Source organism: Impatiens glandulifera, chromosome 4, assembly GCF_907164915.1.
Source record: "Impatiens glandulifera chromosome 4, dImpGla2.1, whole genome shotgun sequence".
Lineage (NCBI taxonomy): Eukaryota > Viridiplantae > Streptophyta > Magnoliopsida > Ericales > Balsaminaceae > Impatiens > Impatiens glandulifera.
The window spans coordinates 46,701,166-46,773,254 of NC_061865.1; the positions used below are offsets into that span (position 1 = coordinate 46,701,166).

The 72,089-nt window shown below is 33.6% G+C and overlaps 2 protein-coding genes across 2 annotated transcripts; both read right to left on the reverse strand.

Moving 5' to 3' along the window:
- Positions 1 to 2,254: 2,254 nt before the first annotated feature.
- LOC124935241 (cucumisin-like) lies at positions 2,255 to 11,397 on the reverse strand. Its single transcript, XM_047475687.1, has 11 exons — positions 11,247 to 11,397; positions 10,879 to 11,120; positions 10,453 to 10,804; positions 10,297 to 10,362; positions 5,820 to 6,066; positions 5,129 to 5,639; positions 4,945 to 5,039; positions 3,573 to 3,794; positions 3,361 to 3,472; positions 2,863 to 3,076; positions 2,255 to 2,778 (listed from the first exon to the last, which is right to left on the reverse strand). The coding sequence occupies exons 1-11, from the start codon at positions 11,395 to 11,397 to the stop codon at positions 2,255 to 2,257; spliced, it is 2,736 nt and encodes a 911-aa protein (XP_047331643.1).
- A 9,590-nt stretch (positions 11,398 to 20,987) lies between these two features.
- On the reverse strand, positions 20,988 to 43,713 carry LOC124935242 (cucumisin-like). The gene is made up of 10 exons (XM_047475689.1): positions 43,474 to 43,713; positions 42,560 to 42,996; positions 24,943 to 25,034; positions 24,596 to 24,842; positions 23,905 to 24,415; positions 23,721 to 23,815; positions 22,350 to 22,571; positions 22,094 to 22,205; positions 21,596 to 21,809; positions 20,988 to 21,511 (listed from the first exon to the last, which is right to left on the reverse strand). Exons 1-10 carry the CDS (start codon positions 43,711 to 43,713, stop codon positions 20,988 to 20,990), a joined length of 2,694 nt encoding a protein of 897 aa, XP_047331645.1.
- Positions 43,714 to 72,089: the final 28,376 nt, after the last annotated feature.

Here is a 72,089-nt window from a genome sequence, read left to right on the forward strand (position 1 = left end):
ACCACGGGTCCTACTATCTGTGGAATCCTTTTTCCATTAGTTCATCGAGTCTTTCTCGTCCTTTTTCAACTATGCCTTCCACTCCTCCTAAGTGAGTAGCACTTGTCCTTCGTTTCCTTTAGAGCTTGTGCTTTTCTTGCATGTGCGCTCCTGAAAGGCCTTCAACCTTCCAACAACTTCCTCGAATGTTAACGTCTCAAGGTTGTAAAACTCCTTGATGTCGACTACCACACTGATAAAACTTTTTAGCACGTTGTCGAAGAGTTTCTTTACTATCGCGACAACATTTAGTGTTTCTCCAAGGCTCGAGTACCTAACCGGTATGGATGTGAGTCGACCATCATATTGATCGAGCGACTCACTATCGTTCATATGCATCCTATCGAACTCACTCTTCAATGTATGAAATCGTGCATTCTTCCTACGATCTGCGCCGATGAACCTCATCTTGAGACAGTCCCACACTTCCTTCGTCGTCTTCTTATTTGTCACATGCATGAGAAGATCTTCCAAAAGTGCTGGTAGAAGATGCGACATCGCCTTCTTATCGAGCCGGACATCAATCTTTGTGCCTTCTACTGACTCGACTGCCTCCCACACTTCTTGGTCTTCCATCATAGCTTGTACACGAATCACCGAACTGATGTAGTTCATGTGTGTTAGTTGCGGATAGTGGAAAATGCCATTGTTTTGTTGCACTCCTGATAATCCTGCACCCTTCGACATTTGATCTCACCGGATGATTTTTGGCTTTCACGTGATACTTTGATACCAAATGTTGGCCCGAGAATCACTCACAAAACTTGGAGAAATTTTCTATAAAATCTTTAACATGTTAAAAACAATTAAAAAAGTTGTTATCTCTCTCTTATTTTTCTTATCTAATGAGAGGAACATAGAAGAAAAAAAACTCATAATTTTTTAATAAAATTTATTACAAATATTATATTTTCCTCATTATTGCAATATTTTATTTTCCTCTAAATATACTGTTTTCCTATTAAAAGTTGTAACAGCCAGCCAAGAGTAATGCAATAGTCACTTGTCCGAGCAGAGATCTTCCCTGAAAATCTCTTCTGCACAAAGCGATATTTTCCCCTCTTCTTTATTATATCTCAATCTTCTTTATCCAGCTGTTTCATTGCGGGCCTCCCGATCCCCACGTCTTCATCTTCATTTTTCTTCTTTCTTTGGTTCAGAGATCAGTAGCTTTTTTTTCGAGAAGGGTTTCTGTGCTTCTTGTTTGATGTTTATCAGAGAGAGAGAGAAGTAGTGAGATGAACAAGGAGGGGAAAGGGGCTCATGCTCCTGCTGTTCATACATCTATCTCCGTCCTTGGGCAGGCCTGCTAGAAGCCTAAAGAAAAGTAATAGGTAAATAGATAAGAGATTATGGTGAGTTTGATTTCCAACAAAAATTCTTATTTACTTCATCTACAAACCAAACAATCAATTACAAATTAATTTAATGGATACCATTCATTATATAAACCATTTAAATTGTTTTCTTTATTTATAACATTTTTATTTTATCTAAATAAGCTCACAACTTTATTTATAATCTTAGGGTGAAAAATATGGGTGTCTACCAGATGCATTAGCACATCAGCTTCGAAGAGCAATCTCTTTTTCCATTGAACAATGATGGAGTATGGTCGAGTTAGAGTCTGATGTCACGCATGTGATCGATGCTATATGCTCCACTAAGAATCTCGGCTTCACAGAATGGGCGCCTATGGTACATGATATCAACTTTCAACCACAACATCATTTGGAAATCAAGATTACCTTTATTCAAATGGAAGTCAATTTGGTGGCTGATTGGATAGCAAAACATTGCACCTCTTTTAGTTATTTTTATTGTGTTTCTCATCGTTTTTTTACCTTGGATTTTATTGTGTAATGATTCTTTTTAAGTTAATTATAGTACTCCTTATTATAAATAAAAAAAATAGTATTATAGTGGGAAAATGAGTGTTAAAAGTTAAAATGGATAAGAATATTATGTAGTAGAGAAAAGAATGACATCTTAAATTATATTTTAAAACATTTGTAAAGATAACTCTAAATAATATAATATATATTACCACAAACATAGTTTGGAGACATTGTCTCCATAAACAAAATATTATTCAAGGACACAACAATATCATAAAATCACATATTTTGAATATGCTCTTTAATCTTTGCCTTATTTTTATATCATAAAATCAATGTTATCCCATTATTTAGGTTTCATATATTATTTTAGTTGTTTATAATGTATAAATAACAATGGGACTTCTCACTTTATGTGTGGCGTCTACCCATGACAAAGAAGCACTAACAATTGTCGATGGAGGAATTATTCCCTCAACGGTCACCGTGAATGATTGAGTTTGTCCGACACCCGTGAAAGAGATTGTATCGGGGAAAACATGTATTTTCAATTTCTCTGAAGAATCAATTTTGACATTGTAAGTAGTCGATGTCAAGCCCACGTTTGTAACTTTCCTAAGAAATGTGACCTTAAAACTTTTCAACGGAAGGGTAAGGAAGCAAAATGAAGGCATATTAAGATTCCAGTCATATTGTTTCACAAACTCGGTGCATGTGCTATTGTCACCCGTAAGATAGTGCATTTGTTGATTGGTATATCCTAGACTGCACAAGAACTGTATATAATCCTCTTTATTGGCATCATATACAAGTCCAGGATCGATCGCCGCTATAGGATTTATGAGTCCTGCTCCATAACCAAATTCTTTTTCTAGAGTTTTCATTGCACTCATGGTGAATGCTGCCAAGACAATTTTGTAGAGAAAAATATAAATAATATTTATGAAATTGAATAGAATAAGTGAGTTATACGTTAAATAAATACCAGTTGTCATAAGAGCCGATTTTATAGCTGATGGAGACCACGATGGATTAAAAGATTTGACATATGCAGCCGCGGCACTAACATGTGGGCATGCCATTGATGTGCCCGATTGGATTGAATAAGGAACTCTTCTTCTATCAATTTTTAGATTCGTAGGAGAATTCGCAAGTGTCCACGCTGCCAATATATTATCACCAGGTGCAGACAAATCCGGCTACAATAAGAGAAATAAAATTTTGTATAATTTATTTTATCTTGTATACATTATTAATGTCAAACTTCTAATCTTCATTTTTGTTTAAGAAACCCACAAGCAAGGAAATCTCTATCTTAAGAAAATCACAACAAAGGAAACTCAAAATAATAGACCAATAACATTAATCTTTTTTTGGTTAATTTATTATATAGATAAAATTCCTGTTGTAATTGAGGTTGGTCAAAATTATTTTCACAAAAATGAGACACCATCTTTTAATCAATGAGGATAACTTATACAACCTTGAGGATGCCAAATGTTAAAGTATTTGGTCCCCTAGACGAGTCAGGTGAAATATATGGTGCAAACTCATCAACAATTTCATAGCTCTTCATGATGTTTGCAGTTGCTTTTCTATTTCACACCAAAAAAAGATAAAAAATAAAATAAAATCAAAGAGTAAATTAAATATCCCAAAAAAATTAGAATTCTTCAATAGTGCTATATATTATACCTTGTTCTATTAATATAGTTCAAGATTTGTCTTCCATCCTCATCGCCAACCAAAGTTGTAGGAAGGGAATAAATATTAGCAGTTATTGAAGATATATTTTCTCGGATCAATACCATACCAACTGCTCCAGCCAAAAGAGCTGCTTCTCCTGTATGTAATTCGTCATAAACTATAATTTTACCCTTTACCAACCGTGGATTAAGTGATTTTGAACGGCAGAACCTGCAAGGGTAAGCAATAAGAGTATAAAACCTTAAGAGCAAAGAAAAATGGCTTTGATTTAACAACTTTGAAGCCTATGGTATAAATGAAAAAATAAATTACTTTATATAATGCTACAATATTCGCATAAACTTTAAAAGAATCAAAATGAAAATTATATTTAAAATGTAAACAATCTATTCATTTATTTAATTTTTAATTTAGGACGTAGTGTAACTAACATTAATAGTCATTATTTTAACCTAATGAGTTCACTATAAAATCGATGCATGTGTTTTAGTCTTATAAATAAGAATTTTAACCTTTAAACTATCCCAATGAGTTACAACTATCTATATTAGTTTTATATTATATATTAATTTTTATTTTTATGGTTGACAAGAGAGATTAATGAAATAAAATATTTGATTTACTAAGGAGAGAATTCTTAATTAAACTTCTTTCTATATAAAAAAAAAGTAAATAACTTTGTTCAGCTATTAATCCATCAAAACATTAAAAAACGTCAAATTGAGCATATTTGTTAAAACAATTTTTTTTTTAAATTAAATCAAAATCATTAATATTTGATATAATAAAGTTGATCATAAAGAGAATTAACTTTATGAGTTAATTACTTTCTTTTTTTAACCGTCTTCATCAGGGGCGGAGCCAAGTACAAGTCGGCCCGGGCTGTAGCCCGGGTAGTCCCAAACAGACTATATGTATTTAATCAATAACGACGGTACATTAATGTTGTTATTGGTTATTTCCCGTCGCTAAAAGATATTGGCGACAAAACTAGCCCGGATAGATTTTTTTAATAAAAAATTAGCCCGGATAGGTTTCAAATTTTGACCCCGCCCATGGTCTTCATGACTTTAACACATTATATTTCATCTAATTTAATCATATTATCTCTATCAAATTAAAACAAAATTAATTTGATTTATTATTTAAAATATTTTTTTAAAAGAGAATGTAATAGTTACAAAATATAATTAGTTTCTAAATAACAATATTATTTAAAAGAAAAACTCATGGAACTAAATAATAAATGTCATATAAATAAGCTAACAAATATATGCTTATCTATTATAACATCATTGTATTATGATGTTTTATAATAGTTTTTTTTAAAAGAGATAAAAGAGAGAATATTTTGCAGTACCTAAAACTAGGAACACAGAAGCCTCTCCTTTTCACATTAGCAGCATGCACTATAGGAGAGAAACCATTAGGATCAAAAGTGTTCACTGAAATTCCCTGCATTAGAGAAATGAATAAACAATTGAATGACTGAAAAATACATTATATCCAGACTTTGCTAAAAAATACATTATATCCAGACTCACCTCTAATGTTGTACCATCACCCAACTTCAGATTGGTAATAAATTTACGATCAGTCCTGCTTGCTGCAACTGTAAGTGCCCATGGAGAAATATTACCTATAGTTCCCATTCCCGGACCATTGTTTCCGCCAGCCATTGTAGTTAAAATTCCTTTAGTCATTGCGTGAAAAGATCCAATATATAATACATTATTAAAATAGTTGCTAACAATGTGTTGTCCGAGAGAATATGATATTATGTCAACCCCGTCGTTGATGGCATCATCAAATGCTGTCATGATGTCGCTCGATAAGCAACCGGATGACCAACATACTTTATATACCGCGATTCGAGAAGAAGGGACTCCTCCTCGAGCTGTACCGTTAGAAAGACCATAGAAGCTTGTACTAACAAGGCCACCAGCTATAATAGATGCTACATGAGTTCCATGACCATCTGTGTCTCTAGGAGACTCAATATCATCTTTTTTGAAGTCTTTATCTTTATTGTAGTACCTTGCTCCGATTATTTTGCTACATGTAGAGGGTAATATCTAACCATTATATTTTTTTATTAAACTTTATTTACTCCTTAAAAATATGATAATCTTAGAGTGACATTTTTTTAACATTTGAACATATTATAAATAATTAAAGAAAAGGTTAGTTTTTTTAATTTAATTCAAATAATTCATAAAAAACAAAATATCTTACTTATTGCAAGTGAAATTAGTTAGCCCTTCACAAGAACCCTTCCATTTACTTGGGGGTGGTCCAAACCCTTCATCTATAAAGCTATTCGATTCTGGCCATATTCCAGTATCCAGTACTCCAATAATAATATCGCTTTCAACCGTGTTTTGTCTTTTAACCGTTTGAGGAAATCCAATAAAATCCCAAGATCTTGTTGTAAGTATATGGTTGATTTTATTAGGAAAGACAGATATTACTCCTTTTGTTACTGAAAATTCATTACATTGATGAATGTAAATGACAACTTTATAATTTTATTGTAGTGTTTATAAACAATAATACAAATAAGAAATAATCAACGAGCTTACATAATATCTTTTGAACTTCGTCATTTGTTAATAGAGCGACAAATGCATTGAAATTATTCTTATAACTGTAAATAAGTTTTGGCGAAGATTTGCTTCTCAAAAAAAATAAATGAAAAATAATATCAAACATAAATTTGATCTAAATTATATTAAGGATAGATTGAGATAAAATCATTATTTAAAAAAGTTTATATTATTAATATTATTACCTGTCAAAAGTTTTTTTTAGAAAATTCAAGTGCAAGAGAGATGGAGAGATACCCGATGTTACTTTCAAGTGTCCCATATACACTATATATTCCTATATAAACATAATGCATATGTCAAAATATAATATATATATAGAGAGAGGGAGAGAGTTGGTAAGATATTATTAATGAAAAATTCAATATATATAACTGGTAAGATGCTATGAATGAAAATAATAAACTTTAACCACATATTTTATGAACTAGTTACTACTAAAAATAACAATTACATTAGGTTCTACAATTTCTGATCATAATTATTCTTTTTACATTGATTTTTCCTAAATGGACACGTAGTTATCGTGAATAGGAAAATGATATGTGTCCACATATGAACTTTCTGATATCACCCTGAACATTAATAAATATAATTTAATATATAATAACACTAATTTTTTTTTATATATTTTATAATAGTTTTGTGGTTATATTTTATAATGATATAAATTTATAATATATATTATATAATTTTTTATTTAAATAATATAGTATAAATGATGACCCGCGATGATTCCTTAAAATACAATGGGTCAAGAAGAGTAATAAAAAAATTATGAATTAGAACAAGACGGGAATGATAAATGTTGTTCGCCCTAATCCATATATATTGTATTATCATCTCTAATTAGCACATCGACATATAATGTGAATATGTATAAAAAAAAATATTCTTTATTTTATTTGATATTTGAAAGATATCCTAAATATAAATATAAGATAATATTTCGTTGAACTAAATTGAGAGTTGTTTTATAATAATATATTAACATTAAAATTAGGCAAAAAGAATTCTTTATCTAGGATTTCAGAATGTTTACTTCTATACTGATACTTATTATCTAATTCTACCGAAATATTTACTTATGAGTATGACAAACTCTTATTTTCTTACTATTGATGATTTCTCTTATTTATTGGGATTATTATGTGTAGATCAAGCTTGAGAAATAGTGAATATTAATACAAATAATTTCTCAAGTAAATTTCAATGTGCCATATTCATTACTAAAAATTTGGTTCAAGATTTCCTATGTTGTCGTTATTGTTCCCATATTCTTATTAATGGATTCCTAACCTATTCAGGCTATTCTATTAAAAAACATCACATATAGTGCTTATAATTACTTCCAACATTGAAAAGACATAGTATTGTTTCAATTCCAATATTTAAAAGATTTAAATATATTTAATTTTTATTTAAAAAACTTTAAATTTAAAAATTTATGTAGAAATCATATGGGTCATTCTAGCTCTCTAAGTCCAAAAATATATTTACTCTTAATATTATAATCATTATTACTATTTTGTTAATGTTCCTAGTAATGCCACTAGCTTGTATGTTATACTAATATATTTATTGACAATCATAATTTTATGGTATTTATTTAATGGTAATACTATTTGATTTAGTTAGATGAAATAAAAATTTAAAATGTAACACTTATAATGTAAATAAAATATAATAGATAAAAGAAATATTAAAATGTGCCTTTGGTTCCAGCCCATAAGTGCATGTAAGAAGAAGAATCACAAATGATCCAAGAAAACTTGGAACACTTAAATTTTTTCTTGTATCCATCTTGGGAGATGTTTTTGTGTTAATTTAACTTGTAAGAGAGGTATTTATAAAACTCTTATTGAATATTATAATTGTTTTACAATAAACAAAAACTTTAGCATTTTAAAAAGATTTTCTAAATATAAATATGAACTTTACTTTGAAAAAAATAAACAATATTTCAAATAGTCTATTTTATTTTTTTACCAATCCTATAGTTATACTTGACAACACCTAACTAAAACCGGACCCAATCTCATCAAGGAGTTGAAGTTGAGCAATCCAAAAACTATCATTCTCATTTTTGTATTAATTTTATAATATATATATATATATATATATATATATATATATATATATATATATATATATATATATATATATATAGTTTTATTAGATTATCGCACCGCAATGTACAATTCGTTCCGATAGAGTACACGAACCGGGTTTAAAATTTGTTGGTTACCCGATCATAAAATTTGAAATGGTTAAATTTAAAAGATAGTATTAGAAATTATATATATAAGTTTTTAACTTAAAATTTTAATTTTCAAATTAGTTTTTTGTTATGAAATATAAATTAATAATGAAAATATATTTTTTTATAATGTTTTATAGTTATAATAAAAAATTTAAACTCTTTAAAAAAAAAAAAGATAATTAATTAGACATTAATAGTGTTTATACATTTATTATTCGTTTTTTTGTTAGAATAGAATGATTAATTTGAGCGTCGTAAGCTATAAAATTCCACTTATTAAATTTATAAATTTTAATAAATTATCTTGAATAAATAAATTCAAGTTAATTAAAATGAAGATAAAAAACGATTAAATAATTAATTGAAACAATTATTATAATAATTAAATCCTAATTAATTAAAAAGGTCAAGAAAAAAAATAATTTGAGATAAATGTTGTATGCATTTTTATCTCAAATTAATTTAAGGTGTGAAACGAAATTAAAATAAATAATTTAGGATAAATATTATATTCATTTTATTCCAAAAATTATTAAAAAATCCCAAAAATAAATAAATTAAGATGTATAGACAAAATAAATAATTTGTCTATTTAAAATATATGTATATTTAAAGTATTTTTTAGGTTGAAAAAGGGCCCAAAGGAAGTGAAAAAAATTAATTTCAAACAAGTTACAAAGCTGTAAAAAATAATTTCGGGATCTACTGAAGCCAAAATCAAGAAATACTAGCATTTAGCCTGTGCATTTTGTCACGGGCTCAGTCTTTCCACTGACGATCCGTGCGGCACTAGTTATGATCTTCGCAAGAACGAGCAACTAGTCAGCCTTTCTCGACGCAACACTCGACGTTTAATAGAATTGACACAAGAATTCTAGAGAGAGAGAGTAAACTCCTATAAAGAATAATAATATTATATCACTTGAATATTTGTTACTTTACAAAGAAATACCTCAAAGGTATTTATAGGGCTATCCCCAACTACTACATTAATTACATAACACTCAACTACCCCATTAATTGTGTGCTAACCAACCACTACATTAAATGGCCCATTAATGTAGAGCATGAAATGCTTTTTTACAAGGCTTCTAGAAGGTTCCTTGTGTTGGGCTTCATGAATGATTAAGCCTCTTGGGTTAGGAAGACAAGTGGGCCTTGACATACTCCCCCACTCATTCCGGCGACGTCCTCGTCGCATCCTCTTTGTAGATTTGAATGATGTCTCCATATGCGACAAAAGTTTTGAGTGATATGCAAGCTTTCCAACCCGTTTCTTCTCTAAGAAAGGGCCTTCGTATCGCCTCAAAGACCCCTTATGAAATTTGGAAAATCGTCTCTCTTGATGGAGGAGAAGTTTTACTACCACTCGGTTTCCTCCGAACTCCAAGTGTCTTCTCTTCTTGTCCTCCCATTTCTTCATTCTCTTGGCGGTCTGGTCAATTTTTCACTTCCCTTTTTCTTGAAGAGCAACTCCTTCGGTTGTCCTTTCTTGAAGAGCAACTCCTTCGGTTGTCTCTTCAATCCCTCAAATTTGGGAGATTCCATGCGATAAAGGATTGTTGCCGATGTTTTAGTACCATTGACTAACTCTTCTCTATGGTCCACCTCTCTTTCATGGTGGAGTTTCTTTGGAAATTCAGCGGGCATTACATCCTGAACTTTCTCTAGGACAGTTGTAACTTCCGGAGGTGTCTTCTTTGGACCACAGTTTTCTCATCTTCTTTCAAAGTAACAAAATATGATGGGTAGACCTCCTTCACACCTTTTGAGAGTTGCATGGCAGAGAGGTGCCTAGTTTCTCTCTTGCCTTCTCGTGTTAAATGTATTGTGCAAGTATTGCCTTGCTCTAGAATGTACATAGGATTAGCAGAAGGGAGTATAAATGCATTTACCTTGTCTAGGAACTCTATGCCAAGAACCATTTTGTAGTCGTCCATGTCAATAATAGAGAAATCCATAAGGCCAGTCCACTCCCCCAAGTTCACCTTTACATTACGAGCAACTCCATAAGTTGCACTTGGTGTCGAATTGACTAATTTAAGCCACCCCTTTTCTTTGGTGTACCTAATCCCTAGTCTTCCCGCCTCTTTTACCTCTAGAAAGTTGTTGTTGGCTCCCGTATCCAAAAAGGCTTTAACCACATGGCTTTTTACTTTTGTTTCCACGAATAGTCGTCCTTTCTTCGCGGTCTTTGTCTCTTCAAACTTTGCTTTAACGGCACTAAGGAGATTTAACGACCCCAATCGAGCTTCATCGTGACATCTCCATCTATCCCATAATTTGTTTGCTTGAAATAAACATTGTCTTCGATAGTTGTTGATGTCCTCCCCCACAGCCACGAAAGGATCCTAAATAGTAAACATTAAAATACGATTATAGATTGTGATGAATACATAATTGACTTAAGAATACAAAAATTTACCATGATAGCCATCCATATATGATCTAGCTGTGTAGAGCTCAGGTCCGACCAACGCAAAATCCTGTGAGGTAGTGCATTGGAGTCTCGAATGACACTCCCAATATGCCTCGACCAAGCTGTCCTATTCTCGCACATTGGTTTACCATCTATAGGGTTAAATTGAAGAGTCATCTTTTGCCCCGCTTGCAATCTCCCAACTGCCGTATTTTTTTTCTTGCCCCGTCTCCTCCTCGAAATAGATCCTAAAAATAAACACAAAATTATATAGGATCATAACAAAATACTTAAGCAAACACCAGTACCTCCATCTTGCTCCTCAGACGGGGGTTGTGTCTCATCATCATCTTCGAGGTTAGTGTTTGGTACACTATCAACATTCATCACATCATCAAGGTCCAAATCAATTTCCCCGATAGAGTTAAGTAATTGCAAAGGATCTTCTGAATGCTCCTCGGTCCGATGTATAAGGTCGTTTAGTGCACTGCTTAAACCCTTACCTTGCATTCTTTTAGGTGCCATGATAGCTACAAATATTGAATGTAATGTTTATAAGAAAAATTTACAAGTAACCCTTCATAGAAAATAATTCAACCTTAAATAGAGTAACGGGGATTTATTGGTGTCACAATTTTCCATTCAAGCCTTGATGCCATATCTGTAGAGTAAAAGACTTGTTGTGCTTGGTTTGCCATTATGAATGGTTCATTTAATTGAGTTTGTAGAATTCTGTTGATATTTATACTAACATAACCATACTTATCAACTTTAATGCCCCGATCTTTGTGATAAACATCAAACCATTTGCATTTGAAGAGAATCACTCGTCTTCCACAAAAGAAAATCACTTCTATGATTTCATTGATCACTCCATAGTAGTTAATAGTCTCGGCCCCATTATTACCAACAACCAAAACCCCATTATTTTGGGTAGTCAAGCTCTCGTCATGTTTTTTAGTGTTAAACTTGTACCCATTTATTTTGTACGAGTTATATTTTTTGCATACAATGTAGGCCCACGTCCTAAAATCTTAAGATTCGTTGTCCTATCGGATTGATCGGTTAATTGCTCCACCTATTAATTAGAAATTATTATTAAACTAATAGTCATATACTAAAAAAGGAAATTGTTGAGACGATTACTTACTCTTTCTTGAAAATATCTAACATATTGTTTATCCCGAGCCTCATTGGAAATATTAGGAGGGCATGATTGAACGAAATCGTTGCGCAAATAATAGATTAAATTATTACTTAAATCATACCTCATAATGAAATTAATGGACTTACTTTTAATATTCTTTAGCTTCGCGACAATTTTTTAAGATGTACCAATGAGCACGCTCATGATCAGCCGGTTGATATGTGTAGGCTATGCCATTAGATAAGTCTTCCATAGCGATGAATATGGAGAGTGTTGTACTTGTATTTATCGATTCATCTTCTGACTCTTGATCGTTCAAATATCGAGAACACATGCTCATACTCTCATTCAAAAGGTAACTCTCGCTGATTGAACCTTCGGGATAGTTCTTGTTCCTAAGGTATTTCTTGAGTGTGCTCATATATTGTTCAACTGGATACATTCATCGATACTGAACCGTCCCTCCAAGACAAGCTTCAAAAGCTAAATGAACTGGCAAATGCACCATTATATCAAAAAAATAAGGTGAAAGATCTTCTTCAATTTGCAAAGTGTCAAGACAATGTCGTCATGTAACGTTTCCAATTGCCCGCGTTGTAAACTTTTTTGACAAAGCAACTGAAAGAACTTTGCTAAATTCACCACAGCATCGTACACATCATCGGGAAGTAGGCCACGTGTAGCTAGTGGAAGGAGATATTGTAATAGAATGTGACAATCGTGACTCTTCAATCCTGATTTTTTTTTCTCCTCCATTATTTCACACGCCCCAATATTTGAAAAAAAACCGTCAAGCATTTTAATATCTTTTAAAAACTTGCATAAACGCATCTTTTGTTCTGAGGACAATGCATAGGGGGCCGGCGGACACCGAAAAACACCATCAACTTCAACTGGATGTAAGGAATGTTTTATGTTCATTATGACCAAATCTTTCATTGCTTTAATTCCATCTTTGGTCTTTTCTTTGAAATTCATTAAAGTTCCCAACAAACTATCACATATATTCTTCTCAATATGCATTACATCCAAACTATGTCTCAACATCAAAGATTTCCATTAAGGCAATTGAAAAAATATACTGAATTTGTTTCAATTATCACCTCGGGATTCATGTATAACTTTCGTTTTCTTAGGCAGGTACTTTGTCAAACAAATTTCCTTTAGATCTCGCGCCTGTAATTGAATTTCGGAACCCGATAATAGTACAGGAAGATCTCTATGCTTAGTATGCCCATCAAACGTATCGGTCTCTTTGCGCCATCGATGATTAGACGGGAGGAATCGTCGATGATTCATGTAACACTCCTTCTGGCAATTTGTTAACCTCAAAGACGCGGTGTTCTGATTACAAGACGGACATGCCAATTTCCCCTTTGTACTCCATCTAGACAAATTTGCATATGCCGAGAAATCATTAATAGTCCACATAAGAGCTGCTCGTAAATTAAAATATTGTTTTATGCTTGCATCGTATGTCTTCACACCGATATTCCACAATTTCGTCAACTTTTAAATAAGTGTCTCAAGAAATACGTCAATACAATCACCAGGACTTTTTGGTCCTGGAATGAGTATTGAAAGAAGAAAATTGTTTTTGTCCATACATGTGGTAGGAGAGACGTTATAAGGGATGAGAATAACTAGACAAATGATGTATGATGTTTTTCCGCTAGCAAAAGGTTGAAAACCATCACTTGCCAAACCAAGTCGCACATTTCGAGGTTCTATTGAGAAATTTGGGTACAAGTTATCAAAGATCTTCCATGTCATTGAATTAGCAGGATGCCTCAAGACATCATCTTCGGGATTGTTATCTTTATGCCAAGTCATGTGTGGAGCAGTTTTTGGGCACATGTATAATCTTTGCAACCTCGGTTTTAATTGAAAATAGCGCAGTGACTTATTGGGTATATACTTACCATTCACCTTCGTTCGAATTGTACCATTAGATTTATTGACATTCCACCTAGAAAGCCCACAAACTTTACATTGCTGCAAATCCTTATCTTCTTTACAAAAAAGCATGCAATCATTCTTACACGCGTCAATTATTTCGTACGATAGGCCCATGTCTTTAATGAATTTCTTGCACTCATAATACGAATTCGGTAGTTGATTATGAATTGGCAATATTTCCTCCTTCAATAAACTCAATAATAAATCAAATAACGTGTTTATCCACTGACCTACATTCTTTATGTGAAGAAGTTTAAGAAGAGTTGAGGCTTTGGAAATGCGAGAACCTCTAATGCACACAATCCTATTTCAAATTAACTATTCAGCCACTTTATTTCAAATACGCCGTCAAATTATTTTCTACTTTTAGGGAACATGATTCAAATTGTATTGTATTTTTTATTTTTGTTTCATTTGGTATAACGATTCTTTTTAGATCATTGTGATTATGGCAAAACAAAGGTAGAATTTTCAGATCATGATCAACATGAAAACAGGTTATTAACAAAATAACTCGTTAAAAAAATTTAATAATTGAAGAGCTTATATCCAAAAACAAAAGTGTAAGGGATTATTTATCTGTTTACTCAAATAAGAATGCTATTTCATGATGAAATGGACAGCTAAAGGCAATAACAATTTCTGTTTCTGTTTTAACAGATGCTCGGAGAAGAAGATTGGAAAAAATGTATGTCATCCATAGATGAGTTAGTGAAGGACAGGTTGATAAAGTATCAAGTTTAATGAGAAGAATAGGTGAATTCATTCAACTATTGGAAGCTACAAAATAATGAGGAAAGGTGTGATTATTTTGTTAGTGAGTGTAAAGAGAAAGAATGGTATGCATAGATATTGTACAACATAAGAACTAAAGATAAAATGGAAGATAAATATATCAGTATACATATTTTTATCCACTACCTGTTGCTTCTTTCATAGAGGTCATTCGCATTCAGTTCAACTCTGGAAAAGTCTACTTCAGGTTGTTTATTACAAAGACAAAAGAAAACAACAATTATCTCAAAGGAAAACTAATTAGAAGAACATAAAGATGCAGTTGAAAAATGGTAATTTCCACTTACAACTCGTTAGATAAAAGAAAAAATAGATTTTTCACTGCAGAACAGTACGTTACAACAGTTTGGATTATAAACTCAGGACTGTTTGGTTCCTTACGGCTTTGGAGCTCAATAAACTGGTTATTAACCAAGCCCTACAACACATGAAAATCACATGGTAAAATCATTCTAGGTTTTCATTACAGTTACAAACAGAAGAATACTTTGTACTAATCCATTTAGTTCACTTTTACATCATATATGACTGAAGAATATATAGTGCAAATCATTTTCTCACCGAGCAGAACAACAGAAGTAGATCGTAAATAAAACTATTGAACAACGCTCTATACAAGCATGCTTTCAATTCACTAGAAGTACAAATAAAAATCGTCTTAAACATGTAATGCTTCTTTCAATTCATTACCTATCATCATCGAAAACATCCGCATATTTAAAAAGTTCAAATGTTTCTGTGGCCGATTTCAATGCCACAGAAATCTCCTAAAATTAAACTGAAATCTCAATGCACAAAAGAGATATGAAATACCTGTACACAAGAAATCTCAATGTAAATACCTGATTGAGACAGCGGCGTTGATTGTAGAAATCTCCAGTTGCGGATTGCGATTGTAGACAGCAGGCAGCGAAGAACAGAGAAGAGGGAGTAGAGGGAGAAAAGAGAAGACGGAACTTACCCGATTGCGTCGGATGATCGGCGTCTTCTACCGGCGGCGGCGGATTACTATGCAGGGGGCAGTTGCGGGCTGAGCGCGGAAGAAAACGGAAGAAGAAAGAAAGAAAGGAAGAAGAACTCGTGGGAGTTATTAATCACTATCTGTAACGGTTTTCAGAATAACCGTTACAGATACACCATCTGTAATGGTTTTCTTCTAAAGTCGTTACTGATACTAGCAGAGAAAACTTTTAACTGAGAACCTATCTGTAACGATTTTCTCTATAACCGTTACAGATAGTAGAAGAGAAGATGAAAAGACGGCTCACTATCTGTAACGGTTTTTAAAAAAATCGTTACAGATATGCTATCAGTAACGGTTTTCTTCAAAATCCGTTACTGATACTAGCGGAGAAAAATTTTAATTGACGCCCTATCTGTAACGGTTTTCTCTATAATCGTTACAGATAGTAGAAGAGAATAAGAAAAGACGGCTCTCTATATGTAACGGTTTTCTTTATAACCGTTATATATATGCTATTAGTAACGGTGTTTGCAAGAAACCGTTACTGAAAGGTCTCACCAAAAACTTTAACTGAGGACCTATCTGTAACGGTTTATATAATCGTTACTAATATAGTTATAATAGTAACGATTTATTATAACCGTTACTAATAAAAAATATTAATAAGGGCGTTCGAACGCCGTTACTAGCAGTCGTTACAGAAGACCTTTTTCTACTAATGTATAGAGATTGACGATGAAAATATGATAGGAATGATATTCGATAACTTTGCGGAACAACTACCTGCCTGCCCTCTACCAAAGGTGCATCTTTTAGTTAGACGCGTAGAGAGAAATTAGATTTTAGGTAAATTTATTTTAACAGTTTTAAAAAATAAAAACATTAATATTGGCATAACCACGCTTAATATGTACTATTGTCATTGATTAAATAAATTAATAGATTAACTTTTTCTTTATTATTAGCGACGAAAATTCTGTAATGTAATGTGGCTAATATCTTTAGCAATAAATTTACTTTTTATTAGTGCACATTGTATTTAGTAAATTAGAAATAAATTTGATAAACTAATTTAAGGTAATTTTTGAATAAAAAATAGAAAATTTTCAAACTTAGTAAAATATTATTTGGTTTGAACCAAATTGACTCAAGAAAATAGTTGGTGTCAATGACTCAAAATCAATTAAAAGATATAGGCTGGGGTCATTTTAAAATTTTAAATCGGTAATGGGTTAATTTAAAAGTCTAGGGTCAAATTGATCCAGGTAGAAGACTAGGGGTCACTGCTAAAAAAAATGACCTTTACCGACAGAAATTACCGAAGGTTTTATAAAACTCTCCTAATTGATGTCGAAAGGAACAAATCTTTCGTTATTGAAAATAGATTCTGAGAGGTGTGTAAAACTTTCGGTTTTACTAATTAGTACCGAAAGTTATGCAAATAACTCTCGGTTTTGACTTTCCCAAAAATAAAAAAAAAAATTCTAAGTGTTGGGAGTTGGTTAATTGTGAAGGTTATTCCAAAAACTTTCGGTTTTTCCTTTCCTGAAATGTTTAAATACGAAGGTTTTCCATTAAACCGTCGGAATTGACTCATCCCAAAAAATTGAAAAAATATTCTAAGTTGGAGAATGATTAATTGCGAAGGTTATTTAAAGAACTTTCGTTTTTACCTTTTCCTGAAATTGTTAATTGCGAAGGTTTATCCTATAAACCTTCGATTTTGACTCATCCAAAAAAAGACAAAAAAAAATTAAATCCCGTGATTCTTATTATTGAAGGTTTATTAGAAAACCTTCGGTTTTAAGGTGGGTCAAAACCGAAAGTAATATTAAAACCTTCTGTAAATACCTTTATAAATACAAACACTAACATTTCTCTTTTTCATTCGCCTCTCTCTCCTTTCTCTCTCTTCCGTGCAGCCGCCTCCGCCGCTTCTCTTCTTCTTCTTCGTTCCAGGTTAGTTTTTTTTTTTTTTTTTGTTCTTCTTTGCCGTGATTTTTTTGTTTTTTTTTTGTTTTAACATTGTTTAGATTAAATTTAGGTTAGTTTGTTAAATATATATGATTTTGTTAAATGAATCATATATTTTGGTTATTGTGTTTGATATATATATATGAAATTCATTTAGGATGGGTGAGTCATGGAAAAGTATTCGGCATACACAAGAGAAACTGTCCCGATCATACCAGAATTTGCTAGCAGCATCAAAAACTGCAGCACAATAGGAAGATGTGAGAAAAATGATGCTGGAATTGGAGGAAATTCGATTGAGAGATGCAGAGAGAAGCCAATTGCTTACTGAAATTAAAGTTGACAGGGCTGAAATGTCGCAAAAATTGAAGAATCTCGAACAGCAAATTGAATTGTTGAAGAGGTAGAATCAACCACCCCCTCTTCCCCCACATCTACTAATTTCTAGATTATATTGTTTGATTAATTATGTATTATTTTTTCCGTACGAATGATGACATTTTGGTGTGTTTTTCTTTCATAATTATGAATTATTATTATCCTTTGGTTTGGTTTATTAATGATGTTTATGAATTTGTACTGTGGAACCATCTCCAAACTTCACCTTTCTGGTGACTGCCTCTTCTAGTTCAAAGAAACTTCTCTTTATCGCTAGTCATGTGATTGCTAGCGTCGTTGTCCAAGAACCAAACATCTCATGATGTCTCGTCGTTCTTGGCTTCTAGAATTTCTAGAGTCAACTTCATTTCATTCAGCATGACAACATTGACTGGTAGAATCTCCTTCGAGACTTCCATAAGCAATGCTGGTTCGACGTTTTTTGTGTGGATAAGGTGTGCTACCTCGTTCTTCTTTGCTCGACATTGTGTTTAGTAATGTCCCATCTCGTTGCAATTAAAACACCAAATGTGACTATTGTCTCGAGGAGCTCCTCGACCACCCGAACCACCTTCTTTTTGTTTTCGAGATGGTGCTCCTCGGCCTCCTCTCCCTTAGCCTCTACCTCGGGTTCAACCTCCTTAACCACGGGTCCTACTATCTGTGGAATACTTTTTCCATTAGTTCATCGAGTCTTTTTCGTCCTTTTTCAACTATGCCTTCCACTCCTCCTAAGTGAGTAGCACTTGTCCTTCGTTTCCTTTAGAGCTTGTGCTTTTCTTGCACGTGCGCTCCTGGAAGGCCTTCAACCTTCCAACAAGTTCCTCGAATGTTAACGTCTCAAGGTTATAAAACTGCTTGATGCCGACTACCACACTGGTAAAACTTTTTAGCACGTTGTCGAAGAGTTTCTTTACTATCGCGACAACATTTAGTGTTTCTCCAAGGCTCGAGTACCTAACCGGTATGGATGTGAGTCGACCATCATATTGATCGAGCGACTCACTATCGTTCATATGCATCCTATCAAACTCACTCTTCAATGTATGAAATCGTGCATTCTTCATACGATCTGCGCCGATGAACCTCATCTTGAGACAGTCCCACACTTCCTTCGTCGTCTTCTTATTTGTCACATGCATGAGAAGATCTTCCAAAAGTGCTTGTAGAAGATGCGACATCGCCTTCTTATCGAGCCGGACATCAATCTCTGTGCCTTCTACTGACTCGACTGCCTCCCACACTCCTTGGTCCTCCATCATAGCTTGTACACGAATCACCGAACTGATGTAGTTCATGTGTGTTAGTTGCGGATAGTGGAAAATGCCATTGTTTTGTTGCACTCCTGATAATCCAGCACCCTTCGACATTTGATCTCACCGGATGATTTTTCGCTTTCACGAGATACTTTGATACCAAATGTTGGCCCGAGAATCACTCACAAAACTTGGAAAAAATGTCTATAAAATATTTAACATGTTAAAAACAATTAAAAGAGTTGTTATCTCTCTCTTATTTTTCTTATCTAATGAGAGGAACATAGAAGAAAAAAAACTCATAATTTTTTAATAAAATTTCTTACAAATATTATATTTTCCTCATTATTGCAATATTTTATTTTCCTCTAAATATATCGTTTTCCTCATTAAAAGTTGTAACAGCCAGCCAAGTGTAATGCAATAGACACTTGTCCGAACAGAGATCTTCCCTGAAAATCTCTTCTGCACAAAGCGATATTTTCCCCTCTTCTTTATTATATCTCAATCTTCTTTATCTAGCTGTTTCATTGCGGGCCTCGCGATCCTCACGTCTTCATCTTCATTTTTCTTTTTTCTTTGGTTCAGAGATCAGTAGCTTTTTTTTCGAGAAGGGTTTCTGTGCTTCTTGTTTGATGTTTATCAGGGAGAGAGAAGTAGAGAGATGAACAAGGAGGGGAAAGGGGCTCATGCTCCTGCTGTTCATACATCTATCTCCGTCCTTGGGCAGGCCTGCTAGAAGCCTAAAGAAAAGTAATAGGTAAATAGATAAGAGATTATGGTGAGTTTGATTTCCAACAAAAATTCTTATTTACTTCATCTACAAACCAAACAATCAATTACAAATTAATTTAATGGATACCATTCATTATATAAACCATTTAAATTGTTTTCTTTATTTATAACATTTTTATTTTATCTAAATAAGCTCACAACTTTATTTATAATCTTAGGGTGAAAAATATGGGTGTCTACCAGATGCATTAGCACATCAGCTTCGAAGAGCAATCTCTTTTTCCATTGAACAATGATGGAGTATGGTCGAGTTGGTCTGATGTCAAGCATGTGATCGATGCTATATGCTCCACTAAGAATCTCGGCTTCACAGAATGGGCGCCTATGGTACATGATATCAACTTTCAACCACAACATCATTTGGAAATCAAGATTACCTTTATTCAAATGGAAGTCAATTTGGTGGCTGAATGGATAGCAAAACATTGCACCTCTTTTAGTTATTTTTATTGTGTTTCTCATCGTTTTTTTACCTTGGATTTTATTGTGTAATGATTCTTTTTAAGTTAATTATAGTACTCCTTATTAAAAAAAAAAAAAGATAGTATTATAGTGGGAAAATGAGTGTTAAAAGTTAAAATGGGTAAGAATATCATGTAGTAGAGAAAAAAATATGACATCTTAAATTATATTTTAAAACATTTGTAAAGATAACTCTAAATAATATAATGTATATTACCACAAACATGGTTTGGAAACATTGTCTTCATAAACAAAATATTATTCAAGGACACAACAATATCATAAAATCACATATTTTGAATATTCTCTTTAATCTTTGCCTTATTTTTATATCATAAAATCAATGTTTTCCCATTATTTAGGTTTCATATATTATTTTAGTTGTTTATAATGTATAAATAACAATGGGACTTCTCACTTTATGTGTGACGTCTACCCATGACAAAGAAGCACTAACAATTGTCGATGGAGGAATTATTCCCTCAACGGTCACCGTGAATGATTGAGTTTGTCCGACACCCGTGAAAGAGATTGTATCGGGGAAAACATGTATTTTCAATTTCTCTGAAGAATCAATTTTGACATTGTAAGTAGTCGATGTCAAGCCCACGTTTGTAACTTTCCTAAGAAATGTGACCTTAAAACTTTTCAACGGAAGGGTAAGGAAGCAAAATGAAGGCATATTAAGATTCCAGTCATATTGTTTCACAAACTCGGTGCATGTGCTATTGTCACCCGTAAGATAGTGCATTTGTTGATTGGTATATCCTAGACTGCACAAGAACTGTATATAATCCTCTTTATTGGCATCATATACAAGTCCAGGATCGATCGCCGCTATAGGATTTATGAGTCCTGCTCCATAACCAAATTCTTTTTCTAGAGTTTTCATTGCACTCATGGTGAATGCTGCCAAGACAATTTTGTAGAGAAAAATATAAATAATATTTAAGAAATTGAATAGAATAAGTGAGTTATACGTTAAATAAATACCAGTTGTCATAAGAGCCGATTTTATAGCTGATGGAGACCACGATGGATTAAAAGATTTGACATATGCAGCCGCGGCACTAACATGTGGGCATGCCATTGATGTGCCCGATTGGATTGAATAAGGAACTCTTCTTCTATCAATTTTTAGATTCGTAGGAGAATTCGCAAGTGTCCACGCTGCCAATATATTATCACCAGGTGCAGACAAATCCGGCTACAATAAGAGAAATAAAATTTTGTATAATTTATTTTATCTTGTATACATTATTAATGTCAAACTTCTAATCTTCATTTTTGTTTAAGAAACCCACAAGTAAGGAAATCTCTATCTTAAGAAAATCACAACAAAGGAATCTCAAACTAATAGACCAATAACATTAATCTTTTTTTGGTTAATTTATTATATAGATAAAATTCCTGTTGTAATTGAGGTTGGTCAAAATTATTTTCACAAAAATGAGACACCATCTTTTAATCAATGAGGATAACTTATACAACCTTTAGGATGCCAAATGTTAAAGTATTTGGTCCCCTAGACGAGTCAGGTGAAATATATGGTGCAAACTCATCAACAATTTCATAGCTCTTCATGATGTTTGCAGTTGCTTTTCTATTTCACACCAAAAAAAGATAAAAAAAAAAAAAAATCAAAGAGTAAATTAAAATCCCCAAAAAATTAGAATTCTTCAATATATTTTCTCGGATTTGTCTTTATTAAATTCAAACATAAGCTTCATGTTTCTATATATTATACCTTGTTCTATTAATATAGTTCAAGATTTGTCTTCCATCCTCATAGCCAACCAAAGTTGTAGGAAGGGAATAAATATTAGCAGTTATTGAAGATATATTTTCTCGGATCAATACCATACCAACTGCTCCAGCCAAAAGAGCTGCTTCTCCTGTATGTAATTCGTCATAAACTATAATTTTACCCTTTACCAACCGTGGATTAAGTGATTTTGAACGGCAGAACCTGCAAGGGTAAGCAATATGAGTATAAAACCTTAAGAGCAAAGAAAAATGGCTTTGATTTAACAACTTTGAAGCCTATGGTATAAATGAAAAAATAAATTACTTTATATAATGCTACAATATTTGCATAAACTTTAAAAGAATCAAAATGAAAATTATATTTAAAATGTAAACAATCTATTCATTTATTTAATTTTTAATTTAGGACGTAGTGTAACTAACATTAATAGTCATTATTTTAACCTAATGAGTTCACTATAAAATCGATGCATGTGTTTTAGTCTTATAAATAAGAATTTTAACCTTTAAACTATCCCAATGAGTTACAACTATCTATATTAGTTTTATATTATATATTAATTTTTATTTTTATGGTTGACAAGAGATTAATGAAATAAAATATTTGATTTACTAAGGAGAGAATTCTTAATTAAACTTCTTTCTATATAAAAAAAAAGTAAATAACTTTGTTCAGCTATTAATCCATCAAAACATTAAAAAACGTCAAATTGAGCATATTTGTTAAAACAATTTTTTTTTTAAATTAAATCAAAATCATTAATATTTGATATAATAAAGTTGATCATAAAGAGAATTAACTTTATGAGTTAATTACTTTCTTTTTTTAACCGTCTTCATCAGGGGCGGAGCCAAGTACAAGTCGGCCCGGGCTGTAGCCCGGGTAGTCCCAAACAGACTATATGTATTTAATCAATAACGACGGTACATTACCGTTGTTATTGGTTATTTCCCGTCGCTAAAAGATATTGGCGACAAAACTAGCCCGGATAGATTTTTTTAATAAAAAATTAGCCCGGATAGGTTTCAAATTTTGACCCCGCCCATGGTCTTCATGACTTTAACACATTATATTTCATCTAATTTAATCATATTATCTCTATCAAATTAAAACAAAATTAATTTGATTTATTATTTAAAATATTTTTTTAAAAGAGAATGTAATAGTTACAAAATATAATTAGTTTCTAAATAACAATATTATTTAAAAGAAAAACTCATGGAACTAAATAATAAATGTCATATAAATAAGCTAACAAATATATGCTTATCTATTATAACATCATTGTATTAGGATGTTTTATAATAGTTTTTTTTTAAAAGAGATAAAAGAGAGAATATTTTGCAGTACCTAAAACTAGGAAGACAGAAGCCTCTCCTTTTCACATTAGCAGCATGCACTATAGGAAAGAAACCATTAGGATCAAAAGTGTTCACTGAAATTCCCTGCATTAGAGAAATGAATAAACAATTGAATGACTAAAAAATACATTATATCCAGACTTTGCTAAAAAATACATTATATCCAGACTCACCTCTAATGTTGTACCATCACCCAACTTCAGATTGGTAATAAATTTACGATCAGTCCTGCTTGCTGCAACTGTAAGTGCCCATGGAGAAATATTACCTATAGTTCCCATTCCCGGACCATTGTTTCCGCCAGCCATTGTAGTTAAAATTCCTTTAGTCATTGCGTGAAAAGATCCAATATATAATACATTATTAAAATAGTTGCTAACAATGTGTTGTCCGAGAGAATATGATATTATGTCAACCCCGTCGTTGATGGCATCATCAAATGCTGTCATGATGTCGCTCGATAAGCAACCGGATGACCAACATACTTTATATACCGCGATTCGAGAAGAAGGGACTCCTCCTCGAGCTGTACCGTTAGAAAGACCATAGAAGCTTGTACTAACAAGGCCACCAGCTATAATTGATGCTACATGAGTTCCATGACCATCTGTGTCTCTAGGAGACTCAATATCATCTTTGTTGAAGTCTTTATCTTTATTGTAGTACCTTGCTCCGATTATTTTGCTACATGTAGAGGGTAATATCTAACCATTATATTTTTTTATTAAACTTTATTTACTCCTTAAAAATATGATAATCTTAGAGTGACATTTTTTTAACATTTGAACATATTATAAATAATTAAAGAAAAGGTTAGTTTTTTTAATTTAATTCAAATAATTCATAAAAAACAACATATCTTACTTATTGCAAGTGAAATTAGTTAGCCCTTCACAAGAACCCTTCCATTTACTTGGGGGTGGTCCAAACCCTTCATCTATAAAGCTATTCGATTCTGGCCATATTCCAGTATCCAGTACTCCAATAATAATATCGCTTTCAACCGTGTTTTGTCTTTTAACCGTTTGAGGAAATCCAATAAAATCCCAAGATCTTGTTGTAAGTATATGGTTGATTTTATTAGGAAAGACAGATATTACTCCTTTTGTTACTGAAAATTCATTACATTGATGAATGTAAATGACAACTTTATAATTTTATTGTAGTGTTTATAAACAATAATACAAATAAGAAATAATCAACGAGCTTACATAATATCTTTTGAACTTCGTCATTTGTTAATAGAGCGACAAATGCATTGAAATTATTCTTATAACTGTAAATAAGTTTTGGCGAAGATTTGCTTCTCAAAAAAAATAAATAAAAAATAATATCAAACATAAATTTGATCTAAATTATATTAAGGATAGATTGAGATAAAATCATTATTTAAAAAAGTTTATATTATTAATATTATTACCTGTCAAAAGTTTTTTTTAGAAAATTCAAGTGCAAGAGAGATGGAGAGATACCCGATGTTACTTTCAAGTGTCCCATATACACTATATATTCCTATATAAACATAATGCATATGTCAAAATATAATATATATAGAGAGGGAGGGAGAGAGTTGGTAAGATATTATTAATGAAAAATTCAATATATATAACTGGTAAGATGCTATGAATGAAAATAATAAACTTTAACCACATATTTTATGAACTAGTTACTACTAAAAATAACAATTACATTAGGTTCTACAATTTCTGATCATAATTATTCTTTTTACATAGATTTTTCCTAAATGGACACGTAGTTATCGTGAATAGGACGAAAATGATATGTGTTCACATATGAACTTTGTTCTGATATCACTCTGAACATTAATAAATATAATTTAATATATAATAACACTAACATTTTTTTTTATATATTTTATAATAGTTTTGTGTTTATATTTTATAATGATATAAATTTATAATATATATTATACAATTTTTTATTTAAATAATATAGTATAAATGATAACCCGCGATGATTTCTTAAAATACAAGGGGTCAAGAAGGGTAGTAAAAAAATTATGAATTAGAACGAGACTGGAATGATAAATATTGTTCGCCCTAATCCATATATTGTATTATCATCTCTAATTAGTACATCGACATATAATGTGAATATGTATAAAAAAAATATATTCTTTATTTTATTTGATATTTGAAAGATATTCTAAAATAAGATCATATTAATTCGTTGAACTAATAAAATTAGGTAAAATAATTATTTATCTAGGATTTCAAAATATTTACTTATGAGTATGACAAACTCTTATTTTCTTACTATTGATGATTACTCTTATTTATTGGGATTATTATGTGTAGATCAAGCTTGAGAAATAGTGAATATTAATACAAATAATTTCTCAAGTAAATTTCAATGTGCCATATTCATTACTAAAAATTTGGTTCAAGATTTCCTATATTGTCATTATTGTGCCCATATTCTTATTAATGGATTCCTAACCTATTCTATTAAAAACAACACATATAGTGCTTATAATTACTCCCAACATTGAAAAGATATAGTATTGTTTCAACTCCAATATTTAAAAAAATTTAAATATATTTAATTTTTATTTAAAACCCTTTAAATCTAAAAATTTAAGTAGAAATCATATGGGTCATTCTAGCTTTCTAAGTCTAAAAAATATTTACTTTTAATATTAAATCTATTATTACTATTTTGATATTGTTCCTAGTAATGCTACTTGTATACTATAGTAATATATTTATTGACAATTATAATTTTATGGTATTCATTTAATGGTAATACTATTTGATTTATTTAGATGAAATAAAAATATTAAATGTAACCCTTATAATGTAAATAAAATAGAATAGATAAAAGAAATATTAAAATGTGCCTTTGGTTCCAGCCCATAAGTGCATGTAAGAAAAATAATCACAAATGATCCAAGAAAACATGGAACACTTAAATTTCTTCTTGTATCCATCTTGGGAGATGTTTTTGTGTTAATTTAACTTGCAAGAGAGGTATTTATAAAACTCTTATTGAATATTATAATTGTTTTACAATAAACAAAAACTTTAGCATTTTAAAGAGATTTCATAAATATAAATATGAACTTTACTTTGAAAAAATAAACAATCTTTCAAATAGTCTATTTTATTTTTTTACCAATCCTATAGTTATAGTTGACAACACCTAACTAAAACCGGACCCAATCTTATCAAGGAGTTGAAGTTGAGCAATCCAAAAACTACCATTCTCATTTTTGTATTAATTTTATAATTTATATATACACACACATAGTTTTATTAGATCATCGCACCGCAGCATACAGTTCGTTCTGATAGAGTACACGAACCGGGTTTAAATTTATTTTTTTTGGAAAAATAACTTAGCGTCATTTCATTAATAATTCTCAAAAATGGGAAAAAAATCCACGAGTTTAAGAGATCATTCTAGACAGGCCTAGAATGATTTTGAAGTCGTAACATTCTGAGTAAAAGCTAAAAAGCTAAAAACGTAAATGAATTATCTGATTACAATGCTTTCAATTCTAGTGAGTTTAAAAAACGGTAAATTCCAGTTCCTACAGATATTCCAGTTCTGCTTCGTGCTTGGAATTCTTGTCCACGTTTCCGCGAGGTCGCTGCAATCCGATACAATATCTTTCCATAACTCTTCAACGCTCATGCGAGTTCTGTCATATACCCTTGCATTCCGTTCTTGTCAAATGTTATACATCACTGCTCCAAAGCCACACTTGAACACACTTGTTGCAAATTTATTTCCCTTGGCTTTGAGTAGTGTTGCATCTTTGATTTCATTTCATTCGCTCAGGAAACTAATCAGCTCTAGGCTTTTATAGAATTTGTCCCAAAGCTCTGAAGCAATACAGCAGCTCCCGAATAGGTGATTTATGGTTTCTTCATTTCATCTACATAGAAGACAGTTCGTGTCCGGGATGCTCATATACTTGCTGATACGATCACGAGTGTTGAGTCTTTCCTTGAAGGCGAGCCATAGGATGAACTGGTGTCTAGGGATAATCTTCGAACCGGGTTTAAAATTTGTTAGTTACCCGATCATAAAACTTGAAACGGTTAAATTTAAAAGATAATATTATAAATGATATATATAAGTTTTTAACTTAAAACCTTAATTTTCAAATTAGTTTTGTGTTATGAAATTTAAATTAATAGTGAAAATATATTTTTTATAATGTATTTTAGTTAGAATAAAAAATTTAAACTCTTTTAAAAAAAGATAATTACGTAGACATTAATAGTGTTTATACATTTTTTATTCGTTTGGTTAGAATAGGATGGTTAATTTGAGGGTTGTAAGCATTAAAATTTCACTTATCAAATTTATAAATTTTAATAAATTATCTTGAATAAATAAATTCAAGTTAATTAAAATGAAGGTAAAAAAATGATTAAATAATTAATTGAAACAATTATTATAATAATTAAATCCCAATTAATTAAAAAGGTCAAAAAAATAATAATTTAAGATAAATGTTGTATGCATTTTTATCTAAAATTAATTTTAAGGTGTCAAACGAAATTAAATTACATAATTTAGGATAAATATTATATCCATTTATCCCAAAAATTATTTATAAAATCCCAAAAATAAATAAATTAAAATATATAGACAAAATAAATAATTTGTCTATTTAAAATATTTTTTAGGTTGAAAAAGGACCAAAAGGAAGTGAAAAAAATTAATTTCAAACAAGTTACAAAGCTGTAAAAGGGTCGGGATCTATTGAAGCCAAAATCAAGAAATATTAGTGCAGACCACAAAATCATCGAATGAGCGTTGAAATCTTACCCAATGCACAAAAGATAGTCGTGTCACCCGCTGCAATGGAGGACATACGTGTTTGCGAAGAAGTAGAACAACTAATGAGTGCCTCAACGCCATTAACTCAAATGATGATGGGATGCCTAAACGTAATGGAGTGTTGATGGAACACGCACGAAATGCCCATGCATTCACATTTCAGCCCAAAACGACGTTGTTTATGCTCTGGTTTTTCTTCATACTCGCGACGAACAACCATGATGATCAGTCGAAACTTTTGATTTTTCAAAATTTGAACTCGACTGATACTCAACCAAACCGACTAATTCAAATGCTGCAATGATCACCCCAACATGGTGATCATTTCATCTATGATCATAGATTCATCATCACATATAACAATCAAATAGATGAAGAACATACAAAATTTATTAATGGGTTTTTTTTTCTGAAATTCGAACCCCTTGATCGATTAACCGACCTAAGGAGACCATAAATACCCCCTTAGGCAAACCAAAGGCAAGGATCACAATCTCAATCCCTCAATCCTTTTTATAAAAAAAAATATGTCATTAAAATTTTAAAGCTTTTCTTGAATATTTTGAAACACTGTATATGGTTGTAAAGCTCAATTCTTGGTAATCAGCTGCTAAAATTGTTTAGGAGTGTTTTCCAACTCACTACAAGTTTTCAATCGCATTGTAAATTAATTTATGAATTTTTATTTTTATTTTTACATTTTAGTTCGAGCATTTTTATATACTACTTCTTGTTCAACTTCTTGATTGGAAAACAATCTTGAGATCACTTACAAGTTTTATGTTGAAATTAATCTAAATCAATCAATCTAAATCAAAAGTACCCAAATTTAATTTTGATTTTTTTTTTCAAAATCGGGTTTCTATTCTTGAGAACATCAACCCAAAAACCATTCCATCACGTTTTTAAGGATGTTAAAGGTATATCTAGACCAATTCCAAGAAATCCCGATCATGTTTTATCAAAAACTAATTTATTTATAAAAATGAAATTTTTTATTTCTTGAATTGGTTAAAATAAACAACTAATGTTCATATTTTTATTTCATTCGATCCTATTAGGTATAAGGAAGTTATTGGCAAAATCTTTACCCTTCATTAAACCTTAAAAATCAAAAACAAGTTTTTTCTCAAAATTGTTAGACTTGAATAGAACATCATTCCGATCAAATGAAGCATCGTGATGATGTTATAGATGAACCTTGGGACAAGACAAAACTACTTATGTGTTTGTATCAAAGAATTAGGGCCCTTGACAAAATTATAAAACCTACAATTTGATGGCCTTGACGTCCGAACGAGGTTTCGACCTAGGTTCAATTTTCGACCGAGAAATTTCGCACTTGACCGAGAAAATTTTATTTTTGTATAAAGTTGGATTTTGAAAATTGGTTGTATAACGTTTGAGTTTAAATCGGTTAATTTTCTAGTCCTAAGTATGTATAAGATTTGTGCGTTATTTAAAATATTGAAACACCAATATTAAATGTTAGTACATGTTATTGATGACTACTTAGAGAGAAACTACCTGAAGAATATCAGTCATTTTTAAAGGCATTAGGGTTTAGAAATAAACACCAAACGAGCCTTTATCGAAATATTTTTATGGAAATATCCCAAAAAATATTTTAAATGCATTTTCTATCTTTTTCAAGATTTTTAGAAAATAATTTGAAGTCCCAAAATTACAAAAATAATTTCGGATTTTGAATAGGGGAACCAAACAGGCCTTAGGACCGAAGTCCTAAGCCTCGAGTTTGTTTTTATAGGGAAAGGTCAACTGACCCTCGGTCCGGGTAGAGGATGCTCTTGGTCGAGGCTCAAGATCTTCTGTCTAAGTGTCGAAGTCCCTCAATCTGGGTGCTAAGGACTCTTGGTCCTTGGATAATCTTAGTAGTCTAGGTGTATAAATATATCGGTCCTAGGCTATCTCTGGGCTTAATCCCTCGTTCGAGTTGTATAAGTCCATTGGTTATGGGTTCGGGAGTCTCAGTTCTAGGTCGGACCTCTCGATCCTAGGTGAAAATCTTCGGTCAAATTTCTCGGTCCTAGATCAAGAACATCAGTTTAATCTCTCGGTCCTAGCTCAAGATCGGCCGAACATCTTGGCCTAGTTGAAATTCTTGGTCCTAGGTGTTAGATAAAATCAGACCGGTTTAAATAAACCTAACTTAAATAAACTTTCCATGCAGGAACAAGGAACCAGACCGGATAAACAAAAGAATCGGCTAAGAAAACTAGCCGGTCAAGCTACTAAACCGACCAAGAATACTAGGAACATGACCGCACAAAAAAAGGATCGGCCAAAGCTTAAAACCGGAATCATCAAACAGCCGATCAGCCACAAGGCAGAGGAATAACCGGAAGAAGTCCGGTTACATCACTCATACCAAAAGCCATTCGGTTAAGACAAATGGCCGACCAGAACAAGAAGACAATTCGGGTATCTGTTGAGAACGATACCAAAGGAACAGACTGAATACTTCCATATCCATGCAAGTCTGAGGAAAGACTGTAGGCTGCAGAAGACAGTACTACCGGATCTTTCCACTTCGGGATAAGTCAGAAAGAAGATCTTCCAAGTACAGACAACTGTCCAACAGACAGTGCCTACATCAAGTAAAAGACAAACCCGGGAGGTTTGTCTTACATACCGGAAGAACAGACCGCCAGGTCTGAGACAGAATGCCAGGTCTGAGGTTGACCATCAGGTCTGAGGAAACGACCGCAGGTCTGAATCTCTGAAACACTGAATCACTGCACCCTGCTCAGCCAATCAGATTCAAGGTAGTGAAATATGACCGTTGGCATATTTCACCTATAAAAGGGGGCAGTTGAAGAAGAGTAAATGCGGCACACACAGTGGAATAAGTGAAACGCTGAAAGCATTTACTACAAGTGATAAGATTGTGTTATTCTAAGAAAGCCTAAGTGCTAAAGTTAATGTGTGTTTTACAATTTCGGTATAAATTGTAAGAGTGTTATCGAGCAGGAAATAAGTCTCGATCGGATTGTACTTGTATTCCTTAGTGAATATCCTTCTCACGGTTTCGAGAGGAAGGGGTGACGTAGGAGTTTTATCTCCGAACATCCATAAAATCTATCTTGTCATTTACTTTCTGCCGGCTCCATTGTCTAACCAACTAACTCAACTACACCGCTCTAAACCGACTCTATACTATCCATACCGAATTTCCAGATTACCGAAACCGACCCACCATTTTCAAATCTCCATCATCCGAAACCGGCCTTGTCCATAAAACAAGTGTGCTGCTTCAACCTGAAAGCAAACCTCTTCCGCGCTTGAACCTAGTTCAAGGGTTTGTGACAGGTTGTGTAGTATTGAAACCCCGGTGTTAATCTCTAACCGGATTAACCACCACCCTTCGAGTGAGAACCGCTAACCGGTCCAACCCCCGGTCCTCCAGCGGCTACCTAGATCCTAACACTAGGTTTTGTTTCGGACCGAGGATGCTCGGACAGATATCTCGGTCCTAGGCTACCAAGTCTCGGTCCTCAAGAACATTAAAGTTTTTATTTTTTATTTTTTTAGCTTGGATTCTTTGATCAAATGGTTTGGTAGCTTCACAAAGCTCCCAAGAATATGTTGATCATCATCTCAAGGTATGAATCAACCTGAATGTTGATTAATTTATTCAAAATAGTTAGTGATAAAAAATTGGGTTTTCGATTTTAAAGTTGTTTTGAAGTATAAAGATTTATCTAATATCTTCCTTATACTACATATACTTGATTGATACCAAAATACCTGACTGTTCATTTTGACCAATTCAAGAACTCAAAATTTTCAATTATTTTGTAAATATTAAATTTGATCAAACATGATCAGGATGGATCAAATATGATCCTAATAGTTGTCCAACATCATTACACTCATATTGGGAAACTTTTTGGGCCGTATTTCAACAAATTAACCCAAGAACGACAAACCCATTTTTTTATTTTGAAAATTCAAATTTGGGTTTTTGTTATTTAAATTTATTGATCGTTTCTATTATATCCATATAGTTTCTAAATGATCATAGGATCAGTTCCATCCATAAAATATCATAAACAACAAACATTATGTAATTTGAAATATAAAAATTTTAAATTCAAACTATAAATATGAATTAGATGGTTATTAGATCCTTATCAAGGATTGGAGAACACTCCTTAGACCATAAGGAAGCTGTTGGGATGCATAAATCCAAACTTTAAGACATTATACAAAGTTTTCAAAAAATTCGTAAATTTGAATCTTTTAATTGCGGATTTCTGAAAATCGAAGATTGGAAGGTGTAAAGTGGATCTTTTTGCATTTAGAATGACACATGGGGTCTATTTATAGCTGCCCTAAGTTGGTGGAGGCTTCAATTGGATTGAATCAGCCAAAATCCAATTAATGTATTTTGATTGTTCTTCTTCAAGTTGGCCGGAATAGGGATCAATCATTCCTATTTTTGTAGGAGGAATGATCACAATCGTAGGGTGATCATTCTGGGCTTTCAATCAGCCGAAAAGGTCGACTAACGAGGGAGCTCCAAAAAGATAAGATCAAAGATGGGTCATTGATATTATCTTCTTCGGCATCGCGTTGTAGACAAATATGGCACTCAAAACGATGTCGTTTTGAGCGCATTCGGGCATTTTGTTGGTATTCTGTCAAGCGTCGTTGCGTTTGGGCGATTCGTCTGTGTCCTGGCTAACGAGGCATTACCCATTTTGCTACGGCCCAGGCGCGCGTTGCTTCGGTTATAACGAGCTACGCGGAGCGCTCTAATGCGATTCCAGAGTCCATCTAATGGGCACGGTTCCTGTTGCAGTCAATTTTCCCATTTTCGACCACAATAGATTTATGATTTTTTTTTATATTTTAAAACATTAAGGGTTTGTTTGAAGTTAATTTTATTTTCACCCTTTTAACATTAAGTTTGATCTTTTTAAATACATAAATATGAAAAATATTTTCTCAATTTATTATATATATTTTTTGTATTTTGTAGGGTTAAATAAATAATTTTGGGAGATGAAATGAATATAACAATGCATTCTAAATTATTTATTTTTGTCCCTTATTATTTTCTAATATTATTTTGAAATAAATAAGTACAACATTTATCAAAAATAATTTAATTTTTATTATTTTGACCATTTCCCTTAATTAATTAGGCTTTAATTATCACAACAATTAGTCTAATTAATTGTTTTAATTAGTTTTTGGCTATGGGGTTAATTATTTTCATTTTAATTATTTATAAATAATTAAAATAATTATTTTAATTTCATAAATTAAGATGTAGATTTTTAGTTCTTACAACACTTAAACTAGGACAACACTTTAGATACTTGAGTTATCTTAATTAGGAGTGAGTCGGTATAATATATCTTAATTTTTTATTCATATCTTATATCTTACCGAAAATTTTGGTATAAAAAATTTCATACATTTATATTACGTTGATTTCGGTATACATTGATTTCATTATACCTTAATTTCGGTACGGTATCTATATTATATATTTCATACCTACAAAACATAATAACTTAAATAAAAAATAAATTTAATATAGTTACTACATAACTGTTACACAAAATAAAATTTAAAGATATTTATCTTAAAATAAAATATATTTTTTAAATCCAATATTTTTATAAACTAGTTAATGTTAAAAATCAAATTTATAAACAAAAATTGAAATTATCAAAAATAAACATAAGTATAATCTTTAAATTAGAAAAAATTAGATATAAGAGAGGGAGATTCAAAACAGTCTTCAATCTCATTTATATCTGTATTTTTTTTTGAATTGATAATACAATTCATGTTAAATAATAAAAATAATAAATATGAGTTAGTTTAGACTTAAATAATACAAATTTCTCACTATTTTTTTTTTTAATTTTCATTAAAGAATTCAAGTTCATCACATGTATAATCTTTTTCTAATTTGAATTAATCTTCTATTAGCCAATCATTTATGCACTCCAATGCCTCCACCATATTAAGACACATATTGTTCATCAAAAGATCAACTATTCTTTTATCTAAACTAAAATCAAATTCGCTAACAACCGTTGATGATGAAATTGCAAAAATATCTTTGACAATAATGGAAAGAATAAGTACTTAGTTTTCACTCATTTTCATCGCTCCAAGAACTAGATTGAAAATTTGGTTAAATATTTTTTCAATCTTATCATCAAGGTAGAGATGATATATTATCTAGGGACGAATCTATATATGTAGAGACTCGGGTGAGCTTCAGCCCACTCCGAAAAATATTTTTTTTTACGGTTAATATGTGACATTACCCATTAATTATTAAAAAAATTCAATAGAATTCACTATTTTATTTATTTAATTATTAAAAAAATAGTAAAACTTACCTTACTTTATCCGTTTTATCTAAAACAAATTCGTTTTTTACTTTAGCCCATTTTAAATTTTTTTTAAGCCCACCTCACCTCCGAATCCTAGGTCCGTCCCTGAATATATATTGAATAATATTATAACATAATTATATTTTGATTTGATTTCTGAATATATATATATATATATATATATATATATATATATATATATATATATATATATATATATATATATATATATATTCATAAATACTATTTCGGTATATCTCGATATACTTAAATTTTAAAAATCTTATATATTTTAAGTAAAAATAATTTTTGTATTTCTATTTTGTACCATAACTTACATTTTTTTTTGTAAACCTTAATTAAAAATCGATATTTTCAATAAATTATGGTATGGTATATTTGATATACCTATAATATCGGTAATATTTCTCACAATAATCTGAACTAGTTGTATGAAACTAATATCTTAGATATATAGATAATATTTATTCAAATAATTTTTCATAATATCTTTTCAAACATATAAACTTGCTCAATTACTTTGAATTATAATGTAATTCAATTCCAATTATGGTCATATCTAAACAAACCCAATTTTTGTAAAAATTAAAAATATATATATATATATATATGATATTTATGTAGATGATTTTAATTATATGACCAAGGATTGAAATGTATATTTAAAAATTAAATTCAAATAATTCAAATCAACCAGACTTTAGTTTACATGATGATCTAATTCAACCATTCATACCCAGAATCACCTTATACTTTTACCATGGATTCATTGAATAAATTAGAAAGAAAAACAAGTCTTCCATTACAATTTTAATGCATGAAAGGTTTTTATCAAATATTTTAAAACAATTCCAAAACGAAAAGAGGTGATAAAATGAAAAGAGGTGATAATCCTTAGAAAATTGCAAAAATAAAAAACACTGTACATTGACTTTTTCTATGATATAATTATTAAAAGAATTAAATAAAGTCATTAAGAACAAAATAAATAGGACTAAAAAAACACTTAAATAAAAATAAAATAGGCCTACAGAAAAATGATAAAATCTAAAAAAATAAGTAGGGTGGAAAGAGTAACGAGAGCGTGCACCTCAAACAAAGTCATGAAAGTTGAGTTTATTCAAAATATTTCAAACACTACACCAGTGTACGCTTTCCGACACATAAATACCGACATATTTTATTTGTCGGTAAAGTTAAGCAGATGAAAATCTAAAGAAAATGAAGTTATGCCTACAGACCTTTTTTCCTTATAATTTTGTCCAACAATTATAAAAAAAATTTAAATCAACCCTTACACCATTTTATTTTCGTCCAACCTCATTTATTAAATATCTTTTCAAATAAATCCTAAACTATTTACTTACTCCCAAACCTTTCTTAAACAAAATAGAATTCTCTCCCTCCCTCCCTCTCTTCCTCTCTTCTTCTCTCCCTCCCTCCCTCCCTCTCTCTCCCTCCCTCCCTCTCTCTCTCTCCCTCCCTCTCTCCCTCTCTCCCTCTCTCTCTCTCTCCCTCCCTCTCTCTCTCTCCCTCTCTCTCTCCCTCTCTCCCCTTTTTTTAAATAAACTTAAATAATTAAGTTCCTGAATTTATAAATTAAAAAAAATAAACAAACCTCAAAGAAAAAATATAATTAATTACCTATTGGTGAACCATGCAGCCTGTAAAATGATGATCAAAATCTTATAGATGGAGAAATTATAAATCTAAATTAGAAAAAATGATAAATCTCAAACTCATTCTTACTTGTGTGATGCATCAAATTACCCACGTGAAGGTACTCTTGAATATGTTTAGTGAAATCTTTAGTGAGTAACTGAACAAATCTTTTAATTTAAAGACAATTTATATAACAGAAGATAACATATACCAACAAGAATTTCAGCTCTAGCAGCAGCAAGAGATTTGGCTGTTGTCACTTGACTCAGATATTGCCTTTGGGATGATATTTTGAAGCCTGAAGGGAACATGGTTGAATGATTCGATAGTTGATGGTTGAAATGTAATTTGAACTAGTGAGACGTGACCATGAGGATGAGGGTTTCTTTGTTGCCGTCAATAAGACCATTTGATCTGGCTTAGAAACTTCATAAAGAGAATAAAGAAATTAATTAAGTATCGGCTCTATATTATTTGCTGGCTATACAGAACAATCAATGCTTCAAGTAGTTATAAAAACTCAATATATAGACATGTAAAGTAAAAAACAGTTTAGTTCGCATGAAAAGACATATCTGAATCAATCATGTTTGTAAAAGTATTCATATTTTAGCTTAATAACAAACGCAGAATCAGCCTATATGAGAAGGTGGCTAGTAATCACATACTTATTATGGCAAAAGAAACTGAAGAATCTGAGAATGGATCACCTTTCCGATGCTGGTGATTTTGGAAAAATTATTATTGGTGCTGGTCGTTGTGCTCGAGAAATAGAGAAGTGATCGTATAGAGATTGACGATGAAAATATGATAGGAATGATATTCGATAACTTTGCGGAACAACTCCCTGCCTGACCTCTAAAAATAATATCAGATTGGCCTTTAAGGGTCAAAGGCCGAAATGAATAAAACGAAAAGTACTTTCTTCCATATCTTCTATGTCTTAGAGTGTCTCTAAAGCAACCAAACAAGGTCAAGTTATAAGAAAATTTTGGATTTTGGAACCTCATTTGTTGCTGATTAAAGTCAATGAATGACATAAATTATTTCTCCCACAATTGAGATGACTACATAATTCAAGAGGAGTGAAACCGTGACACGTGACCTCGTAACATGATCTCCACTTCACCCAAAGCTCGCTGATAAAACTTGCAAAGCTGTGATATAGGGTGTTTCATGCACGTAAGAACCAAACAACTGGTTGGAAATCTCTTAAATTATTGTGTGATAATATTTGGAGTGAAATTGTTTTAAAATTCACGTTGTTTGTACCTCTCCTGAAAAACCTTAAGGTGGCACCTAGTGGAGAAGGCGAAGCAAGACGTTGAACATTTCAAGTGCTATGGCGTTATGTGATGAATATTGGAATGGTTTGGCATCTGCTTGCCGTTATGTGATGAATATTAGTTAGTGCACGATGAGTCAACGTGCTATGGCGTCTAAGATGAAGTTGTGTCGCTTGATAGGCGTTCCATGGAAGTCAAAGTAGGTGTATATTGTGGCTTAGTGATGCCTCCTAAGTGCACCTATTTGAATAGGATTAATTTAAATTTGTTTTATTTATATTTTTTCCATTTAAACTCCAATGGTAAAGATTACCTTTTCCTTTGGTATTTTTGAGTTTTGATGATGTTGTAACAACAAAATTTGTAATTAGTTTTGTATTTTGTATAGACAATGTAAAGCGTATAAGTATAAAGAAACTAATATAATATAATATAATAATATAATAATAATATTATAACATTCTAAAAAGGCCAAAGTTTAATTCTTAACTTTTGGTGAAAAATAACAAAAATTCAAAAGGGATTCATTGGACTAATTGAAAGAAACTTAGTACTAGAAAATTTTGAAGGCAGTTTTGGTTTTAGAGATCTTGCTAAGTAGAGTAATGCGCTTCTTGCAAAACAAAGTTGGCGATTGGCAAATTCACGTAATTCTCTTTGGTGTAGGATACTAAAAGAAATCTATTATCCAAGTTGCAACATTTGGAAAGCCAAGGCGAAACAGAATGTATCTTGGGATGAAAAAGCTTAATGCATGGACGGAATTTTATCAAGTTAAATTGTCATTGGCAAATTTTTGATGGTAAGAGCACACCATTATGCAGTAAAAAATGGTTACGTATTAAACTCCAAGATAATTCAATTACTTTTAAATCACCCAAATTTTTCATCTCATGTACGTCGTTTCAAAACTCTCCCGTAAGCGATTTCATTTATAATAAAGGTAATTGGAAAACTATGGAACTTTGTGATCTTCTTGACCTGTCCTATTCAAAGAGGCTCTAAAGATCTCAGTTGGTCTTTATGGATCGGGAGATATACTCATTTGGAACGGAACATCAAATGGGAATTATATTGTTAGTTCTTGTTATAGCTTCCTTTTCAAGAAAAATATTCAATCTACTTTTGGATGTAACTCTTCATCACACGTTGTAAACCCCAAATTGTGGCGAAAAAAATTAGGGGCTTCAAGTAAACTCCAAAACTAAGAAATTTTATATGGAAGCCTTGCATAATGCTTTTTCATCAGCTGAAAACTGTTTTCATAAAATAATTATTATTTCACCAGGTTGCCTTAGAGGTAAAAATAATGTTGAAATTGTCGAGCATGCCTTATTATTGTGCGAAAATTATCTCGAAGTTTGGAAAATCTCTGGACTTCTTCATATTCTTGATGCTCTATTAGTTACACATTTTGAGACATGAATTTTTGACTTCTTCTCAAAATATTGCGCACCTCAAGATAGTTTTATTTGTATCATTTTTTCAAATATAATTTGGCATGTTTGGAAAATGAAAAACTCTTACATTTTCAAAAATCACTCCCTCCATGCTCGAATTGTGTTTAAATATGTTCTTGCTTATACATGCAATTTATTTAATTGCGGGGATAATATTAGTTTTAACAAACAAGTTTAAAGAATCTGTGTCATCTAGAAATGTTCAGAAATTGGGTTATTTACTATTTAAGAAATTATGAAAGAAATATTTTGCGTGTTCAGACACCATTTAGAGATTTTGTTATTGGTTTAGTGCTTTGTTACAAGTGTGAAAGGGCTATCGCGTTATGTCTCATGTGTCTATCACATTATAGTCTCTACTTTAAAGTTTTGATCATTTAAAAGATTATTATTTTACACCTTATATATTTATCTAACTTTAAAGCATGTGTCTAAAAGTAATTCAAGTTAAACATGTGTTCATTTACGACAAGTTAATAGATTTGTAACAAGCATGTTCAAGTGCGGATTTGGAGCAGTGGTGTATAACATTTGGCAAGAACAGAATGCAAGGGTATATGACAGAACCCGCAGGAGCGTTGAAGAGTTATGGAAAGATATTGTATCAGATTGCAGCGTGATAGGATCAGCTTTATCGATAGAGACTGGGGTCTGGCTAAGGATGAAGGCTTATGAAAAACGGTTTGAAAGAAATCCTGTTAGAGATTTAATTCGCTTTCTATTCTACGCAAACTTGTGTAAACACTTGAAACTGATTCAAGGCGGAATTGTTTACTTGGGTTTGAAGCACAAGATGAAATATGAAAAGATGAAAGAAATGAAGAACACAACAGTTTGTTTATGGATGTTCGGAGAAACTCTCCTACGTCACCCCTTCTTCCAACCACCGGAAGGATTCACTATAATATGATTAGAATCAAATACAGTTTATACACACACTTAGCTCACTATTGAACAGAACACTTTCTGTTCAATTACAAGATGAATAATATCACTCAGCTAAAGGTATTTTGATTCTAGCTCTCTTTCTCGATTCACACACAGTACAATCAGAAAGAAGCTTCACAGTTCAGTAAGCAAGGGGATAGAGTAGTTTCTCTCTCTGCAAAATTAGATTGCTTGTTCGTTCGGCAGAATTCGTAAGGCTAGCAGTTGTGCTTGTTAAGGCAGATTGTCCGTTGTCTTTGAGATTTGTTAAATACTGAGCAGGAGCTAACGGTCGAATCTACAAGAATGATACGTGGCGCTCTTCCATTGGAAAGCCTCCATTGTACACAGCAGGTTCTGAGCACAAGGATCGTGGCCGTACATCACTAGTAGTGCGCCGAATATTCCATTAGGGATGTACCTGCAAAATAAGTAATTTGAGGAAAATTCTCTTACGTGGTATTCCTTGATTGGATGCATATAACTGTTGTACTAATCTTCATTAGAAAGTGGAGTAAGAGTAGGGTACAGCTATAGCACGTGGGTAGGAGAAATGATAGATTCAAGCGTACTACTTAAACTGAGCATTAGACGTATTTCAGTTAGACGGATTGTGAAAATCAGTCTAATCAAATAAGTCATCTCCTTCTAATAGAAAAACATCTATTAGACCGACTGGTCTAATAGAATTAGACTCGCGTCTAATTACAATAACCATTAGACTGCACGTCTAACTCCACTGAGTTAGACTGCACGTCTAATTCCGGTTCTACCTCAGACTTGTCTGAAGGAGTTAGACGCACGTCTAACTTTCACTAATTAGACTACCCGTCTAATTATCCAATAACCATTAGACAGCACGTCTAACTCCACTAAGTTAGACTGCACGTCTAATTCCGGTTCTACCTCAGACTTGTCTGAAGGAGTTAGACGCACGTCTAACTTTCACTAATTAGACTACCCGTGTAATTATCCATTAACCATTAAACTGCACGTCTAACTCCACTGAGTTAAACTGCACGTCTAATTCCGCTTCTACCTCAGACTTGTCTGAAGGAGTTAGACGCGCGTCTAACTTTCACTAATTAGACTACCCGTCTAATTATCCAATAACCATTAGACTTCATGTCTAACACCACTGAGTTAGACTGCACGTCAAATTCCGATTCTACTTCAGACTTGTTTGAAGGAGTTAGACGCACGTCTAACTTTCACATTCTATTAGACTGCACGTCTAACTTCATTTAGTTAGACTGCACGTCTAATTCCGCATAAATTAGACTACCCGTCTAATTACAAATATATTAGACTACACGTCTAACTCCGATGAGTTAGACTGTACGTCTAATTTCGAATATCAATTAGACTACCCGTCTAATTATAAGCATATTCGACTTACGTCTAATTCCGTATATTCATTAGTTACGTATAATTCTTTACATCTATTAGACTACACGTCTAACTCCGATGAGTTAGACTGTACGTCTAATTCTATTAGACTTACGTCTAATTCCGTGCATTCATTAGACTTACGTCTAATTCTTTACATCTATTAGACTACACGTCTAACTTCGATGAGTTAGACTGTACGTTTAATTCTATTTGACTTACGTCTAATTCCGTGCATTTATTAGACTACACGTCTAACTCCGATGAGTTAGACTGTACGTCTAATTTTATGCAATGAGAGCCAAAATCGGTCTAATGACCCTCATTAGATCCAAGACTTATAACATATTGTCTCAATACACCTGTATCAAAACTCATAAGTTATTTCAATATCAAAATCTTAGTGGTTAAATTATTTCAACACTTAGTCAAAATAATTTGACCCAACAATTTCCACATTTTTTATGAAGAAATTGCAAACCTGCATACATATATCAAAGCATGCATTCATCATATAAATAAACAGAAACCTTGTTCACTTACATCATTCATCCAAAACCAATATTCGAAAAACCATCAAAGAAACATGTTCAAAAGAGTTAAATAAAGTAAAAGAAGAGAAATCATTGTTCTTCCCTTTTAACTCGAGGATCGGTTGGACTCATCTCTTGACTAGGAAACATGTTGAAGTAAGGGGGATAGCCGCCACCACCGCGACCGCCTGTACTTGATCTTCCACCGCGTTCACCACCACTGGTACGTCCACCTTGATCAGCATTTGATATCCTGCTCCGGCCACCACCACTTCTTCCTCCACGCTCACCACCGCTTCGACATCCACCTCTCTTGGTTGGACTAAGGTTGTCATCAGTGCTTGGAGCTCGCCTAGATCTTGTGCCGGTTGACACACCATCATTTCTTCTGCTTGATTCTCCTTGAACTGGTCGAGGTTGAGAACCTTCAGCATTGGCCTTTGCATCCTCCTTTGCTTGAAACTTCCTAGTAATGGAGTCAGCGAATTCTTGACGTTCATTGTCATTCCTTCTCATGCAACCCTGAATTTCCACCATCTGATTCTTCACCAGACTGAATTCTTCCAAGGTTTTCTTATGGCGTTCATCATTGAAATTTCTTTCAATGTCCAACAATTCACTTTGACGGTTGAAGAGATCCTTTTTAAACTTTGAAAAGTTTACATTCACGATATGGGTCTCATATGTGTTCTTTTTCAAAGTATTATCCAGCTCAATGAGGATCTTGAAAATATTGCCAAAGTTCTCTCTTTCTTCTTCCCTTGAGTTCAAAGTTTGAGACATGGTCTTCTGAATTGATGAGATCATAGACCTCATAGATTCTACTGACCACTTTATTTCCTCCGTCAGATGACTCTTCATGAGACAATATTTCTTCAGATTCTCTTTCCATGCTTTGAATAGGCTCAAAGTTTGCATGAACCTGCAAGGATTGCTCCGGATGATTCATTTAGGCATTCTTAGTAGCTTTGTCTCGTTCTTCTTCTTCAATTTCTTCTTCAGCTCTCTGAAATCTCTCAAGCAGATTTCCAGAGTAGTGACGAGTAATGTTGATGTTTTCGTGAACACTTCCCACAATGGTGTCGGGAAATAGACGGGGCTTCACAAAAGTTGCTTGCTGATCCTATTCGTCCTCAGATGAGGAACTTTCTTCTTCATCATTCTTCTTTTTAGAGGGTTCCCCTCAGTTCTGGCAGTTTCTAGCTAAGTGTCCTCGGCCAATTTTTCTTGAACAACCTCTGTTCTCGCAACAGGGGTTATTAACACATCTTCTTCAATATGAGCTTTAAAAGCCTCCTCAGTCACATTTTCTATGATGACTTCTTCTTCATTTATCTCAAGAGCTTGTTCAAGCTCTTGGATAATCACATCTTCTTCTTCTTCATTCAGACATTCTTGGACAAGTTGATCTAGAATGCGTCTCTCTTCGTCAGAAAGATTCCTGAATTCGATCAGGAGAGCAGCATCTGTCTCATCAGCATCATTATCAGCATATGGAATATCCATAGCTTCTTCTTCTTCATTGAGAGGTTCTGCGCCAGAGCAATCGGCGCCATGAATGTGTCTAGAAGCAACAGAGACATAACTGTCCAGGATATCGTTCAGCTTCTTTAATACCTTTACTTCAACATCAACTCCTCTCACATCAGGATTGAAGTTAGCTTTCCTGGCTTCAAAAATTGGAAAAAGAGCTTTTCCAAATATTCAAGCTTCCACCAGTTCTCTTTTCTTCAGAGCCTCACCAACTTCTGAAGTTCTTGCCCATTTCAAGACTTTGTTCTCGTTTGCCACCCTCTTCTTCCATTCTTTAATAATATAAGCATTTGATAGAGAATCGTTGTACTTGGAGGACAGCCTCTCCATGGACCAGGACTCATAAATTCCCAGTTTCTCAGCAACGAGAACTTTAACTTCATCTAAAATGAGGTCAACGATTCATGTTGCCTCCGATATCTTCTCAGGAGCTTGAACTACGATGGATTTTCCTTTTCCAATAACCTCTACGGGTCTTGGAGCAGATCTTGGTTCACTGATCACAATTCCATCTCCCCGATTTCTGGAACGCATCAGTTCGAACGCCGATTGTGGTTTCTTGCAGAGCTCGGCAGGGAACTCCATATGAACAACTTTCCCAGCTACCAATGAATCTTTGGAAGCAGGAATATTGGGTTCACCAGCTACATGGGTAAGAACAACAACTTGTTCTGGTTGCGATGACTCTGTAGCACCGGCGGCTACAAGATCAGTTTGAATAACAGGAGATTCAGCCCTGTCAATAGTTTCATCATTTGGACCGACTGACTCAACAGCAGGCCCTTCAGCAGATTCTCTCAAGGGAGAGAATATGAATTCAGCTTGTTCCACTATGGGAACATTAAATTTTGGCACAACAGCCAAAGATTTGGAAGACTTTACCTTTGCAGATTTAGACGCGCAGGGCGCCTTTTTCTTCTTCTCCTTTGAGGCACAAAACCTCGAAGGTTTCCTCAAATAGGTTGAGGGAGTGGATAATGATGACATCGGGGTTGCATCAAGTACGCTTGGACCTTGCTTCAACCTTGAATCAATAGATTCAGAGTCCTTCTGGTTTGGACTTTTCAGACTGGAGGAACTGGCCTCCGATTCGTTTACCGTTTTGGTTCTCTTTGCCCATGTTGATAGAACATAAGCAGAGGGCTTTGATCGAGTGGAAGGTTTTCCCCCGGTCTGGTAACTGGAAGCACCAGATGTAGATTCAAGGTTGTTCTTCAACCTCATCAGCGTGCTAGCCACCGTAAGAGCAGTAAATACTCTTGGAGAGTTGATCTGCACCGGTTCACCAACAGGAACCCCCAAATGCTTCAATAAGTGACTCAGTTGAGCCGCATACGTTATACTCTCCTTGTTCGTCTGACAGATAGAATAACACAAGTTCTGAAAAAGGGTATGAGCCCAGTTTACCTGGATCCCCTTTGAGATAGCACACATATAGTCAAAACGGTCTTGACTATAGAGATTGAAGGAACCAGCTTTCCCTTGTAACGCCTTCGCCACCACGTCGTTCAGAAGAATGAAGTTTGATTTGAATACCTTCTTGAATCCATTCACATGGATCTTCGAACCGTCTGCAGAGAAAGTTGTCTTCATCTCCTCCATGATTTCTGAAGAGAGAACCAAGTCGAATAGATGACCCTCCGTTGGAAGTTCAAAAAACTCTGCATAAACTGCTTCGTCGGAAGAAATCTCCGTTCCGTTGACGGTTGCTACGATGGAATCTTCCACCATAACTGCCGTTTTGAAGAACTCGCGAACTTCGTCTTCGTAGAAGATGAACGGTCCGCCCAGATACTTCCTTAACCCAGAATATTCTAGGGTTTGGAACATCTTTACCACTTTCGGTTGATCAAACGAATACACCGATGGAAAATCCACCTGCAAAGTACAGTGACCGAGAGTGATTTTCTTCACCATTTTCGAAAGAATATGAATCGACACAGTATTTCTTCTGAAATTTAGTGAGAGAAATGCAAGAAAATCTAGGGTTCTTAAGGATTTCAAGAGATTGAAAATTTTCAAATTCATGTAGTAATGTCCTTATATAGATGAAAGAGGGAAATACATAATAACCGTCTATTCTAGGGGTATGGCCCATTAATAAATGTTAGACGTCCTTTTTCAAGAAGTCATCATTAAAAATGAGGGTATATCAGTCATTTTCTCTAAACTTGATAGACACGTGTCTTCATGTTATTAAGAGATGACTGTTTGATATTTTGAGCGGGAAAAGCAGATAACTCTCAGCGTGGGACAACTGTCCTTGATCAGTCTAATCGGCACGTAGTTAGACGTTTTTCTTACTCGAAAATCCAATATAACACAGCGTCTATTAGACAGATGAGTGTATTAGACGCATACGTCTAATTCCGTGTTTATAAAAATCCGTCTAATGTTTATTAGACGTGTACGTCTAATTGCGCATAAACACCACGTGTTAGACGTGTGTTTGATTAGACGTGAGCATCCACTTGCTCATGACGTAAAAACATCTAACGTCTATTAGACGTGTCCGTCTGATCGCGTAGGTGAAACACCTCAACATATAGACTTAGATGTATGGATTATGAGCAAAAATACGTCTAAGTACATACTGTTTCTTTTAGACACCCTTGTCTACTTAGACCGATTAATGATATTCGTCTAGAGAGTATCTTTAATTCCAAAGAATTTTCCTCTCATTATGAATATGGACATTTAGAGTTTAATAAACAATTTTTGTGGTCTAAAGACCAAAACCATAAAAAAAATTATTCTTCCAGAATGGAAAATGGCATTGTTGATCTTCTAAGCCGAGTACTCAGAGGAGTACTCTTCTAGCTTCCTTCCTGCTATCCTTCTGCATCACCTACAAAATAAACTATTTACAAATTTTGGTATCCATACTCAATTGGGTCCCCGGTCAATTAGTCCCTTAGGAATCCATATTTGAGTTATTCTAATGGATTTCCCATTATGTGTTGTGATTAATGCATAAGATTTTGACTTAGCAGATGATTTCCTGCTAGCCACTGATCCTTTAACTTTTGAAGAATATTTTCTTTTAAAACTCCTTGACTTAGAGTCAGGTTTTAAATTACCAGATTTATTAGCTTTTTCTAGGTTATTCTTAAGCCAGCTAACAGTTGGTGGAACATAAACTATTTCATTTTTGAAAGCAACTTCTTCATGAATAGGATCAGATTCAATGTCAGTCATACTCCCTTTAACAAAACTTATTGGCTTAAGTTTGTCATTTGATTTTGACTTTTTGCATGACAGGTTAAGGTCATTGCTATCAAATCCCAATCCAGATCTAGATCCAGCAGGTTTCAACATGCTGATCTGATATTTGACAGCATCACCAGACCTTGTCCATGCATAGACAACATAGTTAAGCCTTTTGTTTTCAGATGAAAGAGTTTGAATCTGTTCCTTGAGCATCTCATTCTCAGATGAGATCTCTTCAATCTTCTTTTCAAAATCATTTGACTCTTCCCCTTTAGACAGATTTGGTTTATTTAAATCTACTTTTGGATGTAACTCTTCATCACACGTTGTAAACCCCAAATTGTGGGGAAAAAAATTAGGGGCTTCAAGTAAACTCCAAAACTAAGAAATTTTATATGGAAGCCTTGCATAATGCTTTTTCATCAGCTGAAAACTGTTTTCATAAAATAATTATTATTTCACAAGGTTGCCTTAGAGGTAAAAATAATGTTGAAATTGTCGAGCATGCCTTATTATTGTGCGAAAATTATCTCGAAGTTTGGAAAATCACTGGACTTCTTCATATTCTTGATGCTCTATTAGTTACACATTTTGAGACATGAATTTTTGACTTCTTCTCAAAATATTGCGCACCTCAAGATAGTTTTATTTGTATCATTTTTTCAAATATAATTTGGCATGTTTGGAAAATGAAAAACTCTTACGTTTTCAAAAATCACTCCCTCCATGCTCGAATTGTGTTTAAATATGTTCTTGCTTATACATACAATTTATTTAATTGCGGGGATAATATTAGTTTTAACAAACAAGTTTAAAGAATCTGTGTCATTTAGAAATGTTCAGAAATTGGGTTATTTACTATTTAAGAAATTATGAAAAAAAAATATTTTGCGTGTTCAGACACAATTTAGAGATTTTGTTATTGGTTCAGTGTTTTGTTACAAGTGTGAAAGGGCTATCGCGTTATGTCTCATGTGTCTGTCACATTATAGTCTCTACTTTAAAGTTTTGATCATTTAAAAGATTATTATTTTACACCTTATATATTTATCTAACTTTAAAGCATGCGTCTAAAAGTAATTCAAGTTAAACATTTGTTCATTTACGACAAGTTAATAGATTTGTAACAAGCGTGTTCAAGTGCGGCTTTGGAGCAGTGGTGTATAACATTTGGCAAAAACGGAATGCAAGGGTATATGGCAGAACCCGCAGGAGCGTTGAAGAGTTATGGAAAGATATTGTATCAGATTGCAGCGTGATATGATCGGCTTTATCGATAGAGACTGGGGTCTGGCTAAGGATGAAGGCTTATGAAAAACGGTTTGAAAGAAATCATGTTAGAGATTTAATTCGCTTTCTATTCTACGCAAACTTGTGTAAACACTTGAAACTGATTCAAGGCGGAATTGTTTACTTGGGTTTGAAGCACAAGATGAAATATGAAAAGATGACAGAAATGAAGAACACAACAGTTTGTTTATGGATGTTCGGAAAAACTCTCCTACGTCACACCTTCTTCCAACCACCGGAAGGATTCACTATAATATGATTAGAATCAAATACAGTTTATACACACACTTAACTCACTATTGAACATAACACTTTCTGTTCAATTACAAGATGAATAATATCACTCAGCTAAAGGTGTTTTAATTCTAGCTCTCTTTCTCGATTCACACACAGTACAATCAGAAAGAAGCTTCAAAGTTCAGTAAACAAAGTGATAGAGTAGTTTCTCTCTCTGCAAAATCAGATTGCTTGTTCGTTCGGGAAAATTCGTAAGGCTAGCAGTTGTGCTTGTTAAGGCAGATTGTCCGTTGTCCTTGAGATTTGTTAAATACTGAGCAGGAGTTAATGGTCGAATCTTCAAGAATGATACGTGGCGCTCTTCCATTGGAAAGCCTCCATTGTACACAACAGGTTCTGAGCACAAGGATCATGGCCGTACATCAATGGTAGTACGCCGAATATTCCATTAGGGATGTACCTGCAAAATAAGTAATTTGAGGAAAATTCTCTTACGTGGCATTCCTTGATTGGATGCATATAACTGTTATACTAATCTTCACTAGAAAGTGGAGCAGGAGTAGGGTACAGCTATAGCACGTGGGTAGGAGAAATGATAGATTCAAGCGTACTACTTAAACTGAGCATTAGATGTATTTCAGTTAAACGGATTGTGAAAATCAGTCTAATCAAATAAGTCATCTCGTTCTAATAGAAAAACATCTATTAGACCGCCTGGTCTAATAGAATTAGACTCGCGTCTAATTACAATAACCATTAGACTGCACGTCTAACTCCACTGAGTTAGACTGCACGTCTAATTCCGGTTCTACCTCAGACTTGTCTGAAAGAGTTAGACGCACGTCTAACTTTCACTAATTAGACTACCCATCTAATTATCTAATAACCATTAGACAGCACGTCTAACTCCACTAAGTTAGACTGCACGTCTAATTCCGGTTCTACCTCAGACTTGTCTGAAGGAGTTAGACGCACGTCTAACTTTCACTAATTAGACTACCCGTCTAATTATCCATTAACCATTAGACTGCACGTCTAACTCCACTGAGTTAGATTGCACGTCTAATTCCGGTTCTACCTCAGACTTGTTTGAAGGAGTTAGACGCGCGTCTAACTTTCACTAATTAGACTACCCGTCCAATTATCCAATAACCATTAGACTGCACGTCTAACACCACTGAGTTAGACTGCACGTCTAATTCTGATTCCACTTCAGACTTGTCTAAAGGAGTTAGACGCACGTCTAACTTTCACATTCTATTAGACTGCACGTCTAACTTCATTAAGTTAGACTACACGTCTAATTCCGCATAAATTAGACTACACGTCTAACTCCGATGAGTTAGACTGTACGTCTAATTCCGAATATCAATTAGACTACCCGTCTAATTATAAGCATATTAGACTTACGTCTAATTCCGTGTTTCATTAGACTTACGTCTAATTCTTTACATCTATTAGACTACACGTCTAACTCCGATGAGTTAGACTGTACGTCTAATTCTATTAGACTTACGTCTAATTCCGTGCATTCATTAAACTTACGTCTAATTCTTTACATCTATTAGACTACACGTCTAACTCCGATGAGTTAGACTGTACGTTTAATTATATTTGACTTACGTCTAATTCCGTGCATTTATTAGACTACACGTCTAACTCCGATGAGTTAGACTGTACGTCTAACTCCGATGAGTTAGACTGTACGTCTAATTTTATGCAATGAGAGCCAAAATCGGTCTAATGACCCTCATTAGATCCAAGACTTATAAAATATTGTCTCAATACACCTGTATCAAAACTCATAAGTTATTTCATCATCAAAATCTCAGTGGTTAAATTATTTCAACACTTAGTCAAAATAATTTGACCCAACAATTTCCACATTTTTGATGAAGAAATTGCAAACCTGCATACATATATCAAAGCATGCATTCATCATATAAATAAACAGAAACCTTGTTCACTTACATCATTCATCTAAAACCAATATTCGAAAAACCATCAAAGAAACATGTTCAAAAGAGTTAAATAAAGTAAAAGAAGAGAAATCATTGTTCTTCCCTTTTAACTCGAGGATCGGTTGGACTCATCTCTTGACTAGGAAGCATGTTTAAGTAAGGGGGATAGCCGCCACCACCACGACCGCCTGTACATGATCTTCCACCGCGTTCACCACCACTGGTACGTCCACCTTGATCAGCATTTGATATCCTGCTCCGGCCACCACCACTTCTACCTCCACGCTCACCACCGCTTCGACATCCACCTCTCTTGGTTGGCCTAGGGTTGTCATCAGTGATTGGAGCTCGCCTGGATCTTGTGCCGGTTGACACACCATCATTTCTTCTGCTTGATTCTCCTTGAACTGGTCGAGGTTGAGCACCTTCAGCATTGGCCTTTGTATCCTCCTTTGCTTGAAACTTCCTAGCAATGGAGTTAGCGAATTCTTGACGTTCATTGTCATTCCTTCTCATGCAACCCTGAATTTCCACCATCTGATTCTTCACCAGACTGAATTCTTCCAAGGTTTTCTTATGGCGTTCATCATTGAAATTCCTTTCAATGTCCAATAATTCACTTTGACGGTTGAAGAGATCCTTTTCAAACTTTGAAAAATTTACATTCGCGATATGGGTCTCATATGTGTTCTTTTTCAAAGTGTTATCCAGCTCAGTGAGGAACTTGAAAATATTGCCAAAGTTCTCTCTTTCTTCTTCCCTTGAGTTCAAAGTCTGAGACATGGTCTTCTGAATTGATGAGATCATAGACCTTATAGATCTTAACACTTTGTTTCCTCCGTCAGATGACTCTTCATGAGACGACATTTCTTCAGATTCTGCTGCCATGCTTTGAATAGGCTCAAAGTTTGCATGAACCTGTAAGGATTGCTCCGGATGATTCATTTCGGCATTCTTAGTAGCTTTGTCTCGTTCTTCTTCTTCAATTTCTTTTTCAGCTCTCTGAAATATCTCAAGCAGATTTCCAGAGTAGTGACGAGGAATGTTGATGTTTTCGTGAACACTTCCCACAATGGTGTCGGGAAATAGACGGGGCTTCATAAAAGTTGCTTGCTGATCCTATTCCTCCTCAGATGAGGAACTTTCTTCTTCATCATTCTTCTTTTTAAAGGGTTCCCCTCAGTTCTGGCAGTTTCTGGCTGAGTGTCCTCGGCCAATTTTTCTTGAACAACCTCTATTCTCGCAACAGGGGTTATTAACACGTCTTCTTCAATATGAGCTTTAAAAGCCTCCTCAGTCACATTTTGTATGATGACTTCTTCTTCATTTATCTCAAGAGCTTGTTCAAGCTCTTGGATAATCACATCTTCTTCTTCTTCATTTAGACATTCTTGGACAGGTTGATCTAGAATGCGTCTCTCTTCGGCAGAAAGATTCCTGAATTCGATTAGGAGAGCAGCATCTGTCTCATCAGCATCATTATCAGCATCTGGAATATCCATAGCTTCTTCTTCTTCTTCATTGAGAGGTTCTGCGCCAGAGCAATCGGCGCCATAAATGTGTCTAGAAGCAACAGAGACATAACTGTCCAGGATATCGTTCAACTTCTTTAATACCTTTACTTCAACATCAGCTCCTCTCACATCAGGATTGAAGTTAGCTTTACTGGCTTCAAAAATTGGAAAAAGAGCTTTTCCAAATATGCAAGCTTCCACCAGTTCTCTTTTCTTCAGAGCCTCACCAACTTCTAAAGTTCTTGCCCATTTCAAGACTTTGTTCTCGTTTGCCACCCTCTTCTTCCATTCTTTAATAATAGCAGCATTTGATAGAGAATTGTTGTACTTGGAGGACAGCCTCTCCATGGACCAGGACTCATAAATTCCCAGTTTCTCAGCAACGAGAACTTTAACTTGATCTAAAATGAGGTCAACGATTCCTGTTGCCTCCGATATCTTCTCAGGAGCTTGAATTACAATGGATTTTCCTTTTCCAATAACCTCTACGGGTCTTGGAGCAGATCTTGGTTCACTGATCACAATTCCATCTCCCCGATTTCTGGAACGCATGAGTTCGAACGCCGATTGTGGTTTCTTGCAGAGCTCGGTAGGGAACTCCATATGAATAACTTTCCCAGCTACCAATGAATCTTTGGAAGCAGGAATATTGGGTTCACCAGCTACATGGGTAAGAACAACACCTTGTTCTGGTTGCGATGACTCTGTAGCACCGGCGACTACAAGATCAGTTTGAATAACAGGAGATTCAGCCCTGTCAATAGTTTCATCATTTGGACAACTGACTCAACAGCAGGCCCTTTAGCAGATTCTCTCAAGGGAGAGAATATGGATTCAGCTTGTTCCACTACGGGAACATTAAATTTTGGCACAGCAGCCAAAGATTTGGAAGACTTTACCTTTGCAGATTTAGACGCGCGGGGCGCCTTTGTCTTCTTCTCCTTAGAGGCACAGAACCTCGAAGGTTTCCTCAAATATGTTGAGGGAGTGGATAATGATGACATTGGGGTTGCAGCAAGTACGCCTGGACCTTGCTTCAACCTTGAATCAACAGATTCAGAGTCCTTCTAGTTTGGACTTTTCAGACTTGAGGAACTGGCCTCCGATTCGTTTACCGTTTTGGTTCTCTTTGCCCCTGTTGATAGAATAGAAGCAGAGGGCTTTGATCGAGAGGAAGGTTTTCCCCCGGTCTGGTAACTGGAAGCACCAGATGCAGATTCAAGATTGTTCTTCAACCTCATCAGCGTGCTAGCCACCGTAAGAGCAGTAAATACTCTTGGAGAGTTGATCTGCGTCAGTTCACCAACAGGAACCCCCAAATGCTTCAATAAGTGACTCAGTTGAGCCGCATACGTTATACTCTCCTTGTTCGTCTGACAGATAGAATAGCACAAGTTCTGAAAAAGGGTATGAGCCCAGTTTACCTGGATCCCCTTTGAGATAGCACACATATAGTCAAAACGGTCTTGTCTATAGAGATTGAAGGAACTAGCTTTCCCTTGAAACGCCTTCGCCACCACGTCGTTCAGAAGAATGAAGTGTGATTTGAATACCTTCTTGAATCCATTCACATGGATCTTCGAACCGTCTACAGAGAAAGTTGTCTTCATCTCCTCCATGATTTCTAAAGAGAGAACTAAGTCGAATAGATGACCCTCCGTCGGAAGTTCAAAAAACTCCGCATAAACTGCTTCGTCGAAAGAAATCTCCGTTCCGTTGACGGTTGCTACGATGGAATATTCCACCATAACTGTCGTTTTGAAGAACTCGCGAACTTCGTCTTCGTAGAAGATGAACGGTCCGCCCAGATACTTCCTTAACCCAGAATATTCTAAGGTTTGGAACATCTTTAACACTTTTGGTTGATCAAACGAATACACCGATGGAAAATCCACCTGCAAAGTATAGTGACCGAGAGTGATTTTCTTCACCATTTTCGAAAGAATATGAATCGACACAGTATTTCAAAGAGATTTAGTGAGAGAAATACAAGAAAAGCTAGGGTTCTTAAGGATTTCAAGAGATTGAAAATTTTCAAATTCATGTAGTAATGTCCTTATATAGATGAAAGAGGGAAATACATAATAACCGTCTATTCTAGGGGTATGGCCCATTAATAAATGTTAGACGTCCTTTTTCAAGAAGTCATCATTAAAAATGAGGGTATATCAGTCATTTTCTCTAAACTTGATAGACACGTGTCTTCATGTTATTAAGAGATGACTATTTAATATTTTGAGCGGGAAAAGCAGATAGCTCTCAGTGTGGGACAACTGTCCTTGATCAGTCTAATCGGCACGTAGTTAGACTTTTTTCTTACTCCACAAATCCAATATAACACAGCGTCTATTAGACAGATGAGTGTATTAGACGCATACGTCTAATTCCGTGTTTATAAAAATCCGTCTAATGTTTATTAGACGTGTACGTCTAATTGCGCATAAACACCACGTGTTAGACGTGTGTTTGATTAGACGTGAGCATCCACTTGCTCATGACGTAAAAACGTCTAACGTCTATTAGACGTGTCCGTCTGATCGCGTAGGTGAAACACCTCAACATATAGACTTAGATATATGGATTATGAGCAAAAATACGTCTAAGTACATACTGTTTCTTTTAGACACCCTTGTCTACTTAGACCGATTAAGAATATTCGTCTAGAGAGTATCTTTAATTCCAAAGAATTTTTCCTCTCATTATGAATATGGACATTTAGAGTTTAATAAACAATTTTTGTGGTCTAAAGACCAAAACCATAAAAAAAAATTATTCTTCCAGAATGGCAAATGGCATTGTTGATCTTCTAAGCCGTGTACTCAGAGGAGTACTCTTCTAACTTCCTTCCTGCTATCCTCATGCATCACCTACAAAATAAACTATTTACAAATTTTGGTACCCATACTCAATTGGGTCCTCAGTCAATTAGTCCCTTAGGAATCCATATTTGAGTTATTCTAATGGATTTCCCATTATGTGTTGTGATTATTGCATAAGATTTTGACTTAGCAGATGATTTCCTGCTAGCCACTGATCCTTTAACTTTTGAAGAATATTTTCTTTTAAAACTCCTTGACTTAGAGTCAGGTTTTAAATTACCAGATTTATTAGCTTTTTCTAGCTTATTCTTAAGTTAGCTAACAGTTGGTGGAACATAAACTATTTCATTTTTGAAAGCAACTTCTTCATGAATAGGATCAGATTCAATGTCAGTCATACTCCCTTTAACAAAACTTATTGGCTTAAGTTTGTCATTTGGTTTTGACTTTTTGCATGACAGGTTAAGGTCATTGCTATCAAATCCCAATTCAGATATAGATCCAACAGGTTTCAACATGCTGATCTGATATTTGACAGCATCACCAGACTTTGTCCATGTACAGACAACATAGTTAAGCTTTTTGTTTTCAGATGAAAGAGTTTGAATCTGTTCCTTGAGCATCTCATTCTCAGATGAGATCTCTTCAATCTTCTTTTCAAAATCATTTGACTCTTCCCCTTTAGACAGATTTGGTTTATTTAAATCTAATGAAGATTTAGTTTCATTTAGAGATTCTGCTAGCTTTCTATACTCGATGACCATCTCATCTAGTGCAGCTACCAGTTGTTCCCTTAAAATCTCTTCGGAAGAAAAATCAAATACCTCAGTCTCCTGAGTTTCTTCTTCATCTTCTTTGGCCATGAAGCAAGACACGTCTTCTTCATCACTTTCACTGGATGAAAAGTACGAGCCACGGTTGTTTACTCTGTTTTTTCCGTCACCAGCCATAAGAGCCTTCAGCTCTTTTCCATCATCCTTGGCATCTTCACGCTTTGGCTTCCGGCATTCCGATGTATAATGACCTTTAATACCACAGTTAAAACAAGTAACATTAGCTTTAGATTGTATATTATCATTAGAATTTGAATAGTTTGAGTTAGAGTTGCTCTTCTTCATGAAGTCGCCAAACTTCTTCACAAAGAGAGACATGGAATCACTGCTCAGCTGCTGAGCCGCCATCTTCACGTCCGGAGCGGTTGGTGGCTCTTCAGCAGTCACTAGCGCCTTGGCAATAATAACGGACGAGGGTTGATCTTCTTTCATCCTACAGTTCAACTCGAACTCATATGCCTTGAGGTCAGCGAAGAGATCAAAGAGAGAGAGATCTTGTTAAGATCTTTGGATTCTCTCATAGACATAGTCTTTATGTCCCATTCTCTTTGAAGAGCACGCATAACCTTGATAGCAAGCTCCCGGTTGCTATAGGTCTTGCCTAGGATGGACAAAGAGGAGACGATCTTGCTGAATTTAGTGTCGAAATCGTTCATTATTTCACCAGGACGCATTTTGAAGCTGTCGAACTATTGAGTAGCAACCATGATCTTGTTTTCCTTGGTTTGCTCGTTGCCCTCACACAGTTGAGTGAGTCTGTCCCAGACCTCTTTGGTAGTGTCACATTCGATGATCTAGTTGAACATACTGTCATCGAGAGATCTGTACAGAACATCAAGAGCCATGTTGTTGAGGTTGTTCTGCCTCTTTTCATCAACGGTCCAGTCATCCTTTTCTTTATCAATCTTGATAGGACCTTCTATGACAACGCTCCACATGTCATCATGAAGAGAAGAGAGATGAGCACAAACTCTTTTCTTCCAAACAATGTAGTTTTCACGAGAAAAGGTTGGAATGGCTGTAACACTGGCATCTTTGGGTATGTTCTACATATTTCAGGAAAGGCTTGAGAATAGAAACAGGGCTCTGATACCAATTGATAGGATCGGCTTTATCGATAGAGACTAAGGTCTGGCTAAGGATGAAGGCTTATGAAAAACGGTTTGAAAGAAATCTTATTAGAGATTTAATTCGCTTTCTATTCTACGCAAATTTGTGTAAACACTTGAAATTGTTTCAAGGAGGAATTGTTTACATGGGTTTGAAGCACAAGATGAAATATGAAAAGATGACAAATGAAGAACACAATAGTTTGTTTATGGATGTTCGGAGAAACTCTCCTACGTCACCCCTTCTTCCAACCACCGGAAGGATTCACTATAATATGATTAGAATCAAATACAGTTTACACACACACTTAGCTCACTATTGAATATAATATTTTCTGTTCAATTACAAGATGAATAATATCACTCAGCTAAAGGTGTTTTGATTCTAGCTCTCTTTCTCGATTCACACACAGTAAAATCAGAAAGAAGCTTCACAGTTCAGTAAGCAAGATGATTGAGTAGTTTCTCTCTCTGCAAAATCAGATTGCTTGTTCGTTCGGCAGAATTCGTAAGGCTAGCAGTTGTGCTTGTTAAGGTAGATTGTCCGTTGTCCTTGAGATTTGTTAAATACTGAGCAAGAGCTAACGATCGAATCTTCAAGAATGATACGTGGCTCTCTTCCATTAAAAAGCCTCCATTGTACATAGCTGGTTCTGAGCACAAGGATCGTGGTCGTACATCACTGGTAGTGCGCCGAATATTCCATCAGGGATGACCTGCAAAATAAGTAATTTAAGGAAAATTCTCTTACGTGGCATTCCTTGATTGAATGCATATATATCTGTTGTACTAATCTTCACTAGAAAGTGGAGCAGGAGTAGGGTACAGCTATAGCACGTGTGTAGGAGAAATGCTAGATTCAAGCGTACTGCTTAAACTGAACATTAGACGTATTTCAGTTAGACGGATTGTGAAAATCAGTCTAATAAAATAAGTCATCTCCTTCTAATAGAGAAACGTCTATTAGACCGCCTAGTCTAATAGAATTAGACTGGCGTCTAAATACAATAACCATTAGACTGCACGTCTAACTCCACTAAGTTAGACTGCACGTCTAATGCCGTTTCTACCTCAAACTTGTCTGAAGGAATTAGACGCACGTCTAACTTTAACTAATTAGACTACCCGTCTAATTATCCAATAACCATTAGACTGCACATCTAACTCCACTGAGTTAGACTGCACGTCTAATTCCGGTTCTACCTCAGACTTGTCTGAAGGAGTTAGACGCACGTCTAACTTTCACTAATTAGACTACCCGTCTAATTATCTAATAACCATTAGACTGCACGTCTAACTCCACTGAGTTAGACTACACGTCTAATTCCGGTTCTACCTCAGACTTGTCTGAAGGAGTTAGACGCACGTCTAACTTTCACTAATTAGAATACCCGTCTAATTATCAAATAAACATTAGACTGCACGTCTAACTGCACTGAGTTAGACTGCACGTCTAATTCTGGTTCTACTTCAGACTTGTCTGAAGGAGTTAGACGCACGTCTAACTTTCACATTCTATTAGACTACACGTCTAACTTCATTAAGTTAGACTTACGTCTAATTCCGTGCATTCATTAGACTTACGTCTAATTCTTTACATCTATTAGACTACACGTCTAACTCCGATGAGTTAGACTGTACATCTAATTCTATTAGACTTACGTATAAAAAAATAGTTAGTGATAAAAAATTGGGTTTTCGATTTTAAAGTTGTTTTGAAGTATAAAGATTTATCTAATATCTTCCTTATACTACATATACTTGATTGATACCAAAATACCTGACTGTTCATTTTGACCAATTCAAGAACTCAAAATTTTCAATTATTTTGTAAATATTAATTTTGATCAAACATGATCAGGATGGATCAAATATGATCCTAATAGTTGTCCAACATCATTACACTCATATTGGGAAACTTTTTGGGCCATATTTCAACAAATTAACCCAAGAACGACAAACCCATTTTTTAATTTTGAAAATTCAAATTTGGGTTTTTGTTATTTAAATTTATTGATCGTTTCTATTATATCCATATAGTTTCTAAATGATCATAGGATCGGTTCCATCCATAAAATATCATAAACAACAAACATTATGTAATTTGAAATATAAAAATTTTAAATTCAAACTATAAATATGAATTAGATGGTTATTAGATACTTATCAAGGATTGGAGAACACTCCTTAGACCATAAGGAAGCTGTTTGGATGCATAAATCCAAACTTTAAGACATTATACAAAGTTTTCAAAAAATTCGTAAATTTGAATCTTTTAATTGCGGATTTCTGAAAATCGAAGATTGGAAGGTGTAAAGTGGATCTTTTTGCATTTAGAATGACACATAGGGTCTATTTATAGCTGCCCTAAGTTGGTGGAGGCTTCAATTGGATTGAATCAGCCAAAATCCAATTAATGTATTTTGATTGTTCTTCTTCAAGTTGGCCGGAATAGGGATCAATCATTCCTATTTTTGTAGGAGGAATGATCACAATCGTAGGGTGATCATTCTGGGCTTTCAATCAGCCGAAAAGGTCGACTAACGAGGGAGCTCCAAAAAGATAAGATCAAAGATGGGTCATTGATATTATCTTCTTCGGCATCGCGTTGGAGACAAATATGGCACTCAAAACGATGTCGTTTTGAGCGCATTCGGGCATTTTGTTGGTATTCTATCAAGCGTCGTTGCGTTTGGGCGATTCGTCTGTGTCCTGGCTAACGAGGCGTTACCCATTTTGCTACGGCCCAGGCGCGCGTTGCTTCGGTTATAACGAGCTACGCGGAGCGCTCTAATGCGATTCCAGAGTCCATCTAATGGGCACGGTTCCTGTTGCAGTCAATTTTCCCATTTTCGACCACAATAGATTTATGATTTTTTTTTATATTTTAAAACATTAAGGGTTTGTTTGAAGTTAATTTTATTTTCACCCTTTTAACATTAAGTTTGATCTTTTTAAATACATAAATATGAAAAATATTTTCTCAATTTATTATATATATTTTTTGTATTTTGTAGGGTTAAATAAATAATTTTGGGAGATGAAATGGATATAACAATGCATTCTAAATTATTTATTTTTGTCCCTTATTATTTTCTAATATTATTTTGAGATAAATAAGTACAACATTTATCCCAAATAATTTAATTTTTATTATTTTGACCATTTCCCTTAATTAATTAGGCTTTAATTATCACAACAATTAGTCTAATTAATTGTTTTAATTAGTTTTTGGCTATGGGGTTAATTATTTTCATTTTAATTATTTATAAATAATTAAAATAATTATTTTAATTTCATAAATTAAGATGTAGATTTTTAGTTCTTACAACACTTAAACTAGGACAACACTTTAAATACTTGAGTTATCTTAATTAGGAGTGAGTCGGTATAATATATCTTAATTTTTTATTCATATCTTATATCTTACCGAAAATTTTGGTATAAAAAAATTCATACATTTATATTACGTTGATTTCGGTATACATTGATTTCATTATACCTTAATTTCGGTACGGTATCTATATTATATATTTCATACCTACAAAACATAATAACTTAAATAAAAAATAAATTTAATATAGTTACTACATAACTGTTACACAAAATAAAATTTAAAGATATTTATCTTAAAATAAAATATTTTTTTTAAATCCAATATTTTTATAAACTAATTAATGTTAAAAATCAAATTTATAAACAAAAATTGAAACTATCAAAAATAAACATAAGTATAATCTTTAAATTAGAATAAATTAGATATAAGAGAGGGAGATTCAAAACAGTCTTCAATCTCATTTATATCTGTATTTTTTTTTTGAATTGATAATACAATTCATGTTAAATAATAAAAATAATAAATATGAGTTAGTTTAGACTTAAATAATACAAATTTCTCACTATTTTTTTTTTTAATTTTCATTAAAGAATTCAAGTTCATCACATGTATAATCTTTTTCTAATTTGAATTAATCTTCTATTAGCCAATCATTTATACACTCCAATGCCTCCACCATATTAAGACACATATTGTTCATCAAAAGATCAACTATTCTTTTATCTAAACTAAAATCAAATTCGCTAACAACAGTTGATGATGAAATTGCAAAAATATCCTTGACAATAATGGAAAGAATTAAGTACTTAGTTTTCACTCATTTTCATCGCTCCAAGAACTAGATTGAAAATTTGGTTAAATATTTTTTCAATCTTATCGTCAAGGTAGAGATGATATATTATCTAGGGACGAATCTATATATGTAGAGACTCGGGTGAGCTTCAGCCCACCCCGAAAAATATTTTTTTTTACGGTTAATATGTGACATTACCCATTAATTATTAAAAAAAATTCAATAGAATTCACTATTTTATTTATTTAATTATTAAAAAATAGTAAAACTTACCTTAATTTATCCGTTTTATCTAAAACAAATTCGTTTTTTACTTTAGCCCATCTTAAATTTTTTTTAAGCCCACCCCACCTCCGAATCCTGGGTCCGTCCCTGAATATATATTGAATAATATTATAACATAATTATATTTTGATTTGATTTCTGAATATATATATATATATATATATATATATATATATATATATATATATATATATTCATAAATACTATTTCGGTATATCTCGATATACTTAAATTTTAAAAATCTTATATATTTTAAGTAAAAATAATTTTTGTATTTCTATTTTGTACCATAACTTACATTGTTTTTTGTAAACCTTAATTAAAAATCGATATTTTCAATAAATTATGGTATGGTATTTTTGATATACCTATAATATCGGTAATATTTCTCACAATAATCTGAACTAGTTGTATGAAACTAATATGTTAGATACATAGATAATATTTATTCAAATAATTTTTCATAATATCTTTTCAAACATATAAACTTGCTCAATTACTTTGAATTATAATGTAATTCAATTCCAATTATGGTCATATCTAAACAAACCCAATTTTTGTAAAAATTAAAAAAAAATATATATGATATTTATGTAGATGATTTTATTTATATGACCAAGGATTGAAATGTATATTTAAAAATTAAATTCAAATAATTCAAATCAACCAGACTTTAGTTTACATGATGATCTAATTCAACCATTCATACCCAGAATCACCTTATACTTTTACCATGGATTCATTGAATAAATTAGAAAGAAAAACAAGTCTTCCATTACAATTTTAATGCATGAAAGGTTTTTATCAAATATTTTAAAACAATTCCAAAACGAAAAGAAGTGATAAAATGAAAAGAGGTGATAATCCTTAGAAAATTGCAAAAATAAAAAACACTGTACATTGACTTTTTCTATGATATAATTATTAAAAGAATTAAATAAAGTCATTAAGAACAAAATAAATAGGACTAAAAAAACACTTAAATAAAAATAAAATAGGCCTACAGAAAAATGATAAAATCTAAAAATAAGTAGGGTGGAAAGAGTAACGAGAGCGTGCACCTCAAAAAAAGTCATGAAAGTTGAGTTTATTCAAAATATTTCAAACACTACACCAGTGTACGCTTTCCGACACATAAATACCGACAGATTTTATTTGTCGGTAGAGTTAAGGAGATGGAAATCTAATAGAAAATGAAGTTATGTCTGCAGACCTTTTTTCCTTATAATTTTTTCCGACAATTATAAAACTTTTTTAAAATCAACTCTTACACCATTTTATTTACGTCCAACCTCATTTATTAAATATCTTTTCAAATAAATTCGGAACTATTTATTTACTCCCAAACCCTTCTTAAACAAAATAGAATTATCTCTCTCCCTCTCTCAAACTCATTAACTTCTTGTGTGATACATCAAATTACCCACGTGAAGGCTACTCTTGAATATGTTTAGTGTCAGCAACAAAAAATAAAAAATCATTAGTGAGTAACTGAACAAATCTTTTGGTTTAAAGACAATTTATATAACAGAAGATATATTCATGTTCAATATTTGGTCTAACCGAATATCCGACCGAATTTGAATTCACCGAATTCTGAATTTGAATTCACCGAATTTTGAATTCGAATAAACCGAATTCGAATTACATTTTCGGTTTTAAAATCGAATTTTAAACCGATTCGAATTCAAATACAGTTTTCGGTTTGGTTTTCGAGTTTAGGTTTTAACTCGAAACCAAACCGAAAACCGAATTCATTTTTATTATATATTATATAACTTATTACATATTATATAATAAATTATCATGGGCCTCCTACTACATCCCTACATTAAATCCATAATCTCTCATTCATTTCTTCCTTTCGCTAGCTGTTCACCCCTCTCAACCGCCATATATTGTCGTCATCGACACTATTTTACTTTTGTCGTTTAATTGTCGAATATATATTGGGTTAGTCACTAAGCTAAGTTTGCGTGATTTATATATTTTTTATAATATATGTAGATAAGATCTTTTTAACATTTTATTTATTTTGTTAACTCTTTTAAAAATAATTATCTTATGAGTAGGTGATGTATATTTGGACTAAACCAAATATCCGACCGAATTCGAATAAACCGAATTCGAATTTATTTAAATCGGTTCGGTTTTTGAATTTGCTTAAAAAAATAATAATTAGAAAAACGCAAACTGAAAACTCGAATAACCCAAAAACCGAACCGATGAACACCCTTATGTACCAACAAGAATTTCAGCTCTAGCAGCAGCAAGAGATTTGGCTGTTGTCACTTGACTCAGATATTGCCTTTGGGATGATATTTTGAAAATTGAAGGGAACATGGTTGAATGATTCGATAGTTGATGGTTGAAGTGTAATTTGAACTAATGAGACGTGACCATGAGGATTTCTTTGTTGCGGTCAATAAGACCATTTGATCTGGCTTAGAAACTTCATTAAGAGAATAAAGAAATTACGGATCGGCTCTATATTATTTGCTGGCTATACAGAACAATCGATGACATTATTCAAGTAGTTATAAAAACTCAATATCTAGTAAAGTAACAAAATAGTTTAGTTCGCATGAAAAGACATATCTGAATCAATCATGTTTACAAAAGTATTCATATTTTAGCTTAATAACAAACGCAGAATCAGCCTATATGAGAAGATGGCTAGTAAACACATACTTTTTATGGAAAAAGAAACTGAAGAATCTAAGAATGGATCACCTTTCCGATGCCGGTGATTTTGGAAAAATTATTATTGGTGCTGGTCGTTGTGTACGAGAAATAGAGAAGTGATTGTATCACTAGTAGAAAAAGTAGTATCAGTAAGGGCGAAAACCGTTACTGAAAGCATCGAATGCCGTTACTGAAACATAATTGTAACGGCAAATAAAACCGTTACCAATCGTTACAAAAAAATACGTTACAGAAACTTCACATGTATCAGTAACGGCTTTCGAATGCCATTACTGATAGTAAAGGAACAACAGTAACAGTTCTAGCCGACTTAAAACCGTCACTGAAACTTCAAAGGTATCAGTAACGGTTTTCGAAAACCGTTACTGATAGCAAAGAAACAACAGTAATGGTTCTAGCCGACTTAAAACCGTTACTATTGTTCCTTTACTATCAGTAACGGTTTTCAAAAACCGTTACTGATACCTTTGAAGTTTCTGTGACGGTTTTTTATTTGTTAAACCGTTATAGAAAATTATATAGTAACGGTTTTTTAATTCATTAAACCGTCACTAAACCATAATCGTTTTTTTTTCCTCCAAATTTTTACCTATATAAAACCACAATCATCAATAACCAAAACCAAAAAGCACAATCATCAATAACCAAAAACCCAAAACCACAATCATTAATTCAAAACAATAATCATCCACAAACATCAATCCATCCACAAACTATAATCCATCCACAAACTACAATCATATCACAAACTACAATCATATCACAAATCCACAAAACCATTAATTAACGTACTTAAAATAACATTTCAACTAACCGGAATTCAAGTGGGAAAGCGACGATCAAGTAGAAGGGGCATCATCTCTAGTCGGAGGGGCATCATCTCTAGTGGGAGGGGCAGGTGGAGGTTGAGGGCGAGCACTGGGAATCATGGATAATAAGAAGTTCATCGTCTCCCTCATCTCAAGCATCTCATCCCGCATTCTATCACGCTCTACAAATGATTGTTGTCTCTCCCTTAGAGCTTCTTCACGTTCCATTTCACACTGCCTTCGTAATTCATCGCGCTCCATTTCACGCTGCCTTTGTAATTCTTCGCGCTCCATTTCATGCTTCCTTTGTGCTTCCTCACGCTCCATCTGACGCTCGAGTAAGGCTTCTTCGCGCTCTCTCCATGACTGAAGCTTCTCCGCTTCACGCTCCTCTCGCATCCTCTACATCTCCTCAAGTAAACCTCTGTTTTCTTCACGGAAATGTTGCGTGTCACTGCGCGGTGTTCTAGAACCCCCACGAGCATCTTCTCTAAAACATGTAGGTATGACACCTGAGCCCATACCCACGACTCGCCCATGTCCCTTAGACCCGAACGCATACTCAGCCAAATGTAGGTCATTCCTAGTCGGGTCTTCTTCTATATCAGTTCGCAAGGCAATCCACACACACAATTACATTTGATTACATACATACATAAATAAAATAAATAAAACTAATAAACACGACTTACCACTTTTTCTTGAATAATAGGGGGAACCTCCGGATTTGGATCTTGCAGAGTTGGTTTCTTTGTATGCGTGTGGAGAAATAATTTCACAAAATTAGGCGACGTATCGGTAGTCTTCTCCTGTACAAATTTAATAATTAATAAAAACGTAATAACATTATAAACTTTGTTATTCAATGATAAAACGAACAATTTGCTTCTCCACTTGCGAAAATGAGATGATGCCCGCATGATTCTTGTACACAACACGCGACCTATTTTGCGCATTCACGTTACTTGTTTTCTGCAAATAAGAAAACATTTGTGTTTAATGAATGATTAATGTAAGAGCTCTTTATAAAAACTTTAATTTACCTTGAATTCCAGAGTGAGAAAGCAACGATCAAGAAGATAATGTCAATCACTTATTTCGATCTTTTTGGAAGACGGCCGAGTCTACCCATTTTTTGCAGGAGGGGGATTTACCCTAATCGCTTGCTCGTTACCTTCACGAGCTTTAATGTACATGGTGTTCCAATGACATCTCCATCTATCCCATAATTTGTTTGCTTTAAATAAACATTGTCTTCGATAGTTGTTGATGTCCTCCCCCAAAGCCACGAAAGGATCCTAAATAGTCAACATTAAAATACAATTATAGATTGTGATGAATACATAATAGACTTAATAATATAAAAAGTTACCGTGATAGCCATCCATATATGATCTAGCTGTGTAGAGCTGAGGTCCGACCAACGCAAAATTTTGTGAGGTAGTGCATTGGAGTCTCGAATGACACTCCCAATATGCCTCGACCAAGCTGTCCTATTCTCGCACATTGGTTTACCATCTATAGGTTTAAATTGAAGAGTCATCTTTTGCCCCGCTTGCAATCTCCCAACTGTCGTATTTTTGTTCTTTCCCCGTCTCCTCCTCGAAATAGATCCTAAAAATAAATACAAAATTATAAAGGATCATTAAAATACTTAAGCAAACAATCTTGCTCCTCAGACGAGGGTTGTGTCTCATCATCATCTTCGAGGTTAGTGTTTGGTACACTATCAACATTCATCACATCATCAAGGTCCAAAATCAATTTCCCCGATAGAGTTAAGTAATTGCAAAGGATCTTCTGAATGCTCCTCGGTCCTCTGTACAAGTTCGTTTAGTGCGCTGCTTAAACCCTTACCTTGCATTCTTTTAGGTGCCATGATAGCTGCAAATATTGAATGTATTGTTTATAAGAAAAATTTACAAGTAACCCTTCATATAAAATAATTCAACCTTAATTAGAGTAACGGGGATTTATTGGTGTCACAATTTTCCATTCAAGTCTTGATGCCATATCTGTAGAGTAAAAGACTTGTTGTGCTTGGTTTGCCATTATGAATGGTTCATTTAATTGAGTCTGTAGAATCCTGTTGATATTTATACTAACATAACCATACTTATCAACTTTAATGCCCCGATCTTTGTGATAAACATCAAACCATTTGCATTTGAAGAGAATCACTTGTCTTCCATAAAAGAATATCACTTCTATGATTTCATTGATCACTCCATAATAGTTAATAGTCTCGGCCCATTATTACCAACAATCAAAAGCCCGCTATTTTGGGTAGTCAAGCTCTCGTCATGTTTTTCAGTGTTAAACTTGTACCCATTTATTTTGCACGAGTTATATTTCTTTGCATACAATGTAGGTCAACGTCCTAAAATTTTAAGATTCGTTGTCCTATCGGATTGATCGGTTAATTGCTCCACCTATTAATTAGAAATTATTGTTAAACTAATAGTCATATACTAAAAAAAGGAAATTGTTGAGACGATTACTTACTCTTTTTTGGAAATATCTAACATATTTTATCCCGAGCCTCATTGGAAATATCAGGAGGGCATGATTGAACGAAATCGCTGCGCAAATGATAGATTAAATTATTACTTAAATCATACCTCATAATGAAATTAATGGACTTACATATAATATTCTTCAGCTTCGCGACAATTTTTTAAGATGTACCAATGAGCACGCTCACGATCACCCTGTTGATATGTGTAGACTGTGCCATTAGATAAGTCTTCCATAGCGATGAATATGGAGAATGTTGTACTTGTATTTATCGATTCATCTTCTGACTCTTGATCGTCCAAATATCGGGCACACATGCTCATACTCTCATTCAAAAGGTAACTCTCGCTGATTGAACCTTCGGGAAAGTTCCTGTTCCTAAGGTATTTCTTGAGTGTTCTCATATATTGTTCAACTGGATACATCCATCGATACTGAACCGACCCTCCAAGACAAGCTTCAAAAGCTAAATGAACTGGCAAATGCACCATTATATCAAAAAAAGAAGGTGGAAAGATCTTCTCTAATTTTCAAAGTGTCAAGACAATGTCATCATGTAACGTTTCCAATTTCCCGCGTTGTAAACTTTTTTGACAAAGCAACCGAAAGAACCTTGCTAAATTCACCATAGCATTGTACACATCATCAAGAAGTAGGCCACGTGTAGCTAGTGAAGGAGATATTGTAATAGAATGTACAATCGTGACTCTTCAATCCTGAATTTTTTTCTCCTCCATGTTTACACACGCCCCAATATTTGAACAAAAATCGTCAGGCATTTTAATATCTTTTAAAAACTGGCATAAACGTATCTTGTGTTCTGAGGACAATGCATAGGGGGTTGGCGAACACCGAAGAACACCATCAACTTCAACCGGATGTAAGGAATGTTTTATGTTCATTATGACCAAATCTTTCCTTGCTTTAATTTCATCCTTGATCTTTTCTTTGAAATTCATTAAAGTTTCCAACAAACTATCACATATATTCTTCTCAATATGCATTACATCCAAATTATGTCTCAACATCACGGATTTCCAGTAAGGCAATTGAAAGAATATACTGAATTTGTTCCAATTATCACCTCGGGATTCATGTATAACTTTCGTTTTCTTAGGCAGGTACTTTGTCAAACAAATTTCCTTTAGATCTCGCATTTGCAATTGAATTTCGGAACCCGATAATAGTACAGGAGGACCTCTATGCTCAGTATGCCCGTCAAACGTATTGGTCTCTTTGCGCCATCGATGATTAGACGAGAGGAATCGTCGATGATTCATGTAACACTCCTTCTGGCAATTTGTTAACCTCAAAGACGCGGTGTTCTGATTACAAGACGGACATGCCAATTTCCCCTTTGTACTCCATCCAGACAAATTTGCATATGCCGGGAAATCATTAATAGTCCACATAAGAGCTTCTCGTAAATTAAAATATTTTTTTCTGTTTGCATTGTATGTCTTCACACCGATATTCCACAATTCCGTCAACTCTTCAATAAGTGGCTCAAGAAATACGTCAATACAATCATCGGGACCTTTTGGTCCTGGAATGAGCATTGAAAGAATAAAATTGTTTTTGTCCATACATGTGGTAGGAGAGACGTTGTAAGGGATGAGAATAACTAGCCAAATGCTGTATGATGATTTTCCGCTAGCAAAAGGTTGAAAACCATCACTTGCCAAACCAAGTCGCACATTTCGAGGTTCTGTTGAGAAATTTGGGTACAAGTTATCAAAGATCTTCCATGTCATTGAATTAGCAGGATGCCTCAAGACATCATCTTCGGGATTGTTATCTTTATGCCAAGTCATGTGTGGAGCAGTTTGGGAACACATGTATAATCTTTGCAACCTCGATTTTAATGGAAAATAGCGCAGCGACTTATTGGGTATATACTTACCATTCACCTTCGTTCGAATTGCACCATTAGATTTATTGACATTCCACCTAGAAAGCCCACAAACTTTACATTGCTGCAAATCCTTATCCTCTTTACGAAAAAGCATGCAATCATTCTTACACGCGTCAATTATTTCGTACGATAGGCCCATGTCTTTAATGAATTTCTTGCACTCATAATACGAATTCGGTAGTTGATTATGAATTGGCAATATTTCCTCCTTCAATAAACTCAACAATAAATCAAATGACGTGTTTGTCCACTGACCTACATTCTTTATGTGAAGAAGTTTAAGAAGAGTTGAGGCTTTGGAAATGCGAGAACCTCTAATGCACACAGTCCTATTTCAAATTAACTATTCAGCCAAACTCTATTTCAAATACGCCGTCAAATTATTTTCTACTTTTAGGGAACATGATTCAAATTGTATTGTATTTTTTATTTTTGTTTCATTTTGTATAACGATTCTTTTTAGATCATTGTGATTATGGCAAAACAAATGTAGAATTTTCAGATCATGATCAACATGAAAACATGTTATTAACAAAATAACTCGTTAAAACAGTTTAATAATTGAAGAGCTTATATCCAAAAACAAAAGTGTAAGGGATTATTTATCTGTTTACTCAAATAAGAATGTTATTTCATGATGAAATGGACAGCTAAAGGCAATAACAATTTCTGTTTCTGTTTTAACAGATGCTCGGAGAAGAAGATTGGAAAAAATGTTTGTCATCCATAGATGAATCAGTGAAGAACAAGTTGATAAAGTATCAAGTTTAATGAGAAGAACAGGTGAATTCATTCAACTATTGGAAGCTACAAAATAATGAGGAAATGTGTGATTATTTTGTTAGTGAGTGTAAAGAGAAAGAATGGTATGCACAGATATTGTACAACATAAGAACTAAAGATAAAATGGAAGATAAATATATCAGTATACATATTTTTATTCACTACATGTTGCTTCTTTCATTGAGGTCATTCGCATTCAGTTCAACTCTGGAAAAGTCTACTTCAGGTTGTTTACTACAAAGACAAAAGAAAACAACAATTATCTCAAAGGAAAACTAATTAGAAGAACATAAAGATGCAATTGAAAAATGGTAATTTCCACTTACAGCTCGTTAGATAAAAGAAAAAATAGATTTTTCACTGCAGAACAGTACGTTACAACAGTTTGGATTACAAACTCAGGACTGTTTGGTTCCTTACGGCTTTGGAGCTCGATAAACTGGTTATTAACCAAGCCCTACAACACATGAAAATCACATGGTAAAATCATTCTAGGTTTTCATTACAGCTACAAACAGAAGAATACTTTGTACTAATCCATTTAGTTCACTTTTACATCATATATGACTGAAGAATATATAGTGCAAATTATTTTCTCACCGAGCAGAACAACAGAAGTAGATCGTAAATAAAGATATTGAACAACGCTCTATACAAGCATGCTTTCAATTCACTAGAAGTACAAATAAAAATCGTCTTAAACATGTAATGCTTCTTTCAATTCATTACCTATCATCATCGAAAACATCCGCATATATAGAAGTTCAAATGTTTCTGTGGCCGATTTCAATGTCACAAAAATCTCCTGAAATTAAACTGAAATCTCAATGCATAAAAGAGATATGAAATACCTGTATACAAGAAATCTCAATGTAAATACCTGATTGAGACAACGGCGTTGATTGTAGAAATCTCCAATTGCGGATTGCGATTGTAGACAGCAGGCAGCGAAGAACAGAGAAGAGGGAGTTGAGGGAGAAAAGAGATGACGGAACTTACCTGATTGCGGCGGATGATCAGCGTCTTCTACCGGCGGCGGCGGATTACTATGCAGGCGGTAGTTGCGGGCTGAGCGCGGAAGAAAACGGAAGAAGAAAGAAAGAAAGGACGAAGAACTCGCGGGAGTTATTAATTACTATCTGTAACGGTTTTTAGAATAACCGTTACAGATACACCATCTGTAACGGTTTTCTTCAAAAGCCGTTACTGATACTAGCAGAGAAAACTTTTAACTGAGAACCTATCTGTAACGGTTTTCTCTATAACCGTTAAAGATAATAGAAGAGAAGATGAAAAGACGGCTCACTATCTGTAACGGTTTTAAAAAAAAACGTTACAGATATGCTATCAGTAACGGTTTTCTTCAAAAGCCGTTACTGATACTAGCAAAGAAAAATTTTAATTGACGCCCTATTTGTAACGGTTTTCTCTATAACCATTACAGATAGTAGAAGAGAATAAGAAAAAGAAAGCTCTCTATATGTAACGGTTTTCTTTATAACCGTTACAGATATGCTATTAGTAACGGCGTTTGCAGGAAACCGTTACTGAAAGGTCTCACCAAAAACTTTAACTGAGGACCTATCTGTAATATAACCGTTACTAATGTAGTTATAATAGTAACAGTTTATTATAGCCGTTACTGATAAAAAATATTAGTAGGGGCGTTCGAACGCCATTACTAGCAGTCGTTACAGAAGACTTTTTTTCTACTAGTGTATAGAGATTGACGGTGAAAATATGATAGGAATGATATTCGATAACTTTGCGGAACAACTACCTGCCTGACCTCTACCAAATGTGCATCTTTTAGCTAGACGCGTAGAGAGAAATTAGATTATAGGTAAATTTATTTTAACAGTTTTAAAAAATAAAAACATTAATATTGGCATAACCACGCTTAATATGTACTATTGTCATTGATTAAATAAATTAACATATTAACTTTTTCTTTATTATTAGCGACGAAAATACTATAATGTAATGTGGCTAATATCTGTAGCAATAAATTTACTTTTTATTAGTGCACATTGTATTTAGTAAATTAGAAATAAATTTAATAAACTAATTTAAGGTAATTTTTGAATAAAAAATAGAAAATTGTCAAACTTAGTAAAATATTATTTGGTTTGTACCAAATTGACTCAAGAAAATAGTTGGTGTCAATAACTCAAAATCAATTAAAAGATATAGGCTGGTGTGATTTTAAATTTTAAATCGGTAATGGGTTA

Coding starts and splice junctions, on each gene's coding strand:
- LOC124935241 (XM_047475687.1), bottom strand. CDS start 11,397: ATGGCACCTAAAAGAATGCAAGGTAAGGGTTTAAGCAGTGCACTAAAC. Junction 11,121..11,246: donor TGATGTGATGAATGTTGATA/GTGTACCAAACA, acceptor GTTTATTTTTAG/GATCTATTTCGAGGAGGAGA. Junction 3,077..3,360: donor TAACATTTGGCATCCTCAAG/GTTGTATAAGTT, acceptor CTCTTATTGTAG/CCGGATTTGTCTGCACCTGG.
- LOC124935242 (XM_047475689.1), bottom strand. CDS start 43,713: ATGGATATTCCATATGCTGATAATGATGCTGATGAGACAGATGCTGCT. Junction 23,816..23,904: donor GTGATGGTACAACATTAGAG/GTGAGTCTGGAT, acceptor TCTCTAATGCAG/GGAATTTCAGTGAACACTTT. Junction 22,572..23,720: donor TTCTGTCTTCCTAGTTTTAG/GTACTGCAAAAT, acceptor TTACCCTTGCAG/GTTCTGCCGTTCAAAATCAC.